This window comes from Papaver somniferum, chromosome 11 (genome assembly GCF_003573695.1).
Source record: "Papaver somniferum cultivar HN1 chromosome 11, ASM357369v1, whole genome shotgun sequence".
Classification (NCBI taxonomy): domain Eukaryota; kingdom Viridiplantae; phylum Streptophyta; class Magnoliopsida; order Ranunculales; family Papaveraceae; genus Papaver; species Papaver somniferum.
In genome coordinates this window covers 91,438,249-91,502,689 of record NC_039368.1, presented here as the reverse complement: position 1 = coordinate 91,502,689, position 64,441 = coordinate 91,438,249, and the positions used below count along the sequence as shown (strand labels likewise).

Below are 64,441 nucleotides of genomic sequence, written 5' to 3'. Positions count from 1 at the left end.
ACACACATGTTCTACGAAGTCGTACATCTCTATGGTCGGTAGTTATTCATCCTGAAGTTAAAAGAATAACTAACAAATTTTGGGCAAAAGATCCGTGCTGCTCAAAGAAATAACCGTGAATGAAGAAAAATACGGTTAGTTCTGAAAGGGCGTAGTGCCTCTTTATGGCGTCCAGTCATTTGCAACAATTGATACTGTAAGTCGGGACTGTGACTATCATTATTTTGGTAGCACAATCAAATGAATTAAGTAATAAAGCAATATGTAAATCAAGATAGAGATTAAAATGAAGAGAAAAATTAAGTGCATTAAAATGAAACAGAAATCAATACAAGATATTTAACGTAGTTCGGCAACACAAAATTAGTTAAAAAGACCAAAATCAATAATTTTTGGGTGAAAAAGACATCTACGTTTTGATACTGTTTAAATGGATAAAAATGTTAAAATATCCAGGATGTAAATAGTTTCATCCTACCTATTTTCAAATACTTTTTCTTATTTTAAATTTACATCAGGATGCATCCAGTTTCATCTCGCTATTTTTTAAATTTAAGCCAGGATGAATCCAGTTTCATCCTTGTTATTTTTTTTTTGTCCATTTCACCCGTAATAGTTTTTACTCGTCCATTAGAACCATGTTTTAAAAATATTTGGACAAATGACCCATTTTCCGGTTCGGCAAAGCCTACATCCACGGGAGGGTAAAGGGCAGTTTATTATGTATTTGGTACTTTACATTTGGTTAGAAGAACTCATGAGTTCATGAAGTTCAGAATGAGAGAGAAAGAAGAGAAAGAAGTCTTCTAAAGTGTCGGTGGGAAGAAGAGAAAAGAAAAGTCCCCCACCATGTCTGCTTTTGTTGGTTGTTTGAGATTGCCCTGTATATGCTTCACGTTGGATCTTCAAGTGAGCATCAACAATGGTTGACATCTCCAGTGGGTAGTAATAGCTATGTCCATCACTCAGTGGCAGGAATCAAGCATCGGCAATGCCTCCATTCTCACAGCAGGGTTGGACATGCCACATCAACAGAAATGCAGGTGCGCCGCAATAACATCAGCGGATCTTCACTGGTTGATTGGGCATCGTGGAGATTCCTTAGTGTCAAACTCATAGCGGCGGCACCATCGGGCATGTTTGGAGAAATTAGAATGTTCGTAAATCAATCCACTGAAGCTAGGTGCGTGGCAACATCAGTCACATTTAGCATCTCTTTCCACGCATCAGCAATCATCGGGTATGCCCCAACAACGACAATGTTCGGTTTGCAATTTGGTGCGCTGGAGTAACAGTAGAACATTGCCGCAGCTTTAGGCGTCCTCCTGTTTAGAACCTGATTGAGACTTGATGGCAGCATCAATGGCAGTTAAGAACTCCAGCTTGATCGTCTTTTCTTGGTCCCTCGATTTGCATTAATTGTCAGTAGCCTGCTTTCACTATGAGCTCTGAATGGAGCTTGCTGAGTGTATTCCAATGTTAGGATACCATCATCCTCTCTACTACATAGCAGCATTAGCGGTATGTATGTTTTAGTAAAAACATGTCAGCAACAGTGCCTCATTCACAACAGCAATAGCTCGTATCAGAAGCTTTCACTAGAATCCTTGCAACGGTATTGCCTCATTCTCGCAGTTGCCGAGGGAATTTGTTTGACATCGGGTAGGCAGCACTGAGTATGCGCTGTTCGTGCAGCAACAACATCGGATCCATGAAAACCTCAAGTTTAAGGATGTAACTGAACTATGGTCGTCCCTCCTTTGATTTGTCCTTTTGATTGCTGGCAACGAGGATGGCCATTGGGTCTTCGTCAGCATCGGCATGGCCACTTTCGTTGGTTACTTGAGATTCCCCCTTGTATATTCTATGTTGAATTTAAGCTTTACGTCGTATCATCAAATGAGCGGTAACATCAGCAGGTACGTCGTATGAAGATATGCTTGCAGTAGTAGTTGTTCATAGTATCTTCCTTCAGGCAGCAGCAACAGCGTCAATGAACACTCACCGTAGCATTTCTGGTACGTTGGATTAATAGCTGCATGTATACAGCAACATTGAGCCGGCCATGCTGCGTTTACATTGTGCTCCTTATTTTGATTTGAAAATTGTGCTCTGTGGCCGCAGTTGCTGATAAATCCATGTTGATGGAGTACCTTCGTCGTCAGTGTAGTGGCGGGAAGTAGGACATAGCATTGGGTAACGACAATGCCCCATTTACAGCAGCTTTTGTTGACAACATCGGCTGGTGCGAAATCAATAGCGGGCAACATCGTTTGCTATTATTTTTTGTGGGTTCACGCAGGTATGATGTTGGTGTCCTCAAATTCCTTGTTGAGCTTCTTGGTTCTGTCTGCATCAAGCTCCATCATCGGTTTGCCTGCTTTCATGCACACGCTCCTACAATTTGCTGATGTTCGTCTTCACAATCATGTGGCTCTTTGCTTGAGCTAAGGAGCATATGTCCTCATGGCTGCTTTTCCTATTGTTATTTTCCCCTTTATCGGGGAGTGATGATCTCTATGCTGCTTTTGCAGGTTGCCTATCCGTGACAAATGGGATTTGAATGCGTATTATTTTCCCAGTGGAATGTCCGTCTCTTGTGGTGATAATGGTGCCAGTCTCCTTGTTGAGCCTTGAGCTGAGGGTTATGGTTCTTTGCAACATAATTGAAGCTTGTATCCTTTGCAGACGAGTGCTGGGAGCGCGTGTAAGTTGAGGCATCCGTTGGATAAATCAGCAGCATCTTTCGTCGCTGTTTTGCCAGCTAGACTTCCTTGCTTTGCCCTTCGTGTGTAGTGGTTGAAATTTTAGGACGCGGAGTGGAAATTATAAGTTCCTGAGTAGTCTCAACTGGTATAAGTAATAAACATTATCGAAAACAGTAACAAACATTAAGTGTTCAAATGGTTGTTCTTGCCCCTATGTTGTGCAGATTTATGAATTCATTGTCGCTGAGCACGATAAGTGTTTGGGACCATAGTGTCACGAAGGGATTACCTTGTGCTATGTTTGAGACCTGTATCCCGTTGACCAATCCCAGGTCAGGGGATTACCGAACGATGGGTCTAAAATTTAGATATAATGGGTATCTCTTTTTGCTGGATACCTTTTTCATGGTCATACACTCATAGACGCTTACGGAGGAGTCCGGAGAGATTGCACGTAAGTACTTTCCCCAGTATGATGATATGAGACCGGTGGTACTTGTCCCGATTCTCAATCATATACGTCGGTATCCAAAAAGAGTGGTGGTGCTTGCCCCATCTCTTCATGCAAAATGAGACCATGAAGTGTATTATATAAATGCATGTACTACGAATTATAAAAGTGTATGCAATTTTCTGTAAAAGTGTATGCAATTTTTTGTACTTAGAAGTATTATAGAAATGTATGTAAACTTTAAAATTATTATAGGAGTATAAATATTTGCACTCTTTAGTTGTGTGTGGTATGTATGCCCCTTTGTGAAAAATATCGTTTGGTCCTTTTTTAGGTGGGTCCATGTCTGTTTAGTCCTTTGGTCAAACACCTTTACTGTTTGGTTCATAATTATTTAAAAATATTTAATTTGACAAAAATACCCTTCCGTGTTAGTTTTTTTTTATTTTATTTTTTAGCAGTTCATTCTTTAAAATGAACTCCAGTTAATTTCTACTTATTTTTTCAGAAATCACCTAAAAAAACAGAGTTCATTCCAGAAATGAACTCCATATAAAAAGCTAAAAAAGCAGAGTTCATTCCAGAAATGAACTCCATATAAAAACCTAAAAAAACAGAGTTCATTCCAGAAATGAACTCCATATAAAAAGCTAAAAAAACAGAGTTCATTCCAGAAATGAACTCCATATAAAAACTTAAAAAAATAGAGTTCATTCCAGAAATGAACTCCATATAAAAATCTAAAAAAAACAGAGTTCATTCCAGAAATGAACTCCATATAAAAACCTAAAAAAACAGAGTTCATTCCAGAAATGAACTCCATATAAAAACCTAAAAAAAACAGAGTTCATTCCAGAAATGAACTCCTGATAAAAATCCATATAAACCAGAGTTCATTCCAGAAATGAACTCCTGATAAAAACCTATATAAACCAGAGTTCATTCATCAGAATGAACTGCTGATAAAAACCTACATAAACCAGAGTTCATTCCAGAAATGAACTCCTGATAAAAATAGAGTTCATTCGTAAAAATGAACTCCAGCATCATCAACTTCATCTTCTTCTTCGTCTTCAACAACAACAGAAATTCATCTTTAACACGAGCAGCAAACATCAGTTTCAAAGATCTTCAACAACAAAATCAAGATCTTCAACATCAAAATCAAAGTCATCATCATCTTTATCATCGTCAATAACAAGATCTTTATCATCAAAATCAAGATCTTCATCATCTTCATTCGTTTGCATCATCATCTTCTAAAGAAAACAGAGTTCATTTCCAGAATGAAGTTCATCATATTCATCATCTTCAACAGTTTCAGCAGCAATGATGAAGAAGAACATAAATCTTCGTCGTTTTCATCATCTTCAACCACAACAACATCAAAACAGGGAGAAAAACAGAGTTCATTTCAAGAATGAACTTCATGAAATTCATCATCTTCAACATTAGCAGCAACAGTGATGAAGAAGAACATAAATCTTCATCGTTTTCATCATCTTCATCGTGTTCATCATCATCTTCAACCACAAACAGCATCAAAACAGGGAGAAAACACAAAATTTTTGTCAAAAAATCGTCATCTTGTTCATCATCTTGATATACTCATGACGTTTATCATCTCTGCAAATCGTATTCATCATCTCTGCAAAATCAAAACCCTAGAACTCACACAATCTTCATTGTTTATGCAGCAGCAGGAGAAGAAAAAAGAGGAGAGAGAAAGCAGATCTGAAAATATGGAGGTGAGAGAAAATAACATCTTCTCTCTTGATAATTGAATATATATATCATATGGTGACGTCATGGATGATGTAATGGTCTCAAAAGGGTATTTCTGCCACTACAAGATGACATTTACATCATCCATGACATCACCCTAGGATCAAACTATAGTTTTTAGGACCAAACTATAATTTATATTACCAAATAGGACCAAACAGATAATTGACTAGGTCAATTGGATTAGACTCTCTCTAATATATTATTCTTAGGACCAATTGGTATTTCCTTGTGTTTTGTGAGCTAGGTGCGGAAGCTTGTGAAAACAAAAGTAATTGCCCCTGTTGAGTCTTCGCGGGTACATTGAATGAGTGTTGGTTACTGTTGAAGATCGGCCATCAGCAAGCTTGTAGTCTGCTGTGTCAATGCTTGTTTCCTTCGTGATTTATCCGTGTACCTGATGCTCTTACGGATATTTCAGCTACTCGCTTGCACTGGAGTCCCTAGACTTGAGGTACTGGTGGCTTCTTTGCGTAGTTGGTGCAAAGTAGGATGTCATGTGCCCCTGGATCAAAGAAGCTCACATAGGCTGCTTACCAAGAACTTCTTAGCTTCTACTTGTTGTGCCGGTTTTACTCCATTGCAGTTGTACTGGTGCTGTTAGCAGGTGGGCTGTTATGGAGAGAGACTTAATGCGCCAGCTCTTTCGTGCATATTTGTACACCTTGGTTTCGAACTGAACTGCTGCCCCTTCCTTCAAATTGGATTGTTGGCCATATCTTCTAATTGAGTTGCTGATGAGTTCTTCTATTTGAATTGTTGCTCTCCTCTGATTTGGTTAGCCCTGGATTAGCCTACTCCTCCTAGGTTCTGTTCGTGGGAGACACGTGTTTGTAGATTTCTATTCGTTGCACTTCTGAGTTGACGTAGCTTTCATATATTTTGTCTTTGCATCCCACTGTCTGTCACTTAGAACGTATTGTAGACAGGGCCTCGTGCTATTAATGCCAAAGTATACAATGATATGAGCTTTTCTTCTTAACCTTTGCATCTGCGGATTGAGCTCTTGCAGTAAAGAGTACGCCGGTGCTGCTGCTCAGGTTCGGGCGTCTATTGTTGTTGCGTCTTTTCGCTGTAGTGGTTTTACAGTCTTCGTTTCTTGGGTGCAAAGAGTCCGTGTTGGGCTTCCATTGTTAAGGTACCTACACAAACAAAAGGGGAAAATAGGGGGAGACCCAAAAAAAATAATATTATCATTGTCAGGCCCACAATTAATTTTGGGTACCGTGACACCCATAATTATTTCTTTGACACCCATAATTATATGAAATTTTTAAGAATCAATACATAACTCGTTATGCATACTATTTTTTCAGGCATAACTCGTTATGCAGCCTAATTTTTCAGGGGTATAATTGGAAGCGCAACTTGGACATAACATATCTAAAAATCCGCGCCTTGGAATTTTAAAAAATTTATATCGTTGGAAATATTTTTAAGAGAGCTACACAACGAGTACAAACAACAATATCAAATTTTTGTTTTTCACGAAAAAAATCGGAGTTGATCATCATTTTAGACAAAATTTTCGAAAACTTGATACATAACTATTATGCAGCCACCAAAAAAGATGCATAACACATTATGCAGACGCATAACGAATTATGCAACCATTTTCTCGACTGCCTAACAAAGTTATGCATTTATAACAAGTTATGTTGCCATTGTTTTGGTTGATTTTAGTGCGTACATAAAAAATTGATGCATAATGCATTACACAGCCATATTTTCCAATGCATAACAGGTTATGCATCAATTTTCTCGATGTATAATGCATTATGCAGCCATATTTTCGAATGCATAACAGGTTATGCATCGATTTTCACAACTACATAACATGTTATGCAGATATTATTATTGGTGCATGACAAGTTATGCGGTCTTTGTTTTTGTTGGTTCCGATAGTGACAAAAAAGTTGCTGCATAACATGCTATGCAACCGTTTTCTGGACTGCATAACAAGTTATGCAAAAAGAAAACAAAAGAAAAAAACTGCAGATAGTGTTATGCAACCAATTTCGAGAACGCATAACAAGTTATGCAACAAATTTGTAGATGCATAACCTGTCATGCATCACTATTCACACCTCCATTTTCTTTTAAATTCACGTCACACGCACGCCAAACCTATCATCCGTTTCCACCACATTACCGAAACCAGTACATCGTCGCCTACGCTTGACCAGAAGTTTGGCCGGAAAGGCATCAAATTCACAGAGACTGGCAGCATTCCGACTGTTGAGCTTACCACTAGAAATGGTAGCTCACTGTCCCTACTAAACTAAACAGAACAATTTTTTTTTTTGAGTGTAAACGACATAAAAAAACTAGTGCATAAGCACTCATTTACAGTCAAAACATATCCACTAGATGTTCATTCATCTATCAACATCTCTGTAATTCAAGTTCATTATCATCCACTCTACTAACACAAGAGTATTTCAACCCACATCATTCCAGTTGCAACAACCCATTTCTATTATGTAACGCCCAATCAGTTCATGCCTTTACACAACCAAAATCATCACTCACTCACATAATAACAAGCATGAACAGGCTCAAACTTCCTTCCTCTGTAATTAACAAAGCACCAATCATCTCAATTTCAAATCTAACTGAAACCCATCTAAATTCTATAATCACAAAACAATTTCGCAATATAATCTTAAAATCAATCAAGAGAAAACTCTCAAATTGAACTCCATATTACCTTTATGTTCTGAATTTGTATCACCTCCTGAAGCGACAACATCACCATGATTTTCCTACCAACCCTTGTTTTCTAAAATCCCCTTCAATTTCAGATCCACCACCAACCCTTGTTTTCTCCTCTACATCAGTTCTAATCATTGAACTCAAGAACAAACCCTTCTTCATCGTAACAGCCAAAGCCCATCTCTAATTCGAATCAATACCATCTTCATCTTCTCAATCTTCTCCATACCCTAACTGTAGTTTCAGAACACCACTCTCCACATCTTAACCCCCATCTTCTAAATCTTAATACATCCACAATATCTTCTGGATTGCAACACAGATTCAGATTAGAGTCGAAATTCCTTGCTGCTGTAATTTTTTTTCCTGTTCATCTGCAACCCTAACCATCACAGAAAATCATCAATTCATCATATCAATCTTCATAGCAGCAACGGACTCAAAACCCCCGTCGATCTCATAGCATATTCATTACCAGCAACAACAAAATATTTTCTTCAATCATCACCAGATTCGGCAGCAGCTTCAACTATATTTCTGCAACAACACAACCGTAGCTCCATCGACCTCAAATAATCCCTCTTCTCGATATGATTCAAGTGTTGATGAAGATCTGCAGTTGGGAGGAAGAAGAAAAACGAATTGAAGAAGTAGTTTCCTTTTGAAAAGAGTAAAACAGAATTTTATAAATTATGGGTTTTAGAATAATTTTTTCCCCAAAAATGGGGGCGCGCCTGAAGTTTTCTGTCCGTGGGTTTCTCAGTGGAAAAATCTGAGAGAATGGGTCTCCTTGTAGTTTTCACTCAAACAAAAACAAGAAAAATCTTCGAACTTTGCATTGCATCTGCAGCGGTGACTTTGCATACAAACGTGATCTTGTGCATCTGCGATTCTTTGTTTGGATATAAAGGTCTTCGTCTAGAGTTGAGCTTCTCTGTGCATGTTTGGTTGGCATGATACCGATTCGTGTAATCAACATTCCATCATAAATTTTTACCAGGAATCCTACTTGGGAGATCATTCTTTAAGTTGAGCTGCGATTTTCTTCATGGCATCAACTGGAGCTGCGTCATCAGAAATGGAATCCGAGCTGCATCTTCGTCGTCGTATTTTGCTTCATTGTCACCAGACTTCACCTCTTAGTTATCGAACTTTGGTTCACCCGTATCGGATTTAAGTCATTATATTGATACTTGTACATCGTGTAGAGGGTAGGTTAACTCATCGTCGTCGATATCAGTCTTGGCATCTTCGTGTCATCGTCGACATCTGACTTGGCGTCTTCGTCTTCTGACTTTGGCACAACGTCACAAAACTTTGCATCATCGGGTTGAGGAGTGAAGCTTGGGTTGAACCGTATCTTTTAACTGTATTCCAACAATAGCTTTTAACTGAGCTTGAGCTATGCTCTTTTAGTTGCCTCCACTGTTATTTTAGCTTGATCATCCAGCTGGGGTCCGGACTGTAACGCTGCATCGGAGGAATTGAGTTGGTAGAAATTGACGTTTAGTCCCAAAGTTACTGGGATTGGGACGCTTTAATCCTCTCATCTCAGGCCTAGTACTCTCTAGTCCAAAAAAGCCCCGTCTCAAACAATTTAATCCAAATATGGACGAGTTAGTCCAAAATTTGGGACCGATTCCGATTTTCCTGTATTTCCAATATCCTGTAACTACCCTTGAGACGATTCCATAAATAAATCGAGGACTTGAAATCGAAAATTTCAGATCTCAAACATGAGTTCAAAACAGGGAGCCGGACAGAGAAGAAATTCGTAGGCGATTTAACAGTTTCAGAGAGAAATTTGGTTGCGATTCAACTTCAGGTTACTGGTAAAGTGTAGTTACGTGATTATTTTTGATCTCAGATTTGAATTCAACTTCAGATTTCAGAGATAGATCGATCCAGAATTCAACTTCAGTTTCAGCAATTAACAGTTTCATAGAGGTGAGGTTGGATTTCATCGTTTCTGATATTTAACGGAATTCAAATTCAGGTTAGTTCTGTTTTTGCTTCATCGTTGAATCTCTTTTCTGATATTTAGTTTTTATTTTTGATATTATCAGTTGATGATATGAATTCAATCTGTTACATCTTATTGTTGTATGTTATTGATTTGATTTTTGGTGTATTTTAGCTTTTGATTTTCGTTAAATGATTTTGATTACTGTTTTTTGGTGTTTGGTGTAATGATGCATGATATGAAATCGAACTGATATTAGATGATATGCTTTTGGTTTATTCAATTATGTGTTCTGGTAAGATTCCGAAGCTTATATCTTCGATTAATCGATGGAGTAGTTTTGATTTGAAGTTTACTGTTATTTGATTTTTGCCTTCGATTAAATGTGTACTTTGCTGTACACTCTTCAACTTTTAGGTTATGCGAATCTGAAACTATTATTATATCTTTTTTTATATGTAGGTGTATCAAATATGTCTGAGAAGTTTGTTCATGCTGTTTTGAATCATGGTGAACATTCTTCTGCGTTTCGTGTTAATACTTTAATCACCGTTGATGAATTGAAGCATTTTGGCTGTAAGCAGTGGAGGTCTTTGTACCCTTTGAGTATACGTTTTTCCTATATGGATATTAATCAAGTAGTTTTTTATACAAGGTGATATACAACTTCAAGGTTTAGTTGCTCTTGTTATTCAGATGAACAATGAAGATTTCTATTTGAATGTTGATGTGATTCCGAAGCATACTGGTTGTAACACTAGTTCAAGGTCTTTGTCTCGTTCGAATTCTGGTTGTAGCAGTAGTTCTGGTGCTAGTACTTCAAACCCTTGTGTAAGTGAAAGTCCTAAGCTTGTAAGGGTGGTCGATCATGACGCGGACAAGGCCAAGCCTCTCATTATCGATGAATGGCGTTATGTCTTTGACAATATTGGTAGAGAATTTGTGGGTGGTGTAAAAGCTGTAAATATTGCTGTTGATCAATACAAGATGTGTACTGGTTACAAGATTCTTATTCTTAAAAACGACAAGACTCGTTTTACTGCAAAGTGCGAAGAAGATGGTTGTGGTTGGAGGATTCACTTTGGGCCTGTGAATGGTGACATTTCTCGGTTTGTGCTGAAAGATTCTAACGTTATTCACAGGTTAGTGGTGTTCACTTGTTTTTTTGATCCATGTTATTGATTTTTAGGTTTTAATATGTAGACTTGTTTTAGGTGTACATTGTGGTGCACATTACTTGTTGTAGGCTTTTGGGTGGCACTTGTGGTGTAAATTTCATATTCTTGCTTGGTCTGTGCTTTCTTTTTGCATGCGTGTTGTTGTTTTTGAGATTTTATTAAGTGTACAATGTGGTGCACATTACTTATTCCAGATTTTTTTTTGTATCTGTGGTGTTGGTTTGAGGTTGAAGAGTCCTGTGGTGACAACCAATTTAGTTAAGCATTTGATCGCTGATAGTATACAGAGTGATCCCACTTTAAAACCCAAACAGATCATGTCACTCTTTAAGAAGACTCATGGGTCCAATATTAAGTATCACATGCCCGTAGAGGGAAAGAAGCTGTATTTGAAGATCAATATGGTAACGAGGAGAAGTCGTATAACGATTTAAATTGGTATGTGAAAGCCATTGAGCAAACTAATCCTGATATCTTTGTGAAACTTGAAGTTGATGAAGAAACTAGAAGATTTAAGCGGATTTTCATCTGTTTCGGTGTTTGCAAGCATAGCTATAGGTATCTCAGGCCCATGATTTACTTGGACGCTACTTTCCTCATTGGTAGATTCAGGGGTACTTTGATGGTTGCAACATGTGTCAATGGAAATGATGGTTTTACCCATATTCCTTTGCTATTGTTTTATCTGAAAACAAAGACAATTGGTTTTGGTTTCTGGATAATCTTCAACAAGTGGTCGATGATCGTCCGATTATTTTCCTTAGTGATCGTCACGAAGGACTTCTGCAGGGCATTCCAAGAGCATTTCCTGGTTCATATCACAGCTATTGCTTTTACCGCATCAAGTGCAATCTCCCTATTGGAAAAGGTGATGCGAATTACAATGCCGTTATTGATTTGTTTTACAAAGCTGCTTACTCTTACACAACAGCGAACTTTGAAGAAGCTTTCCGGGGCATGCATGAAATTGGTTGTGGACATGTTGCTAATTATCTCAGGACCATTCCAAAGGAGAAATGGGCAAATGCATTTTTCCCTGTATGCAGATATGCTGCTCACTCTTCATCTATTGCCGAGTCATTCAATAACTGGATTCTTGAGTTCAAAAAGCTGCATGCTTTTGCTCTTCTCGATTCGATACGGTGAGTTTTATGTTTAGTGTTTCATTCATTTATTTTTTACTGTCACACACATGGATTTGCTTGATGTGTACATACTTGTACACATGTTATATTTGTGATTCTGCAACTGTGTGTACATTGTTGTACACATGTTTTATCTGTATTTATTCTATATCATGTTTTGATTTTATGTTTTGTGTTTTTATTATCTTAGTTTGAAGGTTATGTAGATGAATTCTAAGAGAAGGGTAGAAGGTCTTGAAAATTTTAACACTAGGATCACTCCCGTATACGAGGATTTACTAAACGAGAACATCAACATTGGTCGTACTTGGACTGTTGTTGAGTCTATGGAAAGATTGTATGAAGTCAGGTCTCCCCGCACTCATTCTGTAGATCTTTTGGAGAGAACTTGTACGTGTCACAAATGGCAAGTAAATGGTTTTCCCTGCGCACATGCTTGTGCTGCATTCAATATACAAGGGAGGACATCTATTCATTTGTTGAGCCATACTTCACCACTGAATGGTACAACAGGATATACCAAGAGATCATCTTTCCAATCCCCAATTATGACAAGCCGTAGTCTTATGATCCTAGTGATAGGATTATTATTCCTATTCCTGTGCCTCCACCCGGTATACGAAGAGAACAGCGTTTCAAGAAGGCTTGGACGAAGCAAAAGAGGCCTATGATGTGCACAAAGTGCTTCACTCTTGGTCACCACAACAGATCTACCTGCCCCATGCCTTGATGCTTTTTATTATGTTTGATTTGTTTGAACGATTCTATGTTTTTTGGTTTTTACTTTTGGTAATGTCTTTTCATTTTTCTATTCATGGATAATTAGTGTCAGGATCTGTGTACCATTATGTACACCTTCCTGTGCACTTCACTTTTCTTACCTGTATTTTTACATGTGTAGCATTATGTACACCTTGCTGTATAATGGATGCTACTAGTTTATTTTGTTTAGTAATATTCTATCTTTTCAGTTCTAATGCCAGTAATTAGTTTTTATTTTTGCTGTTTAATGATTGATACTAGGTTATTACTTTTTCTATTTTATGTTTCTGTTAGTACATGTGTACCATTATGTACACCTTCTTGTACCATTGCCTGTCATATTTTCTACTCTGTCAGAAACTGTGTACAATCATGTACACCTTAATATTTCCTAACCTGTAATACATACTTTAGTACTAACACAAGTCTATTTTCAGAACATCAATATTGAAACTAATAAAAAACATTAATTCAAGGTATTTATAATAGTGACAAGTCTTAAACAGAAAGTTGAAAACTTAAATTTGTCTGAAGATTAAAAATGTTTAGAAGAAATTCAGAAAGTGATCTTGAATGAAGATTAAAAACTCTTCTTCCTCTCCAATGGTTGCTTTCCTGTAGTCTTGCGCCACTGATTATGTTCCTCGTCCTTCGCTATATCCCACACCTTTTCATACCATCCGACTTTTGTCATCATCTTGGCCACCAATTTTGATCACATTTGCTGACAAATGTCTTCGGCCCTCTGCTGACCTTTTTCCATACCTTTTGTTGTCTTCATACTTCGTTTCATAAAGTAACAAGTATATATTAGACAGTCCGGGTTGATTCCTTGTGAAGGGCATGTCATGATGTTTAATTCGTGCTCTTCTATAGGTGAGTGACCCTTCAATGCTCTCTTCTTATTGAGATCTGATGAGTGCCAAATATTGTATATATTTACACCTTTTTATTGGCATTTAACTCATCATTTGTGCACTAACGCTCCATTTTATCCCATATTCTGTGTTTTCGTTGTTTTCAAGAATAAATACTCTTCTCAATTAATTTTGCATTTTTAGGTACTAAATAAAGCTTGGTTAACTCACGGAACGAAAAGAGCAAAGAAACGGCAAAGATTCCCGCAGAAAAGCCGCGAAGATTGATGTTTGCAAGAGCCGGATCAATTAAAAGTGGGCTTGAAGAGGAAGAATTGTTCTTAAAGAAGATATGGGCTTGGCATACCCAAGGCCCAAAACCCTTACCCAAATCCATTTCCATTATCCATACCCATTTCCATGAGAGTCGTCAGATTGGATCCATCTCATCATCCAACAGCCACCTCATCACTGTGCATCAAAATCCGAAGCTCCTGTCAAACACCATAGTACCTAACTCCATCTGAAGCCGTCAGTTTTGTTGTATCTCATAATCCAATGGTCGCTACATACCTCTCAATCGTAGCCGTTCGATTCAATCTATATGGGATCATCCAACGCTCTTTACTCGCTGTGCATCAAAATTCGCTACTCCCGCTCAACACCCAAACGCCAAACACCTACACCACAAACCAAACAGACCCTAACCCATTCTCCATCGGGTTCTTCTCCTCTTCTCCCCAAATTCCTCTCTTCCATCACCTGCAACTTCCGCCACCACCATCTCCTGCCATCACTGCCACCACCAGACCTCGAACCACACCACCACCACAACCACCCGACAACTCCACCATCTCTCTACCTAGCCTAGGTGTTTCATCAAATTCACATCCCACTGACCTAGGGTGTGGAGTTGATGAGACGACTCGAGCTAGGGTTCACAGTTCACAAAGAATAGCAGCAAAAGCAGCAGAACAAGTGGGAAGAACAGAAGAAGGTATGGGTCGAGGTGAAATCGCAAGTGGGTACGTCAAATTGAAAATCCCAGATCAAATTTTAGGTTTTCAAAAATTAGGGTTTAGAAATTTGGGGATTCTACACTATAAATAGAACATGGTGTTTGTAATGTTAGGGGTATGCCCGGATTAGCCGGTGCACCAAGCAGTAGTTCATGTTTGATTTCATCATCTTCATCATGTTCTAAATTCACCTGCTAGGGTTTAGGTGAAGCCCTAGTTTGCTACTAGTTATTCCTGTTAATGGCAGTAACCTTGTTGTGCTTAATTGTTTTAGAATAAAATTCAATCTTAGGACTTCAGTACTTTACTTTCACAGTGTATACCATGTATCCATTGTAGTTAGAATAATACTGTGCTGAAGAACTACAATTCATACTTAATCCCATATATTAATCTTTTGATTAGCTGTTCCCTGAAAAGACAGTTAATGCTTAGGAGAAATACCTTAGTTGTGATTGAATCATTCATATCAAGGTGACCTTAGATATACAAGGGATTGACATCTCTTTTGTTATCAGATACAAGGACAAGGTTAGTGTTATGAGCAGGATAACTAGTCTAAGTTAGTGGAGGACTCAAAGGACCTAGTACCATTCTGATCATTTGCTCTATTTACTTTCTTTGCATATTTATTTACTGTTTCTGTTACTATCAATCATCTTCGTCGTATCGACATCAAAACAACCCCCATTTTGGTTACTCTTTCTTGTTTAGAATCAGTTTAAGTGAGACCATAGTTTCAGCTTTACACCCTCCTTGTCCCTGAGGACAAACCCCTTCTTACCTCACTCACTACAACTGACCCTGTATACTTGCAGGTCTAAGTTGTAGGTTCTTTTAAAACCACACCAAGTTCCACTTGTACCACATCTTCTAGTTTCTTTGCATCGTCTTTATATGACTGCTCATTTTCTGAGTGTAACGAGTTATACCATTTCCATTCCTTAGCTTCGAGATCAAAATTAAAAAGCAACCAGTGCAATCCCATCCTCGTTTGATCTGTAGAGTGATTGATAGGGACTACAAGAACTTCCAGATTCTCAGGCATGTCTTGTATGAAATCAACCACAAGCTTTTGCACCTCGCTGGTGACATTATACTTGACATAATACTGCAATTAATAATTTTTTAGAAAACAAAATTAATTAGGCTCACCTTAATCAGAAAACTAACAACAATGTACACTACTACAGAAAACTAACAAATCAAACATTGTATTCCTGAAAACAGACCGTATATCCATGTATGATATACAGGTATACACCTATGTACACACCTATATAAATCTAACAATCAAGAATTAGCAGACCATGTGTCAATCATATATGCATATTGGTGTACATCTATGTACATAGCTAAATAAATCTAACAATCAACACTTAACAGACCATGTGTCAATCATATATGCATATTGGTGTATGTCAATGTACACAACTAAAGAAATCTAAAAACACATAGAACACGCCATGTCAATTAGGTGTACAACTATGTACACAATATTAAAGTAACTATATATGACATTTCTTATTTTTTTGAGAAACTTACACATGCAGTAGGACTCATAATTTCACATCTCAGGTACTTTTTGTCATCTAGATGACGAATGCTATCTCTGACAAGTGCTCTTCTACGTCGATGGATGTAGAACTGGAGTACCTCTTGGTCCAGATATTTGTTAAACATCAGTTCACGAAGTACTCTTCCAACAATCACAATATCTTCCTTGACTGTTGGATCATCCAGTCTTGTTAGTTGCCAAGCTACAGAGCTGCGGAAACATAAAAGAAATGTTAACATGGTGTACAAAGTTGTGCACATAATTTTTTTATAAGATTAAATCATGGTGTTTTGTGAACTTACTCCATGCTTGCATAGTCGAAGAATTTTTGTACCATTTTTTTTTCTTGTCCTGGTTGCATAACATGGTATAGTGGTGATAGACGAACATCTGACAATGGATTGTGAGGACGATATACATATCCCTTTCTCTTTATTGGGTCAGGATAGCCTGGTTCTTGTCCCTCTTTGATCCCCTTGCTTTTTGGATCTTCTTTTATCAAAACTCGTTTGGTTTTACTCTCGGCAGTGAATTCAGGATCTAGCTTTCTTTTTGCATTTCTCTTTTGTGGTGTCTTGCATAACTTGCCAGCGGTTTGTGTCTTCAACATCTCTGCTTCCTTCATCCTCACTGCTCTTGTCCTCACTGGAGTCGTCTTCTCTTCTTCTACCTCTTGGATGCTAAAAAATCCACTAGGATTTTGTTTAATGAAATGCACTGCTTCTTCAATGATCCTTTCTCATACATCTTCATTGGATAATGATTTTTGCGACGACTCTTCTTTTGGATCTTCTTGGATCAATAATGCAAAGCTTGGACAAACGTGGCGGATCAGGGTTGCCATCTTTTCCTTCACTTTAGATGGTGTCGTTCTGTAACAACCTTTTTCAAGCTTTACGAATACAATTTCAGACAAGTTATCTAGAAGGTCCTCAATTGATGTATCAGTCTCATTCTGTGATTCTTCTCCTTGTGTGAGTAAAATGACTTCTTTAGGATCCAACTGACATATGGCTTCGGCTGCAATTATAGTAACTTTATCAATTTAAGTTGTTCGAGTGCCATCCATCACATTCTGGTCATCAAGGTTCACTTGGTCTTGTTTATCTTCATTGATTACACTTGTCTTTGGCATAGAAGTACTGAAAAATGAAATTTTTATGAGAATTTTCAATGGTGTACAGAGTTTTACACCAATGTACATGTATGTACACAAATTCAGAAGAAGTCATAAAGGTGTACATCCTTGTACACACATACTGAAAACAAAAAAAAATAATATATATAAGCTGAGATCATTTTCTTTATACCTTTGCTTGTTAACAGCTTCACACCCAGCTACTTTGTCAATTTCATCAGTTTGAGAAGTATCCTGGTCATTAAGGTTCATATGCTCTTCTTGACCTTCAGGGATTTCAACTTCCTTTGACAGAAGAGTGCTGAAAAAAATGCAAGTTTTTTAGAAAATGAGAAATCACTAAGGTGTAAATCTTGATACACACACAGAAGAAATCACTAAGGTGTACATATTGGTACACATATATAGAAAATGAGAAGAAATGCGAGCTACACATATACCTCAGCTTGTTACCAGTTTCAGACTCAACTCCTTGGCTTGTTCCATCCTTGTCATCCTCTTCTTCATTTGCCTCATTGGTCTTTGGTGAAGGAGTGCTAAAAAGATTCAAGTTTTGAGAAAAGGTATTAGCTTTCACACACTGGTGTACGACTATGTACACACATAAAAAAAGAAATGACTTTAAAATTTAAAAAAGTGATGTTGTACCTTTTCTTTTCAGGAGTTTCAGACGGAACTTCATTCTTTTCAGATTCAGTTCCATGCTCGTCATCACCACCTTTTCTACCCTCTTTGTCATTGTCATGATCATGCATATCACCACCCTTACTACCCTCCTTGTCATTGTCATCATCATCATCATCATTATGATCATGCATATCACCATTTTCATTGTGCTCCTCCTTGTCATTGTCATCACCATCATCATCATCTTCCTTGTACTCCTCCTCCTCCTCATCCTCCTCCTCCTCCTCCTCATCCTCCTCAATCTCATCATCTTCCTTGTGCTCCTCCCGATCATCCTCATCCTCCTCCTCCTCATCCCCCTCATCCTCCTCCTCAGTTTCAAGCCGTATTTCCTTTGCACATTTAAAGATTTCATGCAAAGTGTAATTACGGAAACCATTAGCTTCTCTTTCTGTCAACCTCATTAGACCAACTTCAATAACTTTTAGTCTTTTCTCTTCAATGAAACTAAGAAGCCTTTCTTGCCTATCCAGAACTTTGGTAAGATCCTCATCCAACTCCTTTCTTCGCATATCTGAAATGCGCAGCTTTTCCTTCACAGCATCTATGCTATTTTCTTGTTTCTGCCTCCGGTACTCATCCAAAAGCAATCGCTCTTCATCAGTATAAGCCTTCACCCATCCTGGTTGCATCTGAAAACATGCCAAAGTCTCAACATTGATCACAGGTGTACAATTTTTTACACATGTTGTACACAAGACAAATTTCTTAAAATCTATCGACAATGTACAATCCTGTACACCTTATTAAAGGTATATATCAATGTACATATACTATTCTAAGAATTTTTTTTGAGATACCTTTTTCATGGCATCATTCAGGTCTTTCTCGATTGTATTACTGACGTCGCTGATAATCCACCTAAGAATCCTTGGCACACCTTCCTCATTACTTGGCTTCATGATTTTGTTGTGTTCAGCAAACCAATGCTGCATTAACAAATAGGTGAATAGTTGGAAATGTAAGATAAAGGAACAAACACAATGAACAGAATTATTTAAAATGGTGAATGGATATATCAGGTGTACAACTGTGAACTCACCAACAGACAAAGCACACAACCATTAACTTTAAGTGGTGAATCATGATGTTTCTTAATGATCTCCATGAGATACTCATGTATATGAACTGGCCAGCAAGTTCTCTTCATCCTATCCAAAGACTCAAAAAAGTGTGCAAACTGGTTCTTGCTAATCATACTTCCGTTTTCCTGGGTAAAAAAGACCGTGATACATAAGTACATAGTAAACAACACCACTAAGTCTTCAGCATTTCTTTCAATCTCCATTTTCGACTTTGGTTTTAGCTTCATGATACGTACGATTTCCTCCTCCACATCTTTTTCCAGCTCAGTTCGTTTCTTAAGAGTCAATCTGTTTATCAGCGGACCGTATTTTTTTTTCAGCTGCAGTTTTTACATCTTCCCCTTTTTCAACTTCCATTGGCACCATCTTAATCCCATAGAATAGAAAAAAATCCTCAGGTTCACTCTTTAATGCCACTTGCTTGTTCTTCTTGGTAGTATCAAACATGAAATAATGGCCCCCTGAGTCACAAATTTCATGGCGGTACTGTCTCACAATTTTCAGAATTGAGTTTGGGTTCTTAGCCCATATATCATCTCTCTTTTTACTTGTATCTTTCTCATCTTTCCGGTCTGCTTTTTTGTGGACAAAGATATCTACAACAGGCCAGAATGGTCCTTCTTTTTGCTTCTCTAGTTGATAATTGGTGAACCATACTTTTTCTCCTCTTTTTGTTTCATCTTCCTCAAGGTTTCTATTCACAAAGTCACTGAAGGCATGAAAACTTGACCTATATGGTTTTTTGGTATCTACGAAAATGAACCAAGAAGAATAATACATTCATTATACTCATACAAGTACAAATCATATCACTGTATGCATAAATAGGACCATATCATACAGGTGTATAGCTGTGTGCACTCCTACAGAAAACTAACTAAAGCAACATTTGTTCCCACACAACATGCCATAAATCAATGTGCATGTACAAATCTTTACACTCATACAAAAATCTATCAAAAACAGCTTTAAAACACACACAACAGGCAAAATAAAGGTGAAATAACATGCTGGTGCAAAGATGTGTACACCAGCACCAAAAACGATGGGATAATATGTTGAGAACATACACATTAGTCCATATGAATATGAAATAGCATGTTGGTGCAAAGATATGTACACCAGTAAACACAAGTGACGACACAACAGGTTGACAATACACACAACATGCCATATGAAGGTGAAATAGCATGCTGATCCAAAGGTATGTACACTGGTAAACACAAGTGACGACACAACACACACATTAGGCCATATGAATTTGGAATAGCATGCTGGTGTACAAACCAGTACACTGCTACAGAAACATCTTTAAAACAGACAGAACATGACATGAATCACTGCAACAGCATTGTGGTGTACTAGTATGTACACACCAGCAACAATTCCAATAAAAATTGCTAAAAAAACCAGATAGAACTGGACATGAATCACTGCAACAACATGGCGGTGTACAGATCTGTACACATGAATAAAAATTTCTCAAAAATAGACAGAACTGGACTTGAATTGTTACCTTTTTTTTTTGAGATAACAGATGTTGAAGGATTTGAAGACTTTGGAGGATTTGAAGGCTTTGAAGGCTTTGATTTCTTCTTAGCTGGTGATTTTTTTGAAGTTTCTGGTACTGAAATTGATGTTGAATCTTCTAATGATCTCTTCAATTTCGTTTTTGGTCCTGTTGATTTCCGAATCTCTTCTGCAACAACTGATGGTGTTGGAATGAAATTGGTGTTGAATCTTTTAATGTTGACTTTGATCTCGTTCTTGGTGATGTTGATTTTTGAATTTCTTCTACCGCAATTGATGGAATTTCTTCTTCAGTTGATGTTGAATTTTATACTGTTGGTGGTGCGTTTTTCTTTGAAGCTACTTTTTTTTTCCTTTCAACATGATGTTACTGATTGTTCAACCATCTAGTTGTTTTGATTAGTAAGATGTTAGAGTTTTTGATTGAAAGTTTCTGTGAATTGAAAATTTTCTAGGGTTCAAAATGTTGAGGTATGAGTAGTTTTGATTTTTTTTCTTCTGCTTTTCAGTCTTCAAAAGAAAAAGAAGGAATAAATGATTTGTCCGTTACACCGTTTAATTCAGTTTTTAATTCAGTTTTTTTTTTCCAAGCTACATGTCACAACTACGTTTATGGTGTCAGTTATAAAACTGTATCCATTCGCTGCACGTGTGCTTTATGAAAAGCGTGTGAAGGATAACAACGTCTTTATACATTTTTTGAACTAATCTGTTCCTAGTTGGATCGATGTGGACTAATCTGTATTTTTTTTGCGGTTTTGGACTGAACCCTTTTTTTCCCATTGTGTTGGGCAACGGGTGAACTGTGCTTCAAGCTACTTTCTCATCGGAGCTTAGATCTTCGGGTTGCTGACCCCTTCGTCGTCGGGCTTTACTGCAACCTTGGACTGAATCGGTGTTATCATTGTTTGGAGGATCAGTAATATCATCGTGATGGAGTTTTCACCGTAGTTGAGCTTGTATCATCCTCCTCAGCTTAAGCATCGTCTGCTAGTTTTGAATCATCGGCATCGACTTTGCTTTGTCGTGATTTAGATCATCATCCTTGCTGTATTCTGTCGTCGCCCTCGACTTTGCACCATCGTTGAAGTTCTGATGCTGCCAAAATTGATACCTTGAAATGTAGGACCGAAGGTACACCATTGGGTTGTGGAGCCGAAGATTGAAAGTGCTTTCTTGGAATGGATGATCGGAGCTGACCATCGGGATCATGGAATGAGTATCAGGGCTGCACCATCGGGATGAGGATCTGAGCTGCACCATCGGGATAGGTTCTTGCTTAATCATCGGAATCGTCGGTCTTTGCACCTCGGGGTGTCGATCTACGGGTTTGTGTATTCATTGTGGACTGTGTCCTCATTGTCAGAGTTGGGGAATGGAATTTCATTGGCGGAGGATCGGGACAACATCATCGTAGTGGAGGATTGGAGCTATCATCGGATTTTGCATCACTGCACTACTTGTATGTCGGGCAGCATATCAATTAACTTCTCTAATTTATCAACTTCCTTCATTCAGGGGACTGCTCCATGTTCCTCATTTTTAGCTACGGAGTGTGAGAATCTTCATTTAAGTTGCGAACGACGGTAGAATCCTTACTTGAGCTGCATACTGTGAAAGTTCTTTCTGCCCCTTATATAAATTCTTTTGGGTTCTTGGCATGCACACGAAGATCCCAGGATGTTACCCATTGAATTATTGCTCATCAGCCAAAATGTCTTTGGTTACCACCCTGCATAAAACAACGATGGAAAAATTTGTGCGGCAGTCTTTAGACTTTGCAACATCGTACGGCTTTATGTCATCGACATTGGACTTTGACTCTTCGTCTCCGGACTTTGGCACATCATCAAAAAAACTTCTCATCATCATCATCATCGTGCATATGATCAATGGCATGAACGGAGCTACCATCGAGATGAACATGGGCAAGGGTGAACTTTGCTTCGGGTGTTTTCATCATCAACATCGAACTCGGCGTCTTCGTCTTCGGACCTTGGCTCATCGTGGCAGGACTTTGCATCATCGACTTTGCATCAAAGTGTGTACGATTTTGGTTCACCTCCACCGGATTTTGAATCATCGTGGCAAGGATTTGGCTCCTCATCTTCGGGATTTAAATTATCATAGCATCACCGTACCAACTACACTTCCAGGTACTATGAGCATCGTTGCTTGAGTTTCGTCCTTGTGCTTGACACCATCATCCTTGTGCTTGACACCATCATCGTGTTCCGCTTCGCACCATTGTTGCAAGGCTCTGCACCATGGTCGTCGGTCTTGCACCATCGTCCCAGAGCTTTGCATCGTCGTCGTCAGACTTGAGCCTGGTTACGCTGCTGTTACATAGCGGCTGTACTGCGACTTTGGTTTGTCCGAAGCAATCGTTGGAATTAAGCTGGTCTTCGTTATTGGAGTGTCGAGCAGAACTGTGAACGTTAGAAAGAACGGCGCTGGTTTATCTTCGAGTACTTGGTCAGCTGGATCATAAGCATCAGACCTTGTATCATCGTTTGGCTTTACACCCTTGGCTCGTCGCTGCATGGATTTGCATTATCGGCATCAGAATTTGAACCATCGGGGGCTTGGGTCTTCAGACTTTGGATCGTTGTCGGAAGACTGCAGTTATTAATGAACGATTTTTTGGGACCGTCCTTTTTTTTGGACCATTGTTTTATTTTGGGTAAAGATATTAGAAGTAAATCTAGGTCATCCCATATCTGATATTTATATTAATACCTAAACTATCGTAATAATTAATTTTAGGTTATGATTAGTTAAATGATTTAGTTAATAATAATTAGTGAGATTATATTAAAAGATGGTATGATTATTAGATGAGTAGAATTTTAGAGAGAGTAAAGTTAGAGAAGATGAAGGAAAAAAACATGGAAAATAAAAAAAAATTCCAATTCACTAAGTTTGGGTAGTCAAGTGATGAAAACTCATCAGATTCTTCATCTCCATCCTCTCCTAGAGTATTTGTTAATCTTCACAATGATCCGGATATGGGTTATTTCTTAGATGGTGATTCTATTCTTCCCAAACTCAATCTCAAGACGAATATGATGGATTTTATCAACCACGACTGGAGGAAGAGTATTTCGCTGTCCAGGTATGCTCCAAACTTAGATAATGTATGTTGAATTGGTCAAAACTTTCCTAAAAATGTAAAATTTTCAAGCGGATTTCGGCTAGTTCGGTTACACAATGTCAAGAACAGCTAACCGAACTCATCTGGAAGTGCAGTTTGGTTGCTTTAGCTATACATGGAAGTAACCGAACTCACCAGAAACTGTTGTTCGGTTACTTTCTCCAAACACGCAGGTTACCGAACTCTCCATTAATGAAGGTTTCTCAGATTTCAGTGTAATGTTCGGTTGGTACGCAACCAATAACTAACCGAACTTACGTAAAAATAAGAATTAACTTAGTGTACAAAGTTCGGTTGTTTCGCAAACTGCATGTTTACGAACTAGATAACCGAACTCTATGTAATATTAGAGTTTACATAAATTCAATTGTTTTGCAAACTCGAAATAAAACGTAAATAACCGAACTTAGGGGGGAAAAAAATCTGAAGTTCCAGTGTAATGTTCGGTTATCTAGATAAAATAAGAAGTAACCGAACGTTTTATTTGTTACTTTTTCGGTTATATGTCAACTTTGCTATATAAACTGAACCTTGAGTTCGGTTATTGCGATAAAATTTACAATTAACCAAACTCTAATGTAATTCCAATTGATGTTTTTACATTTCTTGTTGATGGAAAGCCAACCTATACCAATGGATGATCAACCTTCTCCGGTTAATATGTTGTTCGAAGATACATCTCATCACTATGCTAATGAGTTGGTATTTGACTTACCTATTGTTGCGAAGAATTGGGCTAGAGAACATGCTAAGAGAGTCAATTGCGTCCTAGTACCAAAAGTTGGTTTTTACATTTCTTATAGATGGAAATCCAACCTATACCAATGGATGATCAACCTTCTCCGGTTAATATGTTGTTCGAAGATACATCTCATCACTATGCTAATGAGTTTGTCCATGGAGTCTCCATACCGGATCTTTGCATCGATTTCTTCATCAATTTAGCACCTGACTTCACCTTTTTGCAATGAAAAGAATAAATAAATGACTATTTTTTTTTCAATATTTCATAACATTTTGAAAAGCAAAAAATAAGAGTAAATCTCTTACCGCCGTATTCCATAAGACCAAGGCCTCATTACCACAGGTAGGCGTATTCTTCATAATCTCCTGAGCTTGTTTCTCCACTTTCTTCGCTTTCGCTTTCTCAGCACGGGCTTGTTGGACTTTGTTTATTACACGAGGATGAGAAATAGTTTCATACCATTCCATATATCCCTCATCAGCAGCAATTGGCTCATCATACGAATCGTGCAAGTATTCATTTGGAACAATATAATTCCCCATGTTGTTCCAATGGTCCACTGATGGAGCTGGTTCGTATTTGGGAACAAAATTCTTTTCGGTGTCCTTAGTTCCCCGCTTCTTCACCTTGAAGTTGAACTTTTCCTCTTGTGGGACAGTTTGTACGCAAGTAAATTGTCTCAATACTCTTCGAGGATTATACATTGTATAACCGCCAGGATAAAACAACGGTCCATTGTAACCAGCGATAGGTGAGAAATCAATAACCCGAACATCTTCCTCTTCTTCATCTGAATTAAGGGTGTATGGATGAAAAACCATATCTTCAACCGTTAACTCATCCAATTTCTCCCTCAACCTCAACACCTTTTGTTCCTTATTCTTGTTCTGTGAGTTCAAACATTTATATTTACCAGCTGTAGGCTTCCCATATTGCCAAGGACTGTGAACATGAGACAATTTCACTTAAGGAAGTGGTCGTACACCAAAACCTATGAGAACAAACCACCAATGATACATTCGTATTATGATTAGTAACAATACACATTTATTCATTCACTTAATGAAGTTTCAAACACACAAAGGATAATTCAACGGCGTACCTGGGAAAGGGTGTATAACCCTCCAAAGAAAACACTCTTAAGCCTCGAAGCTTTTCTGAGCTCCGCTTCAATGAATGTAAGAACCGCGCTACCCCAACAATAGTTGTTCACCTCATCAAGGGGGTCCAATAGCTGTAGGTAATGGGCATTTACCACGTGACCTGAAGTGTCGGGGAAGAAAATGGTTCCTAGTTGATATAACAAATAAGCAGTCACATGGTGCTTAATCTTCTCCTCGGTCATCACCAACTTTCCTTGAAGAACCAAATTTCTCGTCCCACTAAACTCATCAAACAAGGTTGTCATCTTGATATTTTTCAATGTCTTCTTGGACGTGCGGTCTTTGCTTTGTTGAACGGATTATCCTCATCACCTTCCTCAGGCTCTTTTGCAGTTCTTCTAAACTCACATTGTGCCTTGAAAGAGCTCCATCCTAGACATTTTTCGACCAACTTTTCAAGACGTTCATAAGTCATTGAGGGATCATAGCCTTCTCGAACACTTGTTCCCGTAATTGGTAGGAATGTGATTCTAAAACAATCATCCGGAGTTATTGCCATCTCGCCAAACGGTAGATGAAAGGTATCTGTCTCTGGATAAGCCCTCTCGGCAAATGCAGTAACAGTGACAACATCAAATTTTTGGTGCGCGTGTTGTATCGCATTCCAAAGTACACAATCATATACCGCCAACTGGACCACATCACACTCATTCTCTATATTCCATATCTTGTTCTTTTGAGGTTTTAAAACACAGACAGAATTATTATGGTCCTACAAAAACAACATCATATCTTATATACTAATATATATAGAAAAGAACAATATATGTCAAAATATAATAAAATATAATAAAATGACCGAGAAATCTAAATCTTGATGGTTAAGATTGAACCATACCCTTGTCGCAAAGATCTTGGCAGCCCATGAGTTTTTGTAGCCCATCAATACCTCCCCGCCATCTCTTGGAGTACCATATGTTGGATTCTTAGGCGTCAAACACAAATTGTCATCATGAATGTATGAATATCTAGCACAAGGCTTTTTAGGCGTCTTTCTAGGTTTCTTTACCACTATTTATACTTGTTCCTATTCTTCTTCCTCTTCATCCGAGTCCTCCTCTGATTCATCATCATCCTTATCTCCAGCCTTCTCTCCATCTTCTTCATCTTTTTCACCCTCATCATCGCCACCCTCATTTCCTCCTCCTTGAGATGGTTCATCTTCTCCACCTTGATTATGTTCTTGACTGCCCATCTCTTTCACGATCTCTTCATTAACTTTTTGGATTACTTTGTGAACATTATCTCTATTGACACCATCTTGGATGACAACACCCGGTAATGACCTACCTCCATACTTAGCATTTTTGGTTCCACGCTAACCGGCATCACAATGTACTTTGCCTCGAGCATGGGAGTTCTCAGATCTTCCAGTGAAGGTTGGTTGGATTTTTTGCCTCTGCCACAAATCAAGAAAACAAAAGATATCAGCTTAACCGATAAATGATTCACTAAATCAGATGCAAATAAGGGTACTCATCGAAGAGTTCGGTTTGTCAAGTTTTTTTGCGTACAAACCGAACTCAACATTGGTCACTATTAGTGAAGAGTTCGGTTTGTCAAGTTTTTTTGCGAATAAACCGAACTCCACATGTATGCAACTACTGAAGAGTTCGGTTTTTCAAGATATTTTGCGAACAAACCGAACTCAACATTGGTCACTATTAGTGAAGAGTTCGGTTTGTCAAGGTTTTTTTCGAATAAACCGAACTCCTCATGTATGCAACTTAACAAAGTTGGACAAGTTCGGTTAAACTGAAACTCAACATATTAGGAAAAATATCGGTTACTGAATAGTTTTAGAATTTTATGCGAACCAACCGAACAAGATAGCTCAGTTCGGTTACAGAAAACTCAAAATAGCGGGCAAAATTGGGCAGTTCGGTTACATGTGGAAAAACAATTTGTTGTATAACTGGTTAAGTTCGGTGAGAAAAAAGTTTTAGGCTTTTTTGCGAACTAACCGAAGTGGTAGTTCGGTGACCTAGTTTTGAATCCTATAGAACCGAACTGTTCTTCGTGTTCTTCCTTTTAGGAAGTTCGGTTAACAAACTAGGGTTCTTTAGAAATTCGTCCTAACTGAACAATGCACTGTAACTTCCATTTGAACCCTATTTTGATGTTTTTTATTCAATTAAACGAATCAAAATCAAATTAAAAGTAATGGGATTGTTGGAAAATACCTTCGAATCGATCCCATGGCATAATTAAGCTTCTTACTGCGTCTATTATACTGGATTATGGATTCACTTGGTTGTTCCACTTTTTTACGAATCTCAAAATTACTTGGTTGATTTGCTAGATGCCCTAATGGGGGACCTGTTACTGGGAGTCTGTTGGTTTTCTTTCGAATAACCATTCTTATAGTCGATTGATTAATCGACGATGAAAATTTTATGAATCGAAGATTAATCGATGAAGACGATGTTAAAATGGGGAAGAAGAGAAGTAGAGGAGAACTGATTTTTTTATGCGGCTAGGTTTAGATACTTTTGTTTTTGTTTTACATTAAGTTAGGATTAATTTTAATCAGGGATGGTTATTAGATTAGGGTTAAATTTAATTAGAGTAAGGGCCAAATTAGTAATCTAATCTGATTTTAGGACATCCCTTAACATTGTAGGGTAGGTGGCCTAATAAAATCATGGTCCACACAAAAAATGGTACTTTGCGCCTTCGTATGCATCTCTGAATTTGAGCTGCTGCTGGTCCCATTTGATGCTGGTCATTGGAGCGTCATCAATTGAGCATTTCAACAATTAAAGTAGTCTTTGAGTCTTTGATCTCTTGTTCCTCGAGCTCCATCGTTCATCATCGGGATTGAGTTGATTCGCATTAGAACTATCATCGGGATTGAGCTTACCTGCATCATGCATCATTCTTTTGATTCTTTTGACGCATCAAAGTAACGGGACTCATGCACTGCACCTGTCACATAGTTCCATATGAACCTGCACACAAACAAAACGAAGAAAATCTCCCGTAGATAGCATATTTGAGGGGTTCTCCTTTGAAGTTTCCCAATTGAGACATCACCGTATTGCAAGCTTTATTAAACTGAGATCTTTTTACGGAAAATGGGTCATTTGTCCAAATATATTTAAATCACGGTTCAAATGGACGGGTAAAAAATAATTTGGGTGAAATGGCCAAAAAAAGAATAGTAAGGATGAAACCAGATCTTCAACATCGTTCATCCTAGCTTAAATTTAAAAAATAGCAAGGATGAAACTGGATACATCCTGTTTAAATTAAAAATAAGAAAAAATATTTGAAAATAGGCACGATGAAATTGGTTACATCCTGCCTATTTTTACATTTTTGGCCATTTAAACAGTATCAAAATCTAACTGTCCATTTCACCCAGGAATTGTTGATTTTGGTCTTTTTAACCAATTTTGTGATCTTTTTAGCATCATCGGGTTCAGCATGCTCTTTCGACTTTCATCCTTATGATCATACTTTGCATCATCGTTGCAGGGTTTTGCACCTTCGTCATTGTCGGACTTTGCATCGAGTGGATGGTTGGGACTGCATCTTCGAACCAAAACTGGGCTTGCGTCATCAGAACTAGTCCATCATTACAAGGCTTATCGTCATAGGGACGAGGACCGGAGCTATCATCGGAACTTTGGATCGAAGCATTATCTTCTTAGCTCCTTCGTTGGGATGCTGGTACAAACTGGAGAAAATATTAATTGAAGGTCTACTTTTAACTTTATTAATCCATAAAGACTAGGACATCAGTAGGATAAGGTAGTACTTTCTGACAAGATAAAGTAGAGAAGATAAAGTAGTTTTGACTAATAAACTGATATCTGACAATTTTTCACCCCAATAATAAATTTCATTATTCAAAACTTTATGTATTCTGAAAATCACTTTTTCTTTTGAATTATTGGGGTTACACAGTGCTAAGTTGAAATGAATCTTTACTAAAAAATGACTTTTACCCTTTTAATGTTAGATCCGAATAAAGGAAAGCAGAGAACAATCACTAGGAAAAATAAAAAATTTACCAAAATAAAGTCTGTTTCTAGTCAAAGAAAGATTAATGGAAACATTTTTATAAACAAGTTATAAGCGTTTTCAGATCCCACAAATGAGCTTCTCAGCACATCAGATGCTTAAAAGATACTGATTTTCAAGTAAAAAAGAGTATTGGGTTAAAAACCAACAGACCAGGCTTGAATTAAAAATCTAAACAGAAAACAAGTTCAAAAATCACGGTTACACTGAATCATTTTTGCAAACAGGTTACAATCACTTTCAGATTTTGGGTTTTCACACAGTATTCGTTAGATTTTGGGTGGTACCCAAGCAAGATTTTCATGTTTAAACAATAAATTGATAGAAATTTCAGCCGAAGAAATATAAGAATTAAGAACTAATTTCATAAAAATAGAAAAAAGAGCTTAAATAGTAGATCTGGAACAGGTAGAATAAATTCTTTACCCGTTCCCTGTTTCTAGCGCCAAATTGTAACTATCATTATTTTGGTAGCACAATCAAATGAATTAAGTAATAAAGCAATATGTAAATCAAGATAGAGACTAAAAACAAGAGCAAAATTAAGTGCAGTAAAATGAAACAGAAATCAACACAAGATATTTAACGTGGTTCGGCAAAGCCTACATCCATGGGAGGGTAAAGGGATAATTTATTATGTATTTGGTTCTTTACATTTGGTAAGAAGAACTCATGAGTTCATGAAGTTCAGAATGAGAGAGAAAGAAGAGAGAGAGGAAACAAGGCTTCTAGAGTGTCGGTGAGAAGAAGAGAAAACAAAAGTCCCCCACCTCGAACCTAATTGCTTCTTATTTATGGAAAAAATATCTTCTGACATATTACACTTCTATCCTTAGCTTAGGATTGAAGCTGTTTTGGGGCTGATATGGTGTGCGTTGTTGTAGTCTTGTTATCCAACTTCCTCTTTTAATCATCCTCCACGTGTCGATATATATTATAGTATCTACAGGGACCAAATTTATATAGGATATATTAATTAAATACCCTTAGATTTGAAACCCATCAAAAATACCCCTATCACATTATAAATATATCCCTCCTCTTATATATAAACTTTATCCATTTAGAAATAAATTATTTTAGTAATCTATTCCACATGATATTTTTCTTTAATTCAAAAATAATAATTTTCTATCTCGATCATTCCATCACCGCCTCAAATTCCACCGACGGCAATTCACCCACCATCACCACCGCCACTACCACTTCACACCCATCACCAACATTCCACCATCACAACTCCACCACTCATCGTCACCGCCGCCACTACCGCCACTTCCATCGCGACCACAATCGTCTCCAAATCCACCACCGTTGCCGCCAAGTTGATAATAAAATTGAAAATCTAGAAATAAGTTAGGTCTAGATTTTTGTATCTACAACCGAAGTTGGTCCAGATTTTTGTATCAACAATTGAAGTCCCTGCAAATGAAACCGGCACCTGCAATTATAGGGTGATATCTTGCAGTTCCATCCGTGTTTGTTTTGATCCAATCTATACCATCCCACTGATGTAATTGTAGTTGTCATTCTGATGTAGCTAGTTGGTTTACGGTTCGGTGGATCTCCGAAGGAGAAGTCTTCTTGGCCAATTCAAATTATTGTTTTTGCTTTAAATCTTTGATTAGGATGTTCTTGGAAGTTGTACTTGTTTTTAAAAATATGATTTCATTTCTGGCAGTCCATATATAGACACCAGAACATAAATCAATAGGCCGAAATAAATGTGGTTGGTGCATTTTTTGTACCATTTATGAGATGGTGGTTTGGGGGTTAAGAGTGATTGAGGATGATGGTTAATGTTTGTGTTGGTTGAAAGGTAAGAGATGATTGAGTCCCAGGTGATTGGAATTGGGCACTGTAGGAGGATGTATTTTGCTGAATCAGGCTCGGTACTCATCTTGGGCTTTGGTTGGAGTTGGTTAGATGGATACGGTTAAGGATAGAAAGGGTCGGCATGCCATCGTTAATTGTTTTCCACAAGAAAAGATGATTTTTTTGTGGACAAGGTAATGTCCACAGGAATTTGGTGATTGAGATATGGTTTAGGTGAGGTTGGTCGATGTCTTGGGTCAGACATTTATAGCCAGATGTCATTGTGTATTTTCCAGATTTTGAATGCGACCATATGATTCTGTTATGTGGGTTTTCCTGAGGTGGGTGGATGTTTAGGGTGGGTGGATATTTATGATTTTTTCGACTGGCTGGAAGGGGAGGTTTAGTCGAAGAGATCAACTATAATCAACAATCTAAACACCCAATCACATCTCTCACACCACGTCGAGAGTTGCAAAATCCTCTACTTTTATTGGCCGGTGAACGGAACTCTCGCTCCTGATTGTCCGAAATCAAAGTTAGCCCCCTTACATTTCGTGGCCGTTAATTTTAATGGGATTGTTTCGATCTGATGCTCCATATTAATCGATAGGTCTGGAATTTTCTTACACCGCGTTTACATGATTTTGATAGAATCCGGACCTTCGAATTAACGACACATAAATATTTTAGTAAAGAACTATTTGAGGGATCTAATGCTTAAATTAAGAAACAAATCTAAGATTCCTAAGCTACTATAGATATTTACCATTCTTATTAAATATGGTTTCCTATTATAAGTATGGATGATCATTATTTCCTATTATAAGTATGGATGATCATTATTTCCGAAGTTTTTATGTCAAATTTAGGTGATAAGAATTAGTATTTTTAAACAAACTATTTACAGGAATTTTCTTAAATTTTTACATAAGTATTTAGCTAATTTCGGAAGTATAAATTTATTTCTTCACGTAGGTTCTGCGGTAACCATGTATATTTTGGTTTTATTTTTGCGATTCCGTTTCTTTCTTCTCTTCACAGAAATCCTAGAGCTTTGCTTTCCTCTTTGATTTGTGTTTGATTTTTGTTTTATTCCAACAATGGGTGTTTTAAAGATTTCATTTGCTTTGTGGTAATGAATTATCTCTTTGATCTGTGCCATCGACATTTCTAACGTGTTATTTGACCAAGTTCATTGTCGAAAAGCTGTAATCACCTCTGCATATAAAATTAACTGTGTATATATCTCATCACCTTCTGTAGTTTATATGGCGTATGTATTTCTTGAAGATGATTTATGTGCAATGGTCCAACGGTTAATTTCTGACTGCCATTGTTTGTCTATAGAGGAATTGATTTTCTATGCCTACAAAGATTTTGCAATTGGTTAATTTGATTAGGGTTTTGTTTCTTAGATTTCGATATCAATTGTTTATAAACTGTTCTACGTTGTTTTACAATCTGATCTAAGATGGGAATTTTCTGTCAGTGCCCCAATTCTTTGTTTTTATCAAGAGGAAATTTACGCTATCATCTGTTTGGAATACTTGGGTTTTTGGGTTACCCATGGTTGTGATGAAAGGGTTACTTTTTATGTTCGGTACCTTCTTCAGTTGATTCTGAGGATGGTACGCAAGAAACCACGTGATTCATCCAAGGTCTAGATCTTTCTCCCCAGCCAGGTTGGTTTTTCTTTTCATTGTGGTTTGCATTTTTTGTTCATTTTCTTACTCAGTATTATGCAGCTAAAGAAGATGCACATGGGGCTCAAGAAGTGATGAATGGCGGATTTCTTGGATGGATGGCTTAGTTTTGTTGATCATGCGAAACTAAGAGCGCCTTGAGTGCGACCTAACACAAAGAGTTAAGGGAATGAGTGGAAAAAGTCATCAAGAGTTCAAGACCGTACCACTTAATTTGATCTTAAGGTGAAGCTCCAACCCAATGTGTTTTTTTTGACATGTCACTGATATTATCTGATATTATTAGTTTGGGTGGAATTTGTGATAGTTATATGGATGCGCATTGTTGTCCATCCAAGTGCCATGAAGGTAGGTATTCGGTTTTGGCAGTTTTAAGTTGTAGTTATTGACTAATGCATATGAAATAAAGTATAAATGATTCTTAGGCCTATTCTTATCCACATGCAAAAAAAATGGTGTTTGGCATACCAGGTAGCATGGAAAACCATCTTCGCCACTATGGGAAAACCACGGAGCGACCGAATTTCTAGCGAGCGATAAAGTCTTTATCGCTGGAGATATTGTTAATATCGCTCGAAATTGACTCCATCGCTGACGTTATAATCAATATCGCCACCATTCGAGTTTCTAACGCCTATAAATACCGCGCCTATCCTCTCAATTCTTCTCAATTCTTCTTCTCAAAACCACTGATTTTCTTAAACTTCTGTTCTAAACTTAAACGATTATCTTTTGATTTTCTTAAACAAATATGGAGAGAAGAAAAAGAAACAGAAAAACGAAAGGATGTACTAGTACCCCAGGCAGTGGAGTAAGTTTTGTTGTGGATACAAATTATGAGTTTAGTAATGTTAGACAAGTAGCCGGTGAAGGTATATTCTCCAATCACTTTTCTGATCATGAGGAGCGATCTAACTCGATAACTCTAAGAGGTGGATGGACTGAGTTACGTACAATTTTTCAATTACTTCCCCATGTTGTTCAAGAGAGAGTTAGAAGGTATCCTTGGCGACATCTACATTAAATAAAACCTAGAAACCACAAGACTCAAGGTGTTCAAGTTATATTAGAACGATGGTCGAAGACTACAAACACGTTCTTTTTCAAGGACTTTGAATGCGATAAATCAGTATTTTCTAGTAATTTAATTTTTAGATTATGTGTTTTGTTTCATAAAAATCAACAAATTCTAATTATGAATAATTATTGTTAATAGGAGTTACACCGATAGATTTATACATGTTAACGGGAATTCCATGCCAAGGAAAGTTACTACCATTTAACAGACTAAATTGGTTATCAGACGGTAGATGGAAACAAAGACTTCCTTTATATTCAAATGAATTAGAAGGAAATAATTCATATAGACAAAGAAAAGCTCAGGGGTTAAAGGTGGCTGGGTTGAAAAGTTTTCTCCAGCGTTATGCTAGGAAAATGAATGAAAACAGGGCAGCTGGTAATGAATATTTGATCCCCGACCATTATGAGGAGCTAGAACGTCTGTTTGTATTGTGCACACTAGGCCAATGTCTGTTTCCATATGCTAGCTCGGTAGTGTTAATTGGGTTTCTCGAAGCATTAGAATATTTAAAGCAAGCACCAACATATGATTGGGGGTCTGCGATTTTATTAAAGATTTATATGGCCCTCGGTGATAACTCGACGTGTGATAAAGATAGTTTTAATGCTTTTTGGGGAGTTCTGGAGGTAAGAAAAAATATTTTTCACATTATGTATTTATTTGTCATTTTCATATGGAAAACTTATTAACCTGTTGAATGTTATTATTTTCAGTATTGGTGGTATACATATTTCGTGTTTCGGAACCTTGTCTTAAGAATCATACCAATGTATTTCCGATCATACGGAAGTATGATTCTGAGAATTGGGAAGCTGCACAGGTTGAAGATGGTCAACATGTTGTTATTGTTCATAAGATTCAACCGTTAAGTAGAACAAGCCATAACCTTGTCTCCCAGCCATATGAAGCAATACCTGAGTTCCAATAAGAACTAGGTCAGAGAATGGTACAGTTAAGCCTTACAAGGATGGTGTTATACAACCCTATTTCTGAGAAGGGTGTTTGGTATTATGGTGAAAGACATCTTCTTCTGTTGAAATGAAGATCAGTAATAGCTGTCAACCCTTATCCCAGTTCAGATGTTTCAGCAGACGATTACTTCAAATTGATAAGGAAAGGTCATCATTGGCAAGAAGCTGATGAATTGATCCAGGAGCCGATGGACAAAAATGAGTACCTATCTTGGTATAAAACTATTTTTAAGCCAAATATTGCTATGCAACCGCAAAGTTTGGGTCGGATGGATTTTCCAGCTTTAGGTAGGTTGCCACTTGACAATGAATTTCTTCCTTCCCAACCTCCATCAAAGACGGGTGACGCATTTGCATATCCTTCTCAAAGTACATCATCAAACATGCCACCATTTTTTTGGGAAGTAAAGACTATATCCAACACATCTGGAGAGATTGTTACTTATCCAATTGTTTCTAGTGCACCTACTCGGACTTATCCATACTTCGGGGTCAATGGTACAGAGTTGCAGTATCAGACCCGGTTGAATGATTTTGAGGCTCTATTTCAGGGATTTCAGAGTATGCACTTGGATGAGATGAAAAAATTGAGGGAAAGCATGATGTTTGAGATGAGTCAAGGACTTGAGGGTAATGATGGTTCAGGTAGTAGTAGGAGAATGAGTCCTGGTGTTACAGGAGCTGGTAGAGGAATGAGTCCAGGTGGAAGTCAGCAAAGTCGTGGAAGTCAGCAAAGTCGTGAAAGAAGTGAAAGAAGATTGAGACGTCGTCCTATGGAGGAGGTACCAGAAAGTTCAACCCCAAACATGGTGTTAGATAGTCAAGGAGTACGTGGTGTTGAAGAAAACATTGGCTTGGATACAACTCCTACACGTATGTTTAGTCATTTGCAAACTGACATAATGACTCCAGGTGGTGGTGTGAACATGGAAGTAGTTAGGAAAACGAATTTGTATACCCCAATTGCCTCAACCTCATCATCATTTCAACCATTCCAGCAACAATATTAACAACACGTATTTTAAGATTGTATCATGTTCCCATATCCCCTCATCCCATTGATTATCAAGGTTATGTTGATTCGGATGAGACTCAAGCACCAAGTGAAACTCAAACGGCACCATAACTAATTTTTTGAACAAATCTATGGATCCAGAAAATGCAGACAATTGGATCTTTGGTCAGGGAGGAAATGGACAAGGAAATGAGTAGTTTAAATGTAATCTTGTAGTTGAAATGTGAAATGTAATTTTGTTTTTTTAAATTAATGGAAACTATCTTTTAGATTAATAATTAATGGAAACTATATTTTAAATTAATATTCAGATTGAAACTAATTTTACATTTCATTAAAAATTAACCTTGATTGCATAACACGATACTTATAATTTGAATCCCTGCACATGAATTTGAAAAACATCTTCCTTTGGAGTAAAATCAACTTCGGTTATGCGAGCACTAGGCATAGTGAAATGAATTTGAAGTTGGGTTGGAATTGGGTATTTATAGGAGGGGAAATGGTAGCCGTTAGATGAAGATCTTATGAGCGATTATCATAGGAGCGAGCGACAGCTTGACTATCGCTGTCGAGTTAATGACCATCGAGAGATAAATTGACCATCGAGCAACCGAGACTCTATCGCTCGATGGAAACTCTGTCGTGTATGTCTATATGCCAGGAAAAACATATTGGCATATGAGTTTGGCAGTTTGGCTTACCCATAGTGGGTGCATATATGCCAAATATCATGTTTTGGCATGTGCATAGGAATAGGCCTTAGCAGGGGATTTGCTAGCAACACCAATTTGTGTAACTTTAGATTCCAGGGGATGTGCTTGGTGGGTGTAAAAGGAAAGAGTTCGACCAGGAAAACCAATTTGTAGAAAATTTTCTGCTTTGACATAATCATTATGGATAGGGGATAAAAAACATTTTAACTTACACATTATTAGATAAACAATTTCTTATTTGTCATCTAGCAGACACAAAGAGAAGTAGAGGTAAGTAGACTACCTGAATGGACTTTAAATTAATCCATGCCATTTATCGAGACATATATTTATAATGTATGTTTTGTTTTTCATTTGCAGGTGCAACAACTTATTGTCGAGATAACTGAAACCTTTGCCTTATGTTGTTTTAGCTGAAGAATAAACTCCAAGGTCAAAGCTCATCCGTACTTTGATTTCTCACCTGAGGCGGCCATTCAGGAACAATTGATGCTTGAAACAAATCCACAAAGAATTATTCAGGTAACTATACTTAGAAATAAATGTGTTAAGTATCCAGGCTGCCCAAATTGATGGGTCACTGCATAAATATATTTCATTGTATTCGACCATCAAATCTAGGTTGCCAAAATTGAAGCAGAAAAGACCCTCAATCATATGGTTGAAATTGAATTGGGGAAACGAAAGCAGGTTGGTGCGCACAACGGACAGTTTAGAGCCCAGCTTCACTTTTTCGGGTAACCAACATATATTTGTGCTGCGAAAGTACGAATATCTCAAGTCTATCAGTAATAATCTGACAATTTCACTATTCTAAAGATTTCTCGGATTGAAGACCAAAAAGGATCATCTAGATTAAATCCCGATTCTGATATTAAGATAGCGAAACCAGATAATTTTAAGAAAACACAAAATATTTTTTAACTACGAGTAACTATATATTTAAAATGGGACTTTGGATTCTATTCTCTCTTGCATGTGTAGTCCAGGACAGGGTGTGGATTGATTATCCAAATTGTATTTATCGTCTAATTAAATTTTGTTTTCATAACATTTTAGAGATAGCATAAGTCCACATATGCATCACATGGATATTATAGAGACAGTACATAAAGAGGAGGAGAGTGTGATGAAGAAGAGGGCATTGTTTAATTTGTGATTGATTGTTCATTGATAAAGCTGGTCACATGGGGGGCAGTAAGCAATGACAAAATGGCATGGTGAGAATGATACATAGGACTTACTTACCGTCATGCTTTGGATGTTCTTTTGTCTTTACTAGACTATACTTCTTGCAAAGTATATTTTGTTTCGTATATCCTAATTTGAGTTTCTCAAAAACCATAATAGCAACAAAAAAAAAAGAACAAAAAAAAATGAAAGACTTTGTAACAAATCGGAGCAAAGGAATCATTTCATCTTTTTAACATAAAGTCCATACCCATAAGAGCATGCTGTGGTAGGCCTGGAAAGAAACCTACAATATTAAACTGCAACCGCACAGTGTCTATAATATAGATATGGGAAATACAGGTCGATTCCACAGAAAATTGTAACGATACGAAGCTAAATTTCTAAGTTCTACTATCACTAATTAAAGACAAAAGAGTTAACAAATGGGGTTTTGTTTGCCGATACGGCTAGGATCGATGATTATACTAAAGCAACAATATTAAATGGCAAAATAAAGATGAACTAGAGCTTTGAATCCACCACCTATATGCATACAAATTCCTGATTTGATATACTAGTTCTCTTTTAATCAAGGAGCTATATATATGCTAGCCTCAAACTACCTTGAAGATGTGATATAATCACTAACAAATATGATGACTTAATCTCAGCAAAATATGTCAATTCCTAGAATTACCTATCTGTTTAAGGCATAAATAATCACAAATTGAGCTAAATCAGTTTACTTAGAGCTTGAATACATGACAAAGGATTATTTCAACTACCATGGATGTTTCACATACAAGGTGAAAGTAATTTGCTAGTATTCAGAAATTAAATCATGCTTCTCATTCAAAATCCCATGAAGAACAAGTAAATCAAACCATGAAATTCTAATTATTTAGGGGTTTCATCTCAACCCTAACAGAGATTTTTAGAACATAAGTAAAATTGAAATTAAACCTAAACCTAACAATAGCAGATTGCACCGCTAACCCGGGCTTAGTTTCAATATACATCTTCCTCCCCTATTTATACAAAATTTTCCCAATTCTCAATCCCATTTTCAATAAAGTATAATTAGAAAATTAGGGATTTGATGTTTACAAAACTTACCACTGATGCATGTCTTATGTACACAGCCACCCTATTGTCTAATGAATGTTGCAGAGAGCTTGAAATTCAGACCTTCAGTTGTCATTCTAGCAGCTCTTGGAGACAAAATTAGCCAGCCTATTTTTCCTCAAATAATAGCTATCTAGGGTTAGCTTAAAATGGGTACAAAGAAGACATCTTGGAAAAGATGGTGATGGAGGTACTTGACAACTTGAAAGAGAAGGAGACAGAGAGGTCGGCGGTGATGGTCTGGTACACATAGGATAAAGGAATGGGTGCAATTGTTGGGTGGAGTAAGAAAGAAGATTTTTTTTAGTTCTGATCTTGGAAGTGAAGTTGGTAAAGGTGATAAAAGAGTTCCTTTGTATGTTAGGCACTAACACCAACCTTGAATATATGAGAGTTTGACCCGTATGGACCGTATCTATGTTTCCAAATGGTGACTTTCGGATCTTTTGAGTAGCTCTTCTATTTAGCTGAATTTATAAGCCCATCTGCATCCAAATATATCTTCCTTGATAAAGTCACAAAGCCATCAAAACTATTATGTTTACGACTATAGTTAGATGAGCCATTTCTCTGTTGTACCACCAGGTCCTCTCTAATCACTTCTTTTATATCAACCCATTGCTCTATTGTTCACCATTTACTCAACCACCTACAACACAGTATAAACTGAGATTATTCCGACAAAATTACCTGCTAATGAACAAAATGTGCAAAATATAAGATTTGATATAAAATGAGATATTATAACACTTGGGATGTGATAAAAGACAACAAAATGATCTAGAAATATGCATTATTAGGCACCGATCACACCCCCAAACCTGAATTTTGATCGACCTCGAGTAAAACAAAAAACTAAGAAATATAAGCTCAGATTCCATGAAAGTGATGCCTGCAATCAGATTTAGCTCACAACAAATGGATATGTCAATCTAGCTTTCAAAGGCACAATTCTAGCACTGCAACAACTAAGGACATGTGATAAGAGTGTAAAGTGTGTCTTCCTTAGACATGCATAGAGAATGATTTACTCTAGAAAGTTATGACTGCCAATCGCTAGGAGATAGTTTTTAGGCTAAAAACTGAATTCAAAGCCAAGCTAGTTGTTCGGCTTTACGAGAATTGTGAATGTTCACCTAAGAGTTGGTGATATTTCAGCTTACCAGCATTTTACATCGATGGCTACGCCCTCCTTGCATATTACAAGACCATTTACAACATAAAACAACATATCACATTGACTGCATATTTACATTGACTACTCTCGTTTTGAGGAGAGAGAGATACTTTAACAATTTTACTGAAATAGAACATAATAAACATTGAGTACTTTTTTTTTTTTGGATTTTCTTTTCTTTTTGATAACTGACTTTTCAACTGAATTTTCATCTGACTTTGCAATAATAAGAAATACAAACACATAATGACACAACAGCTTTACACAAAAGCTCAAAAATACATTACATGACACTTTTAGCAAGAGGCAACCCTTTTCGATGCACCCGGTCAAATTCAATGGTTGCGTTTCTTAACGTATCCTCCATCTTGTATCCCAGCCAACCAAAGAACAAGCTAGTCAAGTCTCATTCGGTATTCTAGATGATTGGCAGCCTACTTAACCTATGAAACACCGACGCTATACACACTTGGTTGATCGTGCATGTGCAAAGTTTCTAAATCACATGTGAATTGTGCTAGAATCAGGGGTGCTTCATCATCTAGATATTATATCATGCACAGGTATCACAGATCAAGGTAAATGAGCTCCGTTTTTCATTTTTCATTCATTTTTTTTTAATATGTTATCTATTCACAAGATTCAAACATACCAAAACGCTACAAAATTCACGTGATATCTACTTGTACCCCCAAACCTATGTTAAACAGTGTCCTTAATGTTTCTAAGGATTCACAAATTATAACATGCCATGAAGTTCATGAAGTTCATGAAAGGTTAGAGAGTACCAGATCCAAAAAGTGTTGCCAAACAAAATAGTTGAGCAGCAAGGTAGATATCACAAAAAACAGAGATTATGCAGCAAAAACTAGGATATCAAACTGAAACCGAAAGAAAGCAAAAGACATAAAATGGAATTCTAAACCTGGTATGTACAAGGGTGAACCACTTAAGTCCACATAGATGGGATCTGCAAGATCAGTTGTTTCAATTTCGGATGGAATTGGTTCAAGGAACGGCTTCAGTCTCTGCCCATTGACCTTGAAGACGTTCTTAGTTGCTACGTCTTCGAGTTCTATAGATCCATGAGGGAATATTGTTCGTACCATGAACGCGCCTGCCCATCTAGAACGCCATTTACCTGGAAAAAGATGCAGACGTGAGTTGTACAATAAAACTTTCTGGACAAGCGTGAATGACTTGTGCAAAATGCGCTTGTCATGGAACACCTTCATTCTTTCTTTATACATCTTTGCATTGTCATAAGCATCATTCCTCAGTTCTTCCAACTCGTTGAGTTGGAGTTTCCGTTGGGTACTTACCTTATCAAGAGAAAAGTTAAGTTTCTTAACTGCCCAATATGCTTGATGTTCTAGTTCAACAGGTAAATGACAAGGTTTTCCAAACACAAGTCTGTACGGAGACATGCCAATAGGGGTTTTATATGTTGTTATATAGGCCCATAAAGCATCATTCAATCTTAAAGACAATCTTTACTAGACGGGTTAACCGTCTTTTCTAGAATGTGCTTAATCTCCCTATTAGAAACTTCTACTTGGCCACTGGTCTGTGGATGGTATGGGGTTGCGACTTTATGAGTTACACCATACTTGCGTAGATCTATTGCAAAAATGTGAACCACCATCACTGATTAGAGCTCTAGGGGTGCCAAAACGAGAAAATATGTTTTCTTTTAAGAACGAAAGTACCACCTAATGGTCATTTGTTTTGGTTGCAATTACTTCTACCCACTTAGAAACATAATCAACTACGACAAGGATATACAATTTACCTTCAGAATTATGAAATGGACCCATGAAGTCAATTCCCCAAACATCAAATAGTTCAACAATCAGAATAGGGTGCAATGGCATCATGTTTCTCTTGGATATACTTCCTAGTTTCTGACAACGTTCACAAGCAATACAATAAGCATGACAGTCTTTGAATAAAGATGGCCAATAAAACCCACTCTGCAAGACTTTTGCAGCAGTCTTCTTGGCACTGAAATGGCCACCACATGCTTGGTTGTGACAAAAAGATATCACATCTTTTTGTTCATTGTTGGGGACACATTTCCTAATGATTTGGTCCGGGCAGTACTTAAACAGGTATGGGTCATCCCAAAAGAAGTATTTAACTTCAGCCAAGAACTTAGAACGGTCTTGTCTAGACCAATACGAAGGCATTCTTCCCGTGGAAAGATAGTTCACAATGTCAGCAAACCAAGGATACTCAGACACAAGCATTAATTGTTCATCAGGAAAAGACTCTCTAATATGCACGAACTCATCTAAAGACTCAACATTTAATCTAGACAAGTGATCGACAACCACATTCTCAGAACCTTTCTTATCTCGAATTTCGAGATTGAATTCCTGCAATAACAATATCCATCGGATGAGACGAGCTTTAGCGTCCTTCTTAGAAAGAAGGAATTTCAGGGCAGCATGATCAGTGTATATGATGACCTTAGACCCTATCAAGTACAACCTGAACTTGTCAAATGCAAAAACAACAACAAGCAACTATTTCTCAGTAGTTTTATAGTTAAGTTGAGCATCATTAAGAGTCTTTCTAGCATAATATATCACATATGGAAGTCTATCGACGCGCTATCCTAAAACAGCACCAACAGCAAAATCAGATGCGTCACACATGATTTCAAATGGCAATTTTCAGTTAGGTGGTCGGACTATAGGGGTTGAAATTAGAAGAGTTTTGAGTTCTTCCCATGCACGCACACAAGCATCATCAAACACAAATGCAACATCTTTACCAAGTAGATTACACAATGGCCTTGAGATCTTACCGAAATCCTTAATGAATCTACGGTAGAAACCAGCATGGCCTAAAAATGATCTAACCTCCCTCAAAGATCGAGGTTGCGGAAAGTGTTGAATGAGGTCAACTTTAGCTTTATCTACTTCTATGCCTTTTTCAGATATGATGTGTCCTAGAACTATGCCTGAGTTCACCATAAAATGACACTTTTTCCAATTCAAAACCAAATTTTTTTCTTTACATCTAATCAGCACACGAGTGAGATGGTTCAAACATTCATCAAAAGAAGATCAAAACACAGAGAAATCATCCATAAAGATCTCGAGGAAATTATCTATCATGTCAGAAAAATGCTCATCATACAACGTTGAAATGTGGCGGGTGCTTTACACAACCCAAAGAGCATGCGTCGATAAGCAGACGTTCCAAATGGACATATAACTGTAGTATTTTCCTGATCTTCTGGTGCAATATGAATCTGTTTGTAACCAGAAAAGCCATCTAAGAAACAATAGTAGCTATGCCTAGACAACCGTTCTTGCATTTGGTCTATGAATGGAAGAGGGAAGTGGTCTTTCCTTGTTACTGTGTTCAACTTCCTATAATCAATGCAAACTCGCCACCCCGTGGTTACTCGGAAGGAACTAACTCATCTTTATCATTTTGAACTACAGTAACACCTGATTTTTTCGGCACAACCTGAATGGGACTAACCCATTTGCTATCTGAGATCGAGTATATGATACCCGCATCAAGAAGTTTTAGAATCTCACCCTTAACAACTTCTTTCATGTTAGGATTGAGTCTCCTCTGAATTTCCCTAGATGGTTTAGCATTTTCTTCAAGATTTATATGATGCATGCAAACATTGGGACTTATGCCTTTAAGGTCTGAGATGGTCCATCCTAATGCTTCTTTATGCTCCTTAAGTACTTCTAAAATCTTACTCTACTGTTCTATATCTAAGGCAGATGAAATGATTACAGGAAAAGTATTAGAGGATCCCAAAAATGCATATTTAAGAGTATCAGGCAATGGTTTCAGTTCGATCTTTGGTGGTTCAACAAGAGAAGGCACAGACTTGGATTCAGAGAGTGGAAGTGGCTCCACTCTAACTTTCCGTTTGGTGGTTGATAGATGCATTTATGTGTCTAATTTGTCCCAATTGTTTATATTGTTAGTGCTCGATTTTGTACTTATTTGGTTATTTTATGTCTTTGTAGGTGTTTTTGGAGAAATAAGCTTTTTCGGCGAAATTGGCTAAAAAGTGGTTTTTGCGCTCGTGGGAGAAAATTACTATACGTACTCTCACTTTGGATAAGGGGTAACCTAATTACTAAGGGTCACCCCATTTAAGGGCATGTACTAAAGGGACACCGGAACTGGATAGGGGGAGGTCATCTTCAAAGTTTCAAAACTGGATTTTGGCGGGAAAAAAGGCAGCAGCGTCAACAGTTTTGGATCAAGGATTTGAGCGACCTAGGAGGCGATTCAATGGTAAAATTTGGTACCCACGGACTCTACAAGACATAAGGGACCTGTTAGAAGCGATTAGACCCATCTAATTGGACTGGATAAGTCATAAAATCCACACAAAGTCAAGACAGTGCACACGGTTTCTGTTTAGGGTTTGAGATTAGTTTGAGAGATTTATGGGATATCTTGCGTGGGATATACATCAAAACAGTTGGGTAAAAGTCCTAGAAGATATTTGAGACGAGAGAATAGCTAGAAACAGCCTGTAACGCAACAAGAAGAAGATTATTCTTCAAACAACCCGTAAAGAATAATGGAGATTTCCAAGGGGTTTGATCGAGTTTCAAGGGGATTTAAAGCCTATAAATAGTTGGTTTTATGTCAGAGAAGAGGGATGAAGAGTTTTGGGGTCGAGCAGAGACCAGAGAGAGGCTAGAGGAGCGAAGAACGGGAGCTGCAGGAAGGAGGAGTTCTGCTGCTGCTGCTGCTGCCATTAAAGAGCACGAAGAACACGAAGAACAGACTCCAGAAGACAGTCGTTTATCAACAGTGACAACGACTTGCCCATGTGGGTCTTAAAACAACAGTGCAAGCAGCAGCAGCAATCTGTCGTTGTACAACAGCAGCAGAGTACTATCGTTCTTTTCTGGACAAATTTTGTGAGTCTCAGAACTACTATTTTATAACTTTTGACTCTTTTAATCACACTTTGAGCTTTGAATTAATATGTTGAGTGTGTGATTTATATGAATATCTAAACCCCAATACTGGGATGATGGAGGAAACCATTCTTTATGCATGAATAATTTTTTATTTAATTCTTTTATGACTATTTGCATTATTATGAATTGAATTATGATTTTTTCTTAATTATTTGTGATTTCATTTGATGGTTTATGCTTGGGACTAATCCTTTTGATAGGCCATGCTTAAGATTTACACTTAATATTTTTAAAATCTATTTTGGCAAATAAAGAGTCGATGTTTAGAAGCTATAACTGTTTAGAATAAATACATGAATCGCATGAGTATAAGAATTGGTGAAATCCTGAGTCCTAGTATCTCTTGATCCTGTGAAAATTTTGTATATATTTTTGTTTTTAAATCTATTCAAGTCCGAGCATCGAATCCGTATTTACCGCAAATTTAAGACTACAACAGTGGTGTCCATGAGAGGTGCATATTCAAGCAACGAATTCACTTTACTTATGTATTCATCATCAAACATATCCAAATTAAAATTATTCAAACAAGCATGCAAAGGGTCAACAGACATGCTACTAGACAACGAATCCTGAATCAAGCTTTCAATCATGTTGATTTCATGCACATCATTATCATCATCAAGATCTAAATGTTGCTGGCTAGCATTAAAAACATTCAACTCCATAGTCATGTTACCAAACGATAATTTCAACACTCCATTACGACAGTTAATGATTGCATTGGACGTCGCCAAGAAGGGACGTCATAAAATGACAGGAATGTGACAGTATGGGTTTTGCACAGGCTGAGTATCTAATACAATGAAGTCCACTGGAAAATAGAACTTATCAACCTTGATTAAAACATCTTCTACCACACCACGTGGCACTTTGACGGATCTGTCCGCCAATTGCAGAGTTATAGATGTTGGTTTTAACTCTCCAAGACCCAACTGCACATACACCGAATATGGCAGTAGTTTAACACTTGACCCTAAGTCCAGTAACGCCTTATTTACCGTATGGTCACCTATCATGCAAGTTATTGTGGGACAACCTGGGTCTCTAAACTTAGGTGGAGTCTTATTTTGAATGACAAAACTCACCTGTTCAGCAAGAAAGGCACGCTTATGCACATTAAGCTTTCTCTTTTGTATGCACAGATCTTTCAAGAACTTAGCGTAAGCAGGGATCTGCTTTATTTCTTCAAGAAATGGGATGTTGATGTTAACTCGTTTGAACATCTCTAACATCTCATTGTAATGGGTACCTTTCTTCTGCTGCACTAACCTTTGAGGAAATAGAGAAACATGAGCATTAGCTGGCAAGGAAACATTAACATCAGTAGAATTTTTATATTTAAAAACATGCTCAGAGTCATTTTCTACAATGGATGTTTTTTGTGGCGTTGTATGCAATGATGAGTCTGACTCAGACTCACTAGTCTGTGGTACACCTACATTGTTATCAACAATTTTACCACTACGAAGACTGGTGACAGCATGTGCAGTTTCATTACAAGTAAACATACTTTCCTGAAATGTGCCTTTCGGATTTTGCTGAGGTTGACTAGGGAGTATACCCTTTTCCCTATCATTTAGAGCATCACATATTTGTGCCAACTTAAGTTCTAGACTAGCAAACTTTTGGTCATTCATCTTCTGATATTGCAAAATATTTTGATTCATTTGGTTTACACCATCATCAAAGCTAGGCATTTTCTCTACAGGGTACTGTGTGTGCGATTGTACTTGGGGGTTTCTAGGATATGAATATCCTTGTGTATTTCCTGATGTACCCCCTCGTACAGGGCCCTTGGACCTTGAAAAGTTAGGGTGGTTTCTCCACCCCCCTTGTACATGGCCCTTGGACCTTGAAAAGTTAGGGTGGTTTCTCCACCCTGGGTTATATGTCTGAGAATAGGGGTTATTCTCATGCTTTTGATACAAAATATTAGCTTGTTCAGGTCTGGAATCTTGAAATGCATGCAATTGTGGGCAGTTATCAACAAGATGATCAGAACTATTACACGCAACACAAATAGAAACCTCAACTTGGTTACAAGAAGTAGTTGCAGCAGATTTCACACTTTTCTCTAGTTCTAAAGCCTCAACTTTCCTAACCAATGATGATATTTTAGCATTACCCTCAAAGTCAGACTCTATTTTATGAACATTACCCCTGATGGTCGACTTCCTAGGTGCTCAATCAGACTCCCATTGCTGAGTTTTCTCGGCAACTTCATGCAAGAAGGCCCACGACTCGTCGGCACTTTTATCTGTGAACTCACCATTGCACATAGATTTCACCAAGGTTCGAGTGGCGAAATCCAACCCTTTATATAGAATTGTTGATAGTCTCCATCGTTCGAAACCATGGTGAGGACATTGCAGTGACAAATCGTTAAACCTTTCTAAATACTTGGACAATGTCTCACCATCTAGTTGAACAAAACTATTGATATCCTGACGAATGGTGGCTGTTTTGTGATTTGGTAAGAACTTTTTGAAAAATTCTTTCGTAAGTTCATCCGAACTTCTAATAGACTGAGGCCATAAAGCATATAGCCAAGATTTTGCTTTTTCCTTCAAAGAAAAAGGAAATAAACGGAATTTCAGGGACACTTCTGTCAACTGATTGAATCTGAGAGTCCCACAAATCTCCTCAAAGTCTCTCACATGATGGTAAGGGTTTTCAGCATCAACCCCTCGAAACATAGGGACCATATGTATTGTGCTCGCTTTTAACTCAAAATGACCAGCAGTTTCTTGTAGAACAATGCAAGAGGGTTGTCTTGTCCTCGTGGGGGTACATATAGTCCTTGAGACTGCGGGGTGGGATTACCTCGTCACCCATTGTCTCAGGTTGGTCAGGTCTTTCCTCGACAGACACAGGAATCTCAACTACGTCCTCTCGCTAATTTCTAACTAGACGATTTGTTTGATCTCTAAAAGACACAATCATATCCAGCAAACATACCATTTAACATGTTATAACACTCGGTCAACCAAGCAAATCACAATTCAAACAATCAAGGACATAAGAAGATGCGGTACTAATTCATGGATGGATGCACTCGGACACAATATTTTTGCAGAGATTGATATAAGCACGGTGAAATAACAACTTCAGCTAGCAAGTAGGTTTCTCAAACTTTATGTTGCAGGGGTTTGATAATGGAGTATCTAGTTCAGTTTGCATGCGAGGATGGTATATCATTCAGGACAAGAATTTTAAAGTTGAGGCACGATACCGCCGGTATGTGACCGGGTTTAGGCACAACCAACAGGTTGTCTCGCAATCTTTTTCTCCTCACCTTTGGTTTGTAATGCAGTATCCCAGGTACCTGTTGATCTCAAAGAGAGAATTTCAGTACTCAGTTTTATGTAGCCAAAGCAAACAAATACTGAAAATTTCAGAAAAGAGACCCTGCAATATGAAGTGCAGGGATGCTGGGACTGGTATATTACATGGAGAGTAAACTTAAAAACAAAATGCTGGTATTTTACACTAGGACGATGACATGAACTACAGTTAACCAACAAAACTAGACTCCGTACTTGTAATTTATCATGCAAATGTTAACTACTACAGCTAATATTAACACTAAAGTGCAGACTATCTCCTATATCAAACTTTATGCTAATGATGCAGAGTAGGGCTGCACATGGGTCGGGTTGGGTCGGGTTTGGCCTCACCCACCACCTGACCCACTGCTGGTGGGTAATTGAACTTTTCACCCGCAACTGACCCACCATAACAATGGGTCGCTTTTCACCCGACCCACAATAAGGCGGGTTGGGTGGGGTCGGGTGGTGGGTTACCCGTCATATTTTATATCTTGCGGGAAATTGAAATCAATTTCAAATGAATCCCTAGATTTATTTAGAAAGTCAAGAACAATCAACAATACATAGAGTTCAACTAGTTGGGAACAAGTTTTAAGTTGATTCATACCTTCAGTTCACTAATCAAGATTCAAGAACAACGAATTGACGAAGGAAGAAGAGTCTCTGTGACTCTGTCTCTGAGAAGGAGAGAAGAAGAGGCCGAAGTGATAGGTGTGGGCTGCGAGTGCGATGCTTAGTTAGGGTTAGGTATTTTATTTTTTCAATCCAATGGCTGAGATTCATTCTAGGATAAAAAATCTAAGGGGTAGCATGCTAGGGAATATTGGGCGGGTTGGTGGGTCGGGTCGGGTGAAGGAAGTTCCTACCCGCAACCGACCCAACATACGGTGGGTTTTCACGTGCCTCACCCATAGTCGACCCATACCTAGGTGGGTCGGTTCGGGTACGGGTATTTTTAGACGGGTGTGGGTCGGGTCGGCGGGTCGAGTCGGTTATGTGCAGCCCTAATGCAGAGTATCTAACTGAACAGATGCAGATTACAGAATACAGAATACAAGTATTTATAGAAGAGATCTAGTATGACAGAAACTGAAAAATCTGAGTTATGCTAGAACAAGCAAAAGAAAAACTCCAACAACTATGTAACATTTAGTGCTTCTCAAGATTAAGTCAGCACAACGGAGAACTTGAAAATTTCAGAATGAACAGCTCAAATGTGATAAATCAGTCCTTGCAGGATCGAGTTCAAGTTAGGCTAAATGCTAAATGAAATAGTAAGTGTTAACAGAGTGCTAATGAACAGCTTCACACTATGATCCTACAGATTTCTTTGTAACTAAACTTACTGATGGATATACACAGATGGTAATATGTCTCAAATTTCAAAACAAAAGAATCCTAATGAAGTACAACTAAGCTACAAAATGCAATATGCAGATATATATTAAAGATGCAAAGATAAAAATAATTAAGATGATGCAAAATATGTGAACAAATGGACTGACTAAACTACATTACAACAACACAGGCTACAAGTTTCAAAAAATTTTAGAATGAAATGATATGAGAATGCAAGTAGACTGACTGACTTACAGAAAAAGATGCAAGATATATAACATATGGATTACACTAACATGATATGAGAGGATTATAGCAATGAGGGCTACAAAGCTACAACAGACGGAGCAGAACTAGTTATGGATAAAAAACAAACCCAAACTTGATTAAGCTAGCCCACTGAAATAAGATGCAGTTTTCAGATTAAGCTAGAAATACAAATCTACAGCTAAGTTGTTACAGGGCCATATGAATGCTGATTATGCTAAGGTGCAGTCGAAATATGAAGCAAAAAGAACTGAAAGTATGCAAATGAATGAAAGGATGCAGCTAAGTTATACTATAACAGTAGAAATAAAATCTAAGGGAGCATAAATACAGCCTACAGATGCAGAGAACTTTTAGTTAGACAAATACGGTGAAAGACAATGACCTAGATGTCCTAACTGAGATGCAGATAATAGAAAACCAAAACTACAACTACATATATACAAGAAACACACTAAGAACAGTAAAGTGAAACTTTTAAGTCAGTTACACCGCTACCGAGTCCCCCGCAGCGACGCCAAAAACTCGGTAGTCTTAGAAAGAAACCTACAATATTAAACTGCAAGCGTACAATGTCTGTAACATAGATATGGCAAACACAGGTCGATCCCACAGGGAGTTGTAACGATGCGAAGCTAAATATCTAAGTTCTACTATTACTAATTAAAGAAAAAAGAGTTACAAAGGGAGTTTTGTTTGTCGATACGGATAGGATTGATGATTATACTAAAGCAACAATATTAAAAGGCAAAATAAAGATGAACTAGGGCTTTGAATCCACCACCTATATGCATAGAAATTCCTGATTTAATATACTAGTTCTCTTTTAATAAAGGAGCTACAGAGATGCTAGCCTCAAACTACCTTGAAGATGTGATATAATCACTAACAAATATGATGACTTAATCTCAGCAAAATATGTCATTTCCTAGAATTACCTATCTGTTTAAGGCATATATAATCACAAATTGAGCTAAATCAGTTTACTTAGAGCTTGAATACATAACAAAGGATTATTTCAACTACCATGGATGCTTCACATACAAGGTGAAAGTAATTTTCTAGTATTCAGAAATTAAATCATGCTTCTCATTCAAAATCCCATGAAGAACAGGTAAATCAAACCATGAAATTCTAATTATTTAGGGGTTTCATCTCAACCCTATCAGAGATTTTTAGAACATAAGTAAAATTTAAATTAAACCTATACCTAACAATAGCAGATTGCACCGGCTAACCCGGGCTTAGTTTCAATATATATCTGCCTCCCCTATTTATACAAAATTTTCCCAATTCTCAATCCCATTTTCAATAAAGTATAATTAGAAAATTAGGGATTTGATGTTTATAAAACTCACCACTGATGCATGTCTTCTGTACACAGCCACCCTATTGTCTAATGAATGCTGTAGAGAGCTTGAAATTCAGACCTTCAGTTGTCATTCTAGCAGTTCTTGGAGGCAAAATTAGTCAGCCTATTTTTCCTCAAATAATAGCTATCTAGGGTTAGCTTAAAATGAGTACAAAGAAGACATCTTGGAAAAGATGGTGATGGAGGTACTTGACAACTTGAAAGAGAAGGAGACAGAGAGGTCGGCGGTGATGGTCTGGTACACGGAGGATAAAGGAATGGGTGCAGTTGTGGAGTGGAATAAGAAAGAAGACTTTTTTAGTTCTGATCTTGGAAGTGAAGTTGGTAAAGGTGATAAAAGAGTTCCCTTGTGTGTTAGGCACTAACACCAATCTTGAATATACGAGAGTTTGACCCGTATGGACCGTATCCCTTTTTTCCAAATGGTGACTTTCAGATCTTTTGAGTAGCTCTTCTATTTAGCTGAATTCATAAGCCCAGTTGCATCCAAATGTATCTTCCTTGCTAAAGCCACAAAGCCACCAAAACTATTATGTTTACGGCTACAGTTAGATGAGCCATTTCTTTGTTGTACCACCAGGTCCTCTATAATCACTTCCTTTATATCAACCCACTGCTCTATTGTTCACCATTTACTCAACCACCTACAACACAGTATAAATTGAGATTATTCCGACAAAATTACCCGTTAATGAACAAAATGCGCAAAATACAAAATTTAATATAAAATGAGATATTATAGCACTTGGGATGTGATAAAAGAAAACAAAATAACCTAGGAAATATGCATTATTAGGCATCAATCATGCTGCTGCAATGTTGTAAATATCAGGATACTTTGTTGTGATTAACTCTATTTTGTGTATTTCTTCTTGCAGAGGTATGCATACTACAATCCTTTGACCAATCAGCTTTAGATGCCGCCAAAGGGAATTTTATTTCTGGAGCGTGGAGATCTGTCATTTATACTGCTAAAAATCTCAGTTCTATGAGAAAATCCTATTAACTCATTTCTGGTTCAATGACTTCTAATTTGGATACCAGGTGTGAATAAATTGGATACCAGGTGTGAGTAAATAGATGCCCAGATCTTTCATTATTGCGAAAGTTAATTGTATACTATAAAATGCTGCACTGCCATTTATTATGCAACGTGGTTGAGGTAGAACTGGCAGCTTTAAGGAGTAATATTTACCAAGGCTGCAAAGAAGGGAGGAGTGAGGTCGTTCAATGGTTCGACTGATATTGCTGGTCTCTTTGTACAACACATATTCCCAAAACTTTGTACTTAGATTAACTTTGTACTTAGTTTGGCTGGGTTTCATAATGCAAGAGGCGATTGCTAACCGTGGAAATAATTTTGAAAGCTTACCATGCATATTAAAGTTTATCAAAATGTAGGAGGTATTTCTACGACAAGCTGAAAAATAAATCGGGTTACAGAAACTGGACCATGAAGTAATGATTTGAAAACATTTTTCTCATATAGCAAATGCAGGGAACTCAGATTCATGCTAGGGTGGGGAAGGATCATATGCAGTTGATCCAGAAAAATTTGAGGAAGGACATGTGTATTCTATTCTGAGGTTTACTGTTGCCAAACCAACTACAGAATACACAATAGTCTCTCGAGTATGTGATGCGGCTCAACAGGTTTCAAAAATAGAGAAGCTTACCATCGATCCAACGACATTTCCTGTATGTGATCTGGCGTATTGTGTACACATATATCTCACTATCGGACACGTGGATACAGAAAGGTACGTGGAAAGCATGCAAGCCAAGACATCAAAACACGATGCGTCGCGAAGCACCAAATAAATCCCTAGGAGTTGCTTTATCTCATCCCCAGAAGAGGAGCTAAGATCAACGGTGGGGAGAAAGTCAGCTGACACGGACTGACAGGGGCAGAAGACACTTGTCTGACACGAGCAGACCCCTCAACCACCCGCATTAAACACTCTGAGCAGTGCACGTGTCGACCGACCTGTGGAACGAGCGAAGATGCCTCCGCGGGATCTAGGGGGAAACGCAGACCTCTGCGTGATGGACACAAGACACTAGAAGATAAGGTTCCAACGGTCTTCAGAGATGGGTCCCACATTCCTACCTTATAAATACCCAATCTCCACAAAGGGGGAAGGGGATCGAAAAAACATCAGAGGAGAGAGAGAGAGAGAGAGAGAGAGAGAATAGCAAAGGTAAGGAATCCCATAGTGGAGAGAAATATGTAAACCCCAAGTCATTCAAACTATTCGTGTAACCGTGAATAAGATAGCAGAACAACAAACCCCGTGGACGTAGGCCTTAGTGCTGAACCACGTAAACCTTGGTCTTATTTACATTTCAGCACTTTGCATTTATTTAGTTCCGCATGCATTTTCTTATATATGTTGTTTTCCTTTTATATTTGTACCCCATGCATAATCGCTACGCATGGGGAAGTTGGAGGAGGCCATGATAAACCCGTGGGTTTTGAGCCAATGAACCCACATCCGGGTATCATCATCGTAATCTCTTTAGACTTTAACAATTGATTGCAGGCATTCGGACACCGCGTAGTTCGTGTGTCCACAATTTGGCGCTAGAAACAGGGACTTCGTCCCGGTAAAAGATTTATCTTGTCCTGTGATTTCATTCTAATTTGGCATACGATTGCTCCGATTTTATCAGCTCTGACTGTATAGATCATTCGTCAACAGTATTATATTCAAAAAACCCACCTTTTGCCTTCGATAAGAGTTAGTGTTCCAAGCATGGGTTATTGTCCTAATCCGTCGGATTTACAGTTTTCATAGTTTTTTTTTATATATACTAAAGATCGCCTTTAATAAACCCGCTTTTGAAAAATTTTATTTCGACAACTAACCCGCTTCACGCGGATATTCCCGTTTCTGTTTGAATAGATTTATACAGAGAGAACGTGTTGTGAGTAAAGAAGGCGAGTTTACGCTAGATTTCGTCAACAAAAAGGCACGTGATGGAGAAGACGCAGGAAGCAGGAAAATCCAAAGCTTTGTCAAAAGAAACACCCCGGACAACCCCGATCATCACCCGAAGCAAGCAGAAAGGAGATAAAACTAAAATGACCAATCGAAGGCAGGATACAACTGAAATCACTTCACCCATGAACGCTAATTCAGTTGCAATGGCGGCTCTCAGAGCAGCAACGATAAAATACGGGGAAGCCGCGGTAGTCCCGAAGGCCGCGGAGGCTAGCAATACCTTCGCCATGAGTCAACTTAACCAACCAAGGGAAAGGGTGGATGAATCCAGAACATTCCAACCCGCGCATCTGCTAACCTTTGGAATGCCGCTAACAAATAACCAGAACCAAAGCATACCGACGGCTCGGGCACCGCAAAGGGGCGCTCACTCCAATTTGGAAACACCAGCAACAGAAGTTGAACCCCTGCCACCTTTGGTACAGACCATGGAGGAGGGTGGCGCCACGGCTGTAGCGGCACGTGCGGGGACTCCCAATCAGGGGTCCAACCAATCACACCAGCTAATGGCTGAGCTCGAGGAACTGAGAAGGAACCAACAGGTTTACGCAGAAGCTGTAGCACTTTTGGCCAGAGAAAATCAAGATTTAAAGGAGCGGATTGCTCTAAGCACAAAGACCAACCAACAACTTGATGAAGCAAGCTCCAAAGCACCAGAGCCAAACCAAGACTGCAGAGTCGTCCTAGCGACTAATGAAGACGCAACAAGGAGACATAGCGTATCCGACCCGGACTATGACGATGGAGAATCAAACGGAAATGATCTGAAGAACTTAGAACACCAACGCGCAATGGAGGAACTGCGAGATGAGATGATGGCAGAGATCAGGCAATTGAAAAATAAACAAGGAGGGGGAAGGTTAGAAGAGGTTATGAGAGAAGCTAACTCCACGCCCCTGACGCATCGCTTGGCCAACACCCCTATTCCCCTGAAATGCCCTGTCCCGACGTTCGAATGCTATGATGGGTCCAGCGACCCTGCTGCACATGTTCGGTACTACAACCGCGTCCTAGAAAGATGGGGACAGAACGACGCCGTACTCTGTAGATACTTCCCGTCAAGTTTGAAGGGATCGGCGTTATCATGGTTTGATAATCTGCCACCAAACTCCATACACTCATACGACCAACTGGCAGAGAAATTCTTAAGAACATACATGTACAACAAGACTGTAAACACTGGGATGGATAAGCTTTTCTCACTAGCAATCGGCTACAAGGAAACCACGAGAGAATACACAAACAGATGGCATAGGATCTGCCAAGCCATAGGAAGCGTGGACCCAGTGGTGAGCATCAATTGCTATAAGTGGGGCTTGGACCGAATGAGTCCCCTATTTGTTGAAATTCACGGGAGCGTGCCCAAGACAGAAGGCGATCTCCGAATAATTATCGAGAAGCACGCTCGACTTGAAGAAATTCAACGGGAAAACCCGAGGGCATATCCGCAGAGGTCTCACCGCACCAATTCAGCAGAACAAACCAATGGGGCCAAAAGGGGTTCCTCAGATGAGAGACCTCACGAAGATAGAAAGGAACGGAGGGATGAACGAAGAACAGGCGACCGAAAATTCGAAGACCAAGTTTACACGAAACTCAACGCTAGCTATGCTCGTATCCTGCGGGAGATCAAAGGGAGGGAAAACTTAGAATGGCCATGGTCTAAGGGAAAGCAGCCCCCAAGATCCGAAAAGTCTAAAGATTACTGTGAGTATCACTGTTTCAACGGACACCAGACCGAAAAATGCAAGAACCTTAAAATAATGATTCAAAAATTAATTGATGCGGGAGAGCTCAAACATTACATACGGAAGGAGGTTACCGAGGACAAATCCAAACGAACCAAGCCAGTCCAACTTCCGGAAGAAAACCGAACAATCAACACCATCTCGTGTTCCGCAGCCATAGGACCCTCGCTCACAGCACAGATTGGAAAAAGGTTACGGAAGCAATTCGAAGATCGCTGCGAGTTATATAAGGTTGATGGGATAACAGTGGACGAACATGAAAAATGGATGGAATTACCCGTCATCTTCGATGCCGAGGATATCGAAGAAGATATGGAAGACCATAACGATCCCTTGGTCCTGACATTACCAATAGCGGGGTGTAACCTCAAAAAAATCCTCATAGACGGGGGAAGCTCTGTGAATGTCCTATTCTATGACGCATTCAAACGGATGAAGCTCCATGATGAACAGTTGATGACCTCTTATCACACCATCTACGGATTCAATGGAGCGGCCACGAAGCCCTTGGGAGACATTGTGTTACAGGTTAACGCAGGGCCCATGAAACTGGATACCCGATTCACTGTGGTGGATACCCCTTCCCCCTACAACGCCATTATTGGACGACAGTGGGTACACAAGCTCAAAGGAGTGGCGGCAACATACCACCAGTACCTAAGATTTCCAACACCTGAGGGAATTATGGAGATCAAGGGAGATCGAATCGCTACACGAGAATGCCAGGCCACTCAGGATCATATCAACAACGAGCAAGAAGAACAGCGAAAAATCCGAAGAGTAAGAAATCAAGAAACCACGCAAGAGAAAGCCGTAGAACTATTCCTTAAGGAAACCACAGGAAAAGGCTTGATGATACAGGGTAATGTCCGAGGCTCGGAAACAAGTACCTCAACAATCAACAAAGAGCAGAAACACGCCAAATAGCAATTAAAGAGCGCCCCAGTCCTCGGAAACCCAAGGCCTATGTTCACACCCGTGGAACCCACTAAGGAAATCAACATAGGAACGGAAGAAGACCCAAAGAGGGTCAAAATCGAAAACATCAGAGGAGAGAGAGAGAGAGAGAATAGCAAAGGTAAGGAATCCCATAGTGGAGAGAAATATGTAAACCCCAAGTCATTCAAACTATTCGTGTAACCGTGAATAATATAGCAGAACAACAAACCCCGTGGACGTAGGCCTTAGTGCTGAACCACGTAAACCTTGGTCTTATTTACATTTCAGCACTTTGCATTTATTTAGTTCCGCATGCATTTGCTTATATATGTTGTTTTCCTTTTATATTTGTACCCCATGCATAATCGCTACGCATGGGGAAGTTGGAGGAGGCCATGATAAACCCGTGGGTTTTGAGCCAATGAACCCACATCCGGGTATCATCATCGTAATCTCTTTAGACTTTAACAATTGATTGCGGGCATTCGGACCCCGCGTAGTTCGTGTGTCCACAATTTGGCGCTAGAAACAGGGACTTCGTCCCGGTAAAAGATTTATCTTGTCCTGTGATTTCATTCTAATTTGGCATACGATTGCTCCGATTTTATCAGCTCTGACTGTATAGATCATTCGTCAACAGTATTATATTCAAAAACCCACCTTTTGCCTTCGATAAGAGTTAGTGTTCCAAGCATGGGTTATTGTCCTAATCCGTCGGATTTACAGTTTTCATAGTTTTTTTTTATATATACTAAAGATCGCCTTTAATAAACCCGCTTTTGAAAAATTGTATTTCGACAACTAACCCGCTTCACGCGGATATTCCCGTTTCTGTTTGAATAAATTTATACAGAGAGAACGTGTTGTGAGTAAAGAAGGCGAGTTTACGCTAGATTTCGTCAACAAAAAGGCACGTGATGGAGAAGACGCAGGAAGCAGGAAAATCCAAAGCTTTGTCAAAATAAACACCCCGGACAACCCCGATCATCACCCGAAGCAAGCAGAAAGGAGATAAAACTAAAATGACCAATCGAAGGCAGAATACAACTGAAATCACTTCACCCATGAACGCTAATTCAGTTGCAATGGCGGCTCTCAGAGCAGCAACGATAAGATACGGGGAAGCCGCGGTAGTCCCGAAGGCCGCGGAGGCTAGCAATACCTTCGCCATGAGTCAACTTAACCAACCAAGGGAAAGGGTGGATGAATCCAGAACATTCCAACCCGCGCATCTGCTAACCTTTGGAATGCCGCTAACAAATAACCAGAACCAAACCATACCGACGGCTCGGGCACCGCAAAGGGGCGCTCACTCCAATTTGGAAACACCAGCAACAGAAGTTGAACCCCTGCCACCTTTGGTACAGACCATGGAGGAGGGTGGCGCCACGGCTGTAGCGGCACGTGCGGGGACTCCCAATCAGGGGTCCAACCAATCACACCAGCTAATGGCTGAGCTCGAGGAACTGAGAAGGAACCAACAGGTTTACGCAGAAGCTGTAGCACTTTTGGCCAGAGAAAATCAAGATTTAAAGGAGCGGATTGCTCTAAGCACAAAGACCAACCAACAACTTGATGAAGCAAGCTCCAAAGCACCAGAGCCAAACCAAGACTGCAGAGTCGTCCTAGCGACTAATGAAGACGCAACAAGGAGACATAGCGTATCCGACCCGGACTATGACGATGGAGAATCGAACGGAAATGATCTGAAGAACTTAGAACACCAACGCGCAATGGAGGAACTGCGAGATGAGATGATGGCAGAGATCAGGCAATTGAAAAATAAACAAGGAGGGGGAAGGTTAGAAGAGGTTATGAGAGAAGCTAACTTCACGCCCCTGACGCATCGCTTGGCCAACACCCCTATTCCCCTGAAATGCCCTGTCCCGACGTTCGAATGCTATGATGGGTCCAGCGACCCTGCTGCACATGTTCGGTACTACAACCGCGTCCTAGCAAGATGGGGACAGAACGACGCCGTACTCTGTAGATACTTCCCGTCAAGTTTGAAGGGATCGGCGTTATCATGGTTTGATAATCTGCCACCAAACTCCATACACTCATACGACCAACTGGCAGAGAAATTCTTAAGAACATACATGTACAACAAGACTGTAAACACTGGGATGGATAAGCTTTTCTCACTAGCAATCGGCTACAAGGAAACCACGAGAGAATACACAAACAGATGGCATAGGATCTGCCAAGCCATAGGAAGCGTGGACCCAGTGGTGAGCATCAATTGCTATAAGTGGGGCTTGGACCGAATGAGTCCCCTATTTGTTGAAATTCACGGGAGCGTGCCCAAGACAGAAGGCGATCTCCGAATAATTATCGAGAAGCACGCTCGACTTGAAGAAATTCAACGGGAAAACCCGAGGGCATATCCGCAGAGGTCTCACCGCACCAATTCAGCAGAACAAACCAATGGGGCCAAAAGGGGTTCCTCAGATGAGAGACCTCACGAAGATAGAAAGGAACGGAGGGATGAACGAAGAACAGGCGACCGAAAATTCGAAGACCAAGTTTACACGAAACTCAACGCTAGCTATGCTCGTATCATGCGGGAGATCAAAGGGAGGGAAAACTTAGAATGGCCATGGTCTAAGGGAAAGCAGCCCCCAAGATCCGAAAAGTCTAAAGATTACTGTGAGTATCACTGTTTCAACGGACACCAGACCGAAAAATGCAAGAACCTTAAAATAATGATTCAAAAATTAATTGATGCGGGAGAGCTCAAACATTACATACGGAAGGAGGTTACCGAGGACAGATCCAAACGAACCAAGCCAGTCCAACTTCCGGAAGAAAACCGAACAATCAACACCATCTCGTGTTCCGCAGCCATAGGACCCTCGCTCACAGCACAGATTGGAAAAAGGTTACGGAAGCAATTCGAAGATCGCTGCGAGTTATATAAGGTTGATGGGATAACAGTGGACGAACATGAAAAATGGATGGAATTACCCGTCATCTTCGATGCCGAGGATATCGAAGAAGATATGGAAGACCATAACGATCCCTTGGTCCTGACATTACCAATAGCGGGGTGTAACCTCAAAAAAATCCTCATAGACGGGGGAAGCTCTGTGAATGTCCTATTCTATGACGCATTCAAACGGATGAAGCTCCATGATGAACAGTTGATGACCTCTTATCACACCATCTACGGATTCAATGGAGCGGCCACGAAGCCCTTGGGAGACATTGTGTTACAGGTTAACGCAGGGCCCATGAAACTGGATACCCGATTCAGTGTGGTGGATACCCCTTCCCCCTACAACGCCATTATTGGACGACAGTGGGTACACAAGCTCAAAGGAGTGGCGGCAACATACCACCAGTACCTAAGATTTCCAACACCTGAGGGAATTATGGAGATCAAGGGAGATCGAATCGCTACACGAGAATGCCAAGCCACTCAGGATCATATCAACAACGAGCAAGAAGAACAGCGAAAAATCCGAAGAGTAAGAAATCAAGAAACCACGCAAGAGAAAGCCGTAGAACTATTCCTTAAGGAAACCACAGGAAAAGGCTTGATGATACAGGGTAATGTCCGAGGCTCGGAAACAAGTACCTCAACAATCAACAAAGAGCAGAAACACGCCAAATAGCAATTAAAGAGCGCCCCAGTCCTCGGAAACCCGAGGCCTATGTTCACACCCGTGGAACCCACTAAGGAAATCAACATAGGAACGGAAGAAGACCCAAAGAGGGTCAAAATCGGGACCATCATGGGCGAAGGGAGAGAACATTCCTTAACCAAATTACTCAAGGAATATGCGGATGTGTTCGCCTGGAAGTTAGGAGATATGCCAGGGATCGACCCAAAAGTAATCCAACATGAACTACGCATCAAACAGGGCACACCCCCGTTCAGGCAGAAAATACGAAAAGTGGCTCCAGAATATCATGAGGCGGTAGAAACAGAACTTCGGAAGCTACTAGACGCAGGATTTATCAAGGAAGTCAAGTATCCTACCTGGATATCCAACATGGTCATTGTTCCTAAGAAAAATGGAGGGGTTAGAATATGCATCGACTTTACTAACCTCAACAAGGCGTGTCCAAAGGACAGCTATCCCCTGCCGAGCATAGATCAACTGGTTGAAGCAGTTGAAGGGTACGAGGAGCTGTCGTTTATGGACGGATACTCTGGCTACAACCAAGTAGCCCTGGCAGAAGAAGATCAGCAACACACAGCATTCTATACACCACATGGCCTTTATTGCTATACCAGAATGCCTTTCGGGCTCCGAAACGCAGGGGCAACATACCAAAGGATGGTCGATGCTATCTTCAAACCATGGATTGGAGGAACCCTAGAAGTATACGTGGACGACATGCTCGTCAAAAGCAAGCTGCGTGAAAATCACCACCAGGACCTGAGGAATATTTTCAATGCAATGAGACAACATCACATGAAAGTAAATCCGGAGAAATGTACTTTCGGTGTCACCTCAGGGAAGTTCCTCGGTTATCTGGTGACGAAAAGGGGCATCGAGGTAGACCCAGCTAAGATTCAAGCCATAGTAGAGATGCCGTCACCAAAGAATCTAAAGGAAGTGCAGAAGCTCAATGGGTCCATAGCAGCGTTGGGCAGATTTATTGCACGATCTTCGGACAAGTGCAAACATTTCTTCAATATTCTTAAGAAAGGAAGCAGGTTCGAATGGACCGCCGATTGCGAGGAAGCATTCCAAAAGATCAAAGAACATCTAGCTTCGATCCCTATTCTGCAGAAACCTGACCCTGATGAAGTTTTGGCACTGTACATAACAGCAACGGAGGACGCAGTCAGCGCGGTATTAGTCAAAACCAATACAAAGATAGAACAGCCCATCTATTACGTCAGCAAGACACTCAATCCCGCGGAAAGAAATTATACTAAGATTGAACAACTCATCCTCGCACTGGTATGGGCTACCCAAAAACTAAGAACCTACTTCCTAACTCACTTCGTCAGGGTACCATGCAGAGCACCATTGGAAGCAGTCCTCAAAAGCACAGGAAAAGTGGGCCGAATAGCCAAATGGAACACCCATCTGGACCAATTCAACATCATTCATGAAATTCAGCATTCTCAGAAGTCCCAAGTTCTGGCAGATTTCTTAGCAGACCTCCCTCTAGACAACGACGAAGAGATCAAGGGAATACCAGAAGCCGAAGAAGCAATCAAGGATCCAATGGATATCCTCGAACCTGCGAGTCATAGACAATGGGAAGTCTTCGTCGACGGATCTAAAAATAAGGAAGGGGCAGGAATAGGTATTGTCATCATCACCCCAACTGGAGAAAGAATCATACAGGCACTTAGATTGGAATTCAAAGAGCATACCAATAACATTGTTGAATACGAAGCTGTCATACATGCCCTACGTATAATAATAGAGATGGGGATAACCGATGTAAGGCTGACAAGTGATTCACAGCTGGTCATACGGCAAATCGCGCTCGAATATAATGTGTACGACGACACCCTTTCAGCTTACATGGCATTGGTCCAAACATTGGCTTCACAAATCCCGAACATTAAGTTCCGGCACTTATGCAGAAGGGACCTCAGGCATGCGGATGCCCTAGCATACATATCATCCATGTTGAGGGATAAAAATGCCGAAGGTATTAAAATAGCAAGGGTATACGAGCCTTCGATTGCATCTCAATTCTCCTTCGCTACCAATCAAGATACGATGGAAGAAGATATTGAAGACCAAGTAGGAGAAGACATCCATAACGACTTTGATGAAGAAGACATCTTGTCAAAAGCAAATCAAGACGAAGATTTCAGCAATGAAGATGACTGGAGGGTGACAATACATGCTTTCCTCGACAAAGGAAGCCTACCTGCGGATCAGAAGCAAGCTAGAAAGACGCTCTCCAAAGTGGGAAGATACGATCTTCGGGACGGGGTCCTATATAGAAAATCTTTCCTCGGACCATTACTACGCTGCTTATTCCGAAAAGAAGGGCATCGAATTCTAAAGGATATCCATTATGGTGACGCAGGGAATCATAGCGGTATGAGATCACTAGCTGACAAGGCAAAAACGCAAGGATATTACTGGCCGACCATGATACAAGATGCTGCGAGGATGTCCCGACGATGCGAAGAATGCCAGCGCTTCGCGAAAAAAATCCACGCGCCGGCAACATTGCTAAACTCTGTCGATAGCCCGTGGCCATTTGCAAAATGGGGAGTAGACATCGTCGGGCCTTTGATCGAAGGATCCAGGAAGAGACGATTTTTGATAGTAGCCACGGACTACTTCAGTAAATGGGTGGAGGCTAAGGCCTTGGCCAGGATCAGAGACGCGGATGTGTTCACTTTCATATTCCAGAACATCATTTGCAGATTTGGTATACCTGCTGAAATTGTGTCTGATAACGGCAAGCAATTACAGGGAAAAAATATAGACATGCTCTTCGACACCTTTAAAATAAGAAAGAACAAGTCCACTCCCTTATACCCTCAAAGCAACGGACAAGCGGAAGCTACCAACAAGACCCTCGCCCTTATACTCAAAAAACAATTAGACGAGCATAAGGGAAGATGGTGCGAACAACTGCACAATGTCTTGTGGGCATACAGGACAACACGAAGGTCCGCTACCGGAGAATCCCCGTTTCTTCTTACTTATGGAGCTGAAGCAGTCATACCTACAGAAATCCTCATGCCAACCACGAAGACTGAAGCCTGGGATAAAAACCTAACAACAGATGATGTTAGAAAGGTTGGACGATTTGGAGGGAAGGAGGGAAGTAGCATTGCAAAAGATGGAAAATTATCAACGAAGACTAGCAAGGGAGTACAACAAAAAGGTAAAGCTACGAAATTTTGTAGAGGGACAGTATGTGTTGAGAACAATCCCACGATATCAGCAAGAAAAGAAATGGGGAAAGTTAGCACCTACATGGGGAGGACCGTTTATGATCCACGACATCGCGGGTAATGGTTCTTACTACCTCCGTAATCTAAAAGGTGAGGTTCTCCGGCATCCTTG

At 39.1% G+C, this 64,441-nt stretch overlaps 1 protein-coding gene and 1 long non-coding RNA gene across 10 annotated transcripts; one reads left to right on the top strand and one right to left on the bottom strand.

Annotated features, from left to right (window-relative positions):
- Positions 1 to 32,466: 32,466 nt before the first annotated feature.
- On the top strand, positions 32,467 to 36,509 carry LOC113321361. Of its 9 annotated transcripts, none has more exons than XM_026569267.1 (5): positions 32,467 to 33,148; positions 33,236 to 33,418; positions 33,501 to 33,541; positions 34,410 to 34,900; positions 34,988 to 36,509. In XM_026569267.1, the coding sequence occupies exon 5, from the start codon at positions 35,434 to 35,436 to the stop codon at positions 36,253 to 36,255; it is 822 nt and encodes a 273-aa protein (XP_026425052.1). In that variant the 5' UTR covers positions 32,467 to 33,148; positions 33,236 to 33,418; positions 33,501 to 33,541; positions 34,410 to 34,900; positions 34,988 to 35,433; the 3' UTR covers positions 36,256 to 36,509. The 9 variants fall into 9 exon arrangements, with proteins under 9 accessions (XP_026425052.1, XP_026425051.1, XP_026425053.1 ...); XM_026569266.1 differs by having other exon boundaries at positions 33,665 to 34,900; XM_026569268.1 differs by having other exon boundaries at positions 32,467 to 33,172.
- A 4,358-nt stretch (positions 36,510 to 40,867) lies between these two features.
- Positions 40,868 to 52,003, bottom strand: LOC113320898. Its single transcript, XR_003346345.1, has 3 exons — positions 51,729 to 52,003; positions 48,669 to 48,761; positions 40,868 to 41,592 (listed from the first exon to the last, which is right to left on the bottom strand). It is a non-coding gene; the product is annotated as an uncharacterized LOC113320898 (long non-coding RNA).
- Positions 52,004 to 64,441: the final 12,438 nt, after the last annotated feature.

Coding starts and splice junctions, on each gene's coding strand:
- LOC113321361 (XM_026569264.1), top strand. CDS start 35,434: ATGGACAAAAATGAGTACCTATCTTGGTATAAAACTATTTTTAAGCCA.